Source organism: Eptesicus fuscus, chromosome 20, assembly GCF_027574615.1.
Source record: "Eptesicus fuscus isolate TK198812 chromosome 20, DD_ASM_mEF_20220401, whole genome shotgun sequence".
Classification (NCBI taxonomy): Eukaryota; Metazoa; Chordata; class Mammalia; order Chiroptera; family Vespertilionidae; genus Eptesicus; species Eptesicus fuscus.
The window spans coordinates 13,357,122-13,427,720 of NC_072492.1; the positions used below are offsets into that span (position 1 = coordinate 13,357,122).

Here is a 70,599-nt window from a genome sequence, read left to right on the forward strand (position 1 = left end):
TCAGGTGGGGAGGGGCTGGAGGGGCCCTGGGCCCGCAAACCAGGCCTTGGTTTTGCTGGGATGGTGCTGAAACTGCCTACTCACCTGGGGACTGACTTCAGGGGAACAGGTGGCCCCAGCTATTTGTCTTAAACTCGGGCCAACATTCTGAGGGTCAAACTCATACACATAGAAACAAAAAGATCCTGCTCCACTCTCCCTGGTTCTGGTTGCCATGGCAACCGCAGGCCGAGAAACGGTGGTCAGGATGGCCAGGACCCACCATCCCTCTCCCTTCCCCACATCACTGTTTCCACCTATCGGTGAAAAACTTCCAGTGGCTCTCCAGCGCCCAGCTCCAGGATGAAGGCCGAATTGCCTAGGTTTCCTAATACACTTCTAGCCTTGTGCCCCCACCTGCTTGCCAACCATAGAGAATGGCTCACCTTCCCTGGGCATTCAAGTATGTTTGCTGCCTTAGTCTTGACGGACTTGCATCGACTCCTCTTGGTTCTGGGATATTTTTCTCCTCCACCCACCCACTCCATCAATTCATATCTTTTGTTTGAAGTGTTCTCCTCAACCTCTATTTCTATTCCTCCAAAATGGATTCCTTGCTCTTCTGAGCTGCCCAGACTGCTGAAATCAGGGTCTGAAGGGCCTACCTGAATTATGTAGACACCTCCATGCCCCCAGACCCCTGACCCACCCCAGCCCTCAGTTTTCCACCTTCCCAGACACCAGGCGCACACCTCTGCCTCACACACAATCCCAGGTGGAGGAGGAAGAAGCATGAGGGAGCTCGCGCACCGTCCATTGCAAACATCCTTACAGAGTCCTGCCCAAGGCAGGCCCTGTCCTCGGTTCTGGGGAAGCAGCGTTCATGAACTTGAGCCTGGCCCTGCCTCATGCACATCCATCGTCACATGATGCCTCTAGCTTCCAAAGTTCTCTAGTCTGAGATGTCTAGTTATTGGAAAGGAACCCTTTGGACATTCTACAGGATACCTGACCAGTACCTCTCAAAACTGTCAAAGTCACGGAAGACAAGGAAAGGTTGAGAAAGTGACACAGAGCAAAAGAGACTGGAGAGAAGCGACAACTAAATGCCGTGTGGTAGCCTGGATTGGACCCTAGCCCAGAAAGGAGACATTAAAGAAGAAGTTGGTGAGATCCAAATAAAGTCTGGAGTTTGGTTAATCGCGATGTGCCACTGCGAGTTTCTCAGCTTTGACAAAGGTGCCCTGTGATATGAGATGTTCACAACGGGGTGAGGGGCCCAGGAGAACTCTGCTATCTTCGCAACTTTACAGTAAATCCAAAATTATTGCAAAATCCGTGTAGAAAAGTGAACCCACCTCCTCTTTTATCAATGCGATGAGCTTGAGGTGCTCCACAGCTTAACTCAGAAGACAACTTGCAAGTTCAAGGCCTTTGATGAGTGACTTACAGGGAAGTTCGTAAAAATGGAACAAAGATGAGGTGCTTCCTCTGCTAAGCACATTGTGTGCCCGCTGGTGACCAGGCAGCGGGAGGAACGGAGCAGGGCGCCTACTCTGCCCCTCTCTAGCACCAGGGCCCACTTGCCACCCCAGGACCCTCACACCTTCTAGCTGACAACTGGTCCCATAAGCTCTGCATCAAACCCGACCAATTGACTTCTGCACTCGGCCCCACCTCATCGCTGTCTTTGTGCAGGTAGGATGGGTGGTGGGTCAGGCAGTCACAAACCCAATCCAACAGATCTTATTCCAGCACCTGCCAATCAGACCCCAGGCAGGTCCGGTGAGAGTTACCATCATAACTCCCACCAGCTGGGAGAATCCTCATATTAAATATACACCTCTGCCAGGAACTATAACTTAGAAAGAAAACACTTTCCCCATTTTGCAGATTAAAAAACTATTGGGAGAAGCCCTAGCCCGTGTTGCTCAGCGGTTAGAGCACCAACCCGCGCACTGAAGGGTCTCAGGTTTGATTCCTGGTCAAGGGCACATACCTGGGTTGCGGATTCACTCCTAGGCCCTAGTCAGGGTGCATGCAGTACGTGCAGGAGGCAACCAATCCATGTGTGTGTGTCTCTCTCCCCTCCCTCCCTTCCACTCTCTCTAAAAATCAATGGAAAAAATTATCCCAGAGTGAGGATTAAAACAAACAAACAAATAAATAAAAATTAAAAACTATTGGGAGAAATGATTTGATTTGCCAAACTAGAGAAGCAGAAGAGATCCCAAAGCACTCATTTCATTCCCTGCCTCACTTAAGGAAAGCCCTTCGACATCAGCCGGACAACACGCCCATTTCCCAGAAAGGCAGGCGGGGCCCAGAAAGGCAGGCGGGGGCCCAGAAAGGGAAGTTTGCTTGAGGCTGCACAGCCTCTCCAGGTGGAACCATAAAGGAGCTCCGCTTCCTCCTGTTTTCAGCCCAGTGCTCTCTCCACTGCCTCAGAATTCCTGAAACCTTCAGGCACCTCTGGCCCAGGCCTAGGAAGCCTGGTGGCGCCCAGACCAGACCAGTGCTCAGAGGGGCTCCTTTCTTCCCAGGCAGACTCCCGCCCTTCCCGCCCCTCTGGGTGTTGGCAGGCACAGCTCAGCAGGGGATGCAATTACCATCTGTCGCTGGCTCAGAGGCATATTTATGTGGCTAGTACTCAAGGAGAGACAAGAAAATAGCAGCCCAGCGAATCATTGAACCCAGCCTTGGGTCTGCCTGCATGGAGAGGGCACCAAAGAGTTCACAGCACGAAGGAAGAGCAAACCAGAGAATGGCTCACCTTCCCTGGGCATTCCAAGTATGTTTGCTGCCTTAGTCTTGATGGACTAGCATAGCCCCCTCTTGGTCCTGGAATATTCTTCTCCTCCACCCACCCACTCCATCAACCCATATCTTTTTTTGGAAGTGGTCTCCTCAACCTCTACTTCTATTCCTTCAAAATGGACTTCTTGCTCTTCTGAGCTGCCCAAACGGGTGAAGCAGGTTTGGAGGGCCTACCTGAATGAAACAGACACCTCCACGTGCCCTGATCCCCTCCCCATCCAATCCCAGCCCTCGGTTTTCCACCCTCCCAGATACCAGGCGCACATCTCTTCCCCATCTCCATTTTGAGATGTTGCCTAAGGTTCTCGGTCTCTGAACACTGCGTGCCCCAGTTATGCTGATGAAGATGTTGAAGCTCAGAGAAATGATCACTTGCTCAAGGTGAGAGAGAGAGATAGAGCTGGGATTTGACACCCTGCCTGGACTTGTCATCCCCATGCCCATGACAACTCAGCTGCCTTTGACAACATGATACAGAAATGTGGGCTTGACAATTACTAACTTGTTAAGTGACTATTTTTAAAGATTGATGATCAGGTGAGCACCCTGTGGAGGGAGATTGCTGTGATGGAGGCACTGGCTGGATCTGCATCCCTGCCATGCCTATTGGTGTCAATGATCAGAATGAGGGTTCAGGCGGCCAGTAACGGTCCAGCCTCCTCTCCAACCACCCCTGACCTTGCAGCAGCTATGTCAAGTTCCTGGCAATTCCCTTAATACAATGTGTGTTTCATGCCTTCCTGCCTTCACACAGGATGCTTACCTGCCCTGGAATGGCCCCTGCTCCCTGTGATGCAGATGATGCCTACTTTTCCTCAAGAGTCAGGTGAATTGTCACCTCCTCCATGAAGCCTTCCCTGAACTTTTCCAAAATGACGTTGCAGATCTTTTGATTTCCAATGCACCATGCACATATATGGCAGACACAGCGAGTAGTCTTCCCATCAGCCATCACACTCTTCTTCGTAAACAGGGGAACTATTTGAGCAGGTGGTCAGGTGCCTGAAGCAGCAAGCATCCTAACAGGTATAGCAGAGCTTCTCCTTTGTGGTATGGTGTCACTTTGGGTCTGTTTCTTTGCCCAGTTCTCCACACTGGAAACTCATCGAGGATTCTGGTTCTTCTTTTCAAAGGGTTTCCAATGTTGAACACAAAATCAATGGGTGCCTTGCCCAGTGAATCAATGAAAGGATGGATAGATGGAAGGATGGATGATGGAAGGAGAAACCACCATATAGCATGAGGCTAGGAGGCAATTTAAATATTTGGGATCCAGTCATTGGGAGCCACAAGAGGGGAGTTGGAGTCAAGAGCCAAACACAGGGAGATGGAATTGAAGCCCCAGGCTTGCAGAGGAGGTAGGAGAGTGCATAACTCAGCAGGACCTGGACATGTGTCAGCACCGTCCTGGGACCTCCATAGCCCTGTGATGTTAAGATATCTTCCCACGATGGCTCCTGGGATAGAGACAGAGATGCTATGCTAACTCACCTCAGACAGTCCCAGCTACGGAGCGAGAAGAGCTGTGGCAGAGAGTTGTACAGGGGTTGGGAGTGATCCCACTATCAGGTGTAGTCCAGGGCCTCCTTGCACCCTCTTATCTACCTCCGTTGACACAGAGGAGGGCTCCGTCCCAACACTGAAATACTCCTGGCCATTTGAATACTGTCAGTGGCCCAAGCAACATGTCCCAAGCCCTTCTCCACTACTTCCTGGATGCTTTTATGCACCTCCTTTCTCAACATCTCTCTCCCCGGAGTCAGCAGGTGCGCCTTCCTACCTATCTCCCACTCAGAGGCCCTGCGGTGCACCCCTAGAGGGCTTTGCAAAGCAGGCATTGCCCACAGAAATGGCACAGATGCCTGGCAGCCCTTTCTCTTCTTTTCTTAAGACAACTCTCCTCCCTTGTGGCAGCCACATCACTCCTCAGCTTGAATTTTCTATCCCAAATGGTAGCTGCAGGGCAATGCCAGGCCTCCCAGAGGAGCTGGGCTTGAGTTCCCCTGGGGCTTGCTGTGAGCCCGAGGCATTCATTCACCTTTGGGCCTCGGCAGCTTCATCTGTAAAGTGGGCCCACGAAGGCACCCACCACCCACTGTGAGTCTGAAGTGAGGCAATGGGCATGAGAAAGCCAGGGCCAGCTTCACAGGCATGAGACAAGTGTAGGGTACAGGGCCCCTGCTCAGAAGGGCTCCACACTTGCATTAATGTTCTGCTCTCATCTCTTGAAATTCTTAATAATTCTTGAACCAGGGGCTCACGTTTTCATTTTGCATTGGGCCCTGCAAATGATGTAGCAGGTCCTGGAGAGGGCCTTGAACCCCAAATGCACTGTAAAATGTGCAGTGGTTATTGTTGTTGACAATTATAGCAACACACACATTCCCACTCGGTAAGGGCTGCCCATGGGGCTTTTCTGCAAGCCAGGAGTGCTGGGGCCCAACAGGATGTGTCTCTTATGCCCGTGCCCCTGCTAGTTCCGGAGCTCACAACGTTCACCTGGAGGGAGCTGACTGCTCTAACTTTGGTCTTGGTCAGACCAGCAAGTCCCTCTTCTCTCTGGGTGCCACTCGGCAGACCCACAGGAAAGCAGGGCTCTGACCGGTCCCCAGGCTAATCCTCTCCCCACAGCCTAGCACCTGTTGAAAGGCTCCTCTGAGCCTCAGCAAGCAGCTCTGCCCCTAGCGGGAGTCAGAGGCATGAAACTTGCTTTCGGGAAGCCGGGATTAGAGCCACGCCACCTGCTCCCACAGCCTCCGCGGTCCTCAGCCTCCCGGAGCATCTCACAGTCAGCCACAGGTGAGGACAGGGCCCACTGAGGCACCTGGGAGGGCAGGGGTAGCGCTGTGGCTTGGGGATTGCTGAGGAGCAGGGGTGGGGCGTGGAGGGGAAATCCTTAGGATTGGATCTAACCCTTATTTAAAGAAGGGCACTGTGTATATATAGCCTGTGATTGTATACCTGTGTGTCTGTACCAGTACCTGCCCATCTCAGTGTGTGTGTGTGTGTGTGTGTGTGTGTGTGTGCCTGTGGGCCATGCCCAGGATGACTCTCTGTATAAGAGTGTGTGTTAGTGGACTCGTGTGTGGCACTGCTTCTGTGGAGGTCTATATCAAGGCCTGGGTCTGTCACTGGGTTGGTGTGGAGCAGTGGAGCCGCTGGTGGCAGAGCCCTAGTGTGGGCAAGGAGCTAGTGTCAGCGTATTTGTGGGGCAGTGATTCTGTGTATGACTGTTTCCCACAGTGTGTGTGTATAAGGACATGGGTGTCAGTGTCCAGCTCCTTATGGGACAGTGATCCAAGTGTGTCTGGCTGTGCGTTGGTATCAGAGTGCTACCAACTGTGTGGCAGTGTGTATGTGTGCCTGTCGCCGTGTCCCGGGTTGTTTCTGAGTGTGTGGGACAGCGCTCAGTGTGTGTGTGAGAGAGAAGTCTACGAAGCAGTGATTCAGTGTGTTTGTATCAGGCAGTGTGCATCTGCCCGGTGTGTTTGTATCCGAGTGTGGCCACGCGCTCCCCGGTGCGGCAGTGCCCCGTGTGCTTGTGTCTATGTGTGTCTGGGTGTGAGCGCCAATGCATCCTCCTGGTGTGTGTATCACAGCGAGCGGGGCTGTGTGTGCATGTGTGGATGTGTATGGGACTGGGTGTCAGCGTCCTTGCTTGGCACAGGGCTGGTTTGGTCGGGGGGGGGACCAGGGCAGGTGTGGGCCTCCGCCCCGCAAGCCGCGACCCCTCCCACTGGCCGGCGAGAGGGCGGCGGCGCGGGCGCCTCTAGGACCCGGCGGCGGCCGGCCGCTGTCCCCCGGCCGCGCGAGTGAGCATGTGCAGAGCCGGTGCCCGCTAGCCCGCCGCCCGCCCGCCGCCCGCTCGGCGCCCGCTGGCTCTGCCGCTGGGCTCAGCGCAGAGGTCTGTCCGCAGCCCGGGCGAGCCCGGCAGCAGCGCCCAGTGCCTGGCCGCGTCAGGCCGCTCGCGGCGGACCCCGGACAGCCCGGGGGCGTGCGGGCGCCGGGGCGCTGGGCTCGGGCACTGCGGGGCTGCGGGGCTGCGGGCTCGCCGCCCCAGGGAGGCGCGCGCGTGGCCGCCGGAGCGGGCGCCCCAGCCGGCCGGGATCGCGGGTGAGTCCTGTCCCCCGGGTGCCCAGCCAGGACACCCGCGCGGGCTGCGGGCAGGGTTCCCCTGGTCGGGCCGGCGAACAAGTTTGTGTAGACGCGGCTGGGGACGCGGTGGGACTGCACCTGCCCCGGCTTCCGGGCGCGCTGGCGGGGGCGCCTTTGGGGGGCAGCGAGTGTGAGTGTGCGCATGGCGGGGAGCGCTCCGGAATGAGGGGCCGGGGCGGGGGCGCAAGGCAGTTGCTGAAGCTCATCCCCCTCTTCGTTTACTGAGACGCTGTCCGTTTCCCCGGATGAGCCGCGGATCTGGTACCCGGAGGGGGGCGAGGACACGCTTTGGGGTGCGCACCGCCTCTCCTAGGAGGAGACGGGTCACCCAGCGGCAGCTCCCCCTCGTTCTGTTACCAAGCCAGGCTTCCGGTCAGCAGAGGGTTTTCTCCAGCTTGGTGAACTTGAGCAGAGGCAGAGGCTAAAGCGAAATGTGTATATTTTGTCCCGGTATCTACCCCAAGTAGAGCTTTGCGTCTTCACAGGTGTGGACGGAAACTCACGCCTGGTGGCTGCTGATTGCGTTTTTCTTTTGTATCGAGACGCCTCCAGGAGTACCCTGCCTCTGGGTAACCTGGGGGTTGTCTTTTCCTGAGCATCTGCGCCCTCGGATAATGCCTGTTCCGTGCAGGCTCGCCCCGAGGAGGCAGCGCAGAGCGCAGAGCTGGGACTTCTGCTGCTTTGCTGAGCCTGTGTCCTGGGGAGGATGCCTGTAAGGGTTCCAGCCCCCCTCCGCCCCGCCCCCCCACCCTCACCCCTCCCCGCCATAGTCCTGCCCTGAGATCCAGCTGCTGCCTACACTGGCGGGGGCCCCCGCTGCTCCCGAGATGGACAGGCTCGGAACTCCACTACTTTTCTAACAACATTAGATGCCGTGGTCCTCCGTGTATTCCCTCTTGTCGCTGAAACAGCATGCGGTTTATGGAGGCACATGGGTTGTCCCAGCTTGGGACTCCATGCCATGGTTGTGATAAGGAGATGGGGGGCCTTTTCTCCTCTGCATTGCCTAGGTCACTAAGTTCAGAAAGTGAGGGCCTGTGGGGAGTGGAACTGAGGAGGTGGAAAGCTGGCTGGCCCTGCCCTGTCTGTGGCAGCCCCTACCTGATGCTTATAGGGGCTGGAGAGAGGGCCAGGGGGAGGTGTGTCTCAATTACGCCTCTCACTACCTCATACACACTTAGCTTGGCCCTCGGAAGTCCCGTGGAGAAGGTGCCCTGGTGGGTCACCACAGACCAGGGGTTCCACAAGGAGGAGCAGCGGTGCTGGTTTGTGGGAGGGTATGTTGGTGTCCCAAGCCCCCTCGCTAAAGGAGCTTGGTGAGCTAGCTGGGCAGCGGGCTGGTGGGCTGAGCTGGCAGTTCACCTTCCCCAGGAGGATGCTGGGGTCCTCACCTGCTGCTGCATCCTCCCGTCCTCACAGCTCCTCTGGAAGGAAGAGGGATTATTCGGGGGGTTAGTGGGTGTCGGAGCCTGTGGAGTGCTGTTCTGTGGCCTGCAGCCTATCTGGCTGGAAGCGAAGAGAAGCCTGGATTAGGCATAAGGCCAGATCCCTGTCCCTTCCCTCCTGTCTGCCTAACCAGGCAGAAGTGGGTATTCTGGGCCACCAGTTGGTCGGCTGCTGAAGCACGAGCCTCCCGCCGAGTCAGGTGAGGCCCAGCACTGGGGAGTAAGTCACAGAGCTGGTCCCCTGTAGAGTCTTCAGGCTGCACAGAGCCTCCAGGCCAGATGGAATCATGTCTGAGCAGGGCCTCTGGGGAATGGGTGCTTCTCTTTGTAGACACTCCCGGCTTGTGCTCCCATCTGGCTCAGATCCCGGTCACTCTTGGTGGGACCCATTCCCTGACTCTCCGCCGGGTGCTACACTGAGGTCAAGGCCAAGGGCTTTGGGGCAGCTCAGTGTTTAGGCCTTCAGGGTCTTGACCTGTTAGATATGAATGATAATCAAACCCGCCAGCAGGGCAGAGCTGGGCTAGAGGCAGGCCCTGCTCCTCTGGGGAGTGAATGCAGGAACCGGGCCTTTGACTACCTTCTCCTTGGGCTCAATGTCTTGTTTACCCACTGTTTCTTCTCATCCCTCCTCATGGCTTTAATAATCCGTGTTGACATATTATCAGAATTATCAGATAATAATTATCAGAAAATTATCAGAAATGTGCCGCTTTTGGAGAATGTGGTTAGGGAGGAACTCTGCCTCCCAGTGTGGATGTGAGAAGTGGAGGAAAGAGCGGATTGGATCAATTTTGTAAGCTATAAAATGCAGTGGGCCTATTGGTGGCTGTTAAGGTCTCTCCCTTCCACTTTGTTTCTCTTCTCTTGCTACTGGAAAGCAGAGGGTGGCTGTCTTGGCGTGAGGGGGCCAAGAGGGAGGGTTCTGATGATGGGCATGCCAAAGGTCTTGAGTCTCCTCCTAAAGCATGAGCCCCTCGTCCCAGTGACTGCGGGCACAGCAGGCAGAGAGCCAGAGAAGGGCCAGGCTGACTTTGGGTGGTACGTCTCTCACTTGCCCAGATTTGTCCTGATCGCTCAATGGGATCTAGGCAACTCGCAAACGTGCACCACTGAGTGGGAGAAACATATGAGCAAATGAACAAAACAGGGTTCTTTGAAAGAGGTGAGCCAGAGATAGCCCAGAAGACATTGTGCTTGGCTCTTTCAAGAGTGGGTTGGGCTCCAGATCAATTAACTAAAAAGGGAACACACCAGCCCCACAGTGGTGTTCGGTCTTTCTTGGCAGCCCTGGCCCCTAGCACGGTGCCTGGAAGAACCTACGTCTCTGGTGTTGAACAAATGAAGGCCATGTGATATGATAGATGAAACTACAAATTTAAAATCAGAAAACTTATAGAGTCCAGTCTAGCAATAGCTATTATCTTTGCCCACATTAACGGGCCCTCTTTCTGTCTCAGATTCTGCAAGTATAAAATGGGGATGATAATGATTTTGACTTTACAAGTTTATGGAGCGATCAATCATTCGTTTGGTTTGTTGATCTGTGCATTCAACACAATTGATAGTGTGTGAGACTGACTACCTTGCAATCTCTAATGTAGCATAGAAAAATTTATTCTTATTTATATGAACTTCAGCAGTAGGTTTGATGGAGGATCCCCTCGCTTTTGCATCGACTGAAGTTTCCACCCTACTATTAAATGTTTTATAACTTTTTAGCAACATTTCTTACTTTGGGGCTTTCTTCAAAAGTTTGGAAGTTCAAAGATTTGCCTCTTTGTGCTCACTCTGGCAGCACATATACCAAAGATTTGTCTCTTCAAAGTTAGGGACCCCCCCTTCATTCCCCTTTCCCAGATCATGTCCCACCCAAGGGCCAGCACATTTATATTTCACTAGAGGCCCAGTGCACAGATTCGTGCACTGGTGGGGTCCCTTGGCCTGGCCTGCGCCCTCTTGCAATTCAGGACCCCTTTGGGGATGTTGGACTGCTGGTTTTGGCGATCCCCGCAGGCCAGGCTAAGGGACCCCACCGGTGCACGAATTTGTGCACCTGGCCTCTAGTATGCATATAAGATACTTAGTTAATCTCTTCCCACCCTCCCCCCTTCCCTCTGAGATTCATCAGTCTGTTCCATGTTTCCATGCCTGTGCGTTGAGTGTCTGCCCCCTGGTGGTCCGTGCACATCATAGCTACCGGTCTAATGGTCGGATGGTGAGATGGTTGCTTAGGCTTTTATATATATAGATGGGTCCTTGGCTCTCTTTCTGAGTCTCTAAGACCCAGAGGCGTGGGAGCCCAGGGTGAGGGCAGCATGGCCCGGAGCACTGGAGGGTGGCCAGCGGGCACAGATTTCCTGGGAGCCTGTCCTGTGTTCCACTTGGAGGTAGGCAGAGGCACTGACTATGTCTGCAAGGGGCTCACAGGCTGGGAGGAGGAATAGGCAGAGTAGCAGAGTCCTGACTCCAGGTAGGACCAGGTGCGGTTCACAGAGCATCCAACTTTGCCATCTAGCTCTGCGGGGCCAGGGTGGGCTGCTCTGTTCCAGGGATCAGGAAGGCATCATGGAAGAGGTGGCACTGGAGCTGATGCCACCTTGACTGGTGGCCACAATGCATTGCAGAGCCATGAGACGGGGCACGGACATCCATGGCCAGTGGAAGAACATGTCTGAGGGGCTCAGAGCGCCTCATGCTGGCCGGGGACACTGGTTGGGAGATTGCATTCTGGGAGCAATAGTGAAAGGAAGGGGCTGGGAGACTGAACCAAGAAGGGCCATTGAATGCCAGCTGAGGAGCTTAAACGTGGCCATCTGAGTCCTGGGGATCCATTGCAGGCTGTAGCATTAGTTCTTGTTAGGAAGATCACCTTCTTAGGCTGCTGGGAGGGGAGGGTCCGGATGACAGGCACTGAGCCAGAGCTGGGCAGAGGCAGGCTTTGGTGAGGTCGGAGAAGACAGGGAGGGGCAGCTCAGAGCACCGAGCCCAGCTGGAGGCTCCCTGGTGTGGCTTTGCTGAGACCCGACCCCCCTCCCCCACCAGCTGCCAGTCATAGAGGCTGGGCTCAGAGTGCCCATCTCCCTGTCCGGAGAGCAACATGCTGGGCCCTGTTTCTTTGTCTTTGCTTTACACCTCTCCTCTCTTCTCCTCTTTCCTTCCCTCTCCTCTCCTCTCCTCTCCTCTCCTCTCCTCTCCTCTCCTCTCCTCTCCTCTCCTCTCCTCTCCTCTCCTCTCCTCTCCCCTTCTCTCCCTGCTGCTGCCACCCCTCCCCCGCTCAGTTTCTCAGGCCCCAAACCTAGGTGAGAGGCAGGTGCCATCTGCCCAGTCTCCCCCACCCCCCTGACCTCCTTCATGTTCAGCATCTACCTGGGACCCAGATAACAACAGAGGAACAGAAGAGGGCTCCGTTTGCCTGAGTGCCCACCTGAGCTAGGCTCCTGCTCCCTCCCTGAGACCCGGGAGCCCCTTTGTCCTATTATTTCTCCTCTCATTCCTGAGGGAACTCCAGGTCTCCGTCCCCCAGGCCCTGCCCTTCTCTGGGGTGACAACCGGCTTCTAGAAGGCCACTGGGCATGACAGAGGTGTCCAGCTGGGTCCAGCCTGAGACTGTGTCCTCAGCCCTGGCACCCCTCCCAACAAGGCCTGAGCCTCTGCAGGGTGGAGCCCCCATGGCCCCCTGAAGCATGTTGCGTGGTTCTGAGGAGGGAGGTGCCACAGGGGAAGCATGGCTTAGGGGAAATGACCCAGACTTCGGAAGGGGAGGGCCCAGCAGGCCGGCACACTGACCCACATGGCAGTGTCCAGGAGGTTTGGCTCGGGGACGCCGTGTGCAGGACTTTCTCCAGGAGCTCTGGCCTGGCATGCTTTCAGAAAGGTGCTGACGGAGGCACACCTAACTCTTTCCAGAATAAATCTTGCCCTGTGTGAAGCCGGAGCTGGTGTGGGGAGAGCAGGAAGCTTAGTGGGCACAGGGCGGGCACTGAAGCTGGTGGCCTGGGTCTGAGCGCCAGCCCGGGTGTGTCTGACCTTGGGCAATGGACTTCACCCGGCTGAGCTTCAGAGACTTCGGCTCTCAATGGGAGTAACCAGGGCATCTGCCTCGGTGGGAGGTATCGAGTGAATGAGACGGCGCAGGTAAAGCCTCTGACACAGCCTAGCCTGCGTATTAACATCACGAGTGCTTAATAAATGGTGGTGTGGAAAAATAAGGCGACTGCTAACAGCCATCTTAGCATGGGACCAGCTTCACGCAGGAATGGGATACTAGGCCCACCCAGGATGTGAGGGGCTAAGAAGAGGCGAAGTGACTGTTTTCACCCAGGGCACAGCCGCCGCGGGGCCTCCCCTCCGGCGTTTCCTCGTTTGCCTCTTTGAATTCATAACCAGTGTTTGCCATGGTTGGTGGGTAGCAGAAGTTTTACTCCCTGATTGACCCCACAACAATGCTGATTTACGCCCATTTAACAGATGAGGAGCCTGAGGCTCTGGCCTGGCAGTGATTTCCCCAAGCTGGGTTTGCTTTCCATGGAGAGCCCCCCGGCTTTGGGGGGCAGTGGGCACAGCTGATGGGCTCCCGGGCCAGGGCCTCAGGCAGTGGCTGGATGTCCCCAGGGGTTGGCGAGTGCTGCTGTGAGCGCCTGCGCAGATGCTGCCCACCCCTCAGCCCACTCCCAGGCCTCTTTCAGGTTCAGCCACTCAACAAACAGTGGCCAACCCTGCCTTGCTGGCTGAGTCCTGGGACCTGGGGATGTGATAAATCCCACGTGATCTGTGCCCTAGAGGGGCTGCCAGCCGGAAGGAGGGGTGAGCATGGCAGAGAGTGGGGGTGATTGGCAAGTATAATATTGGTGGGGAAGTGTGGCAGAAGTCCAGGGCAGAGGGGCAAGTTCTAATGCTTTGGGCATGCAGGCCCCCCACGCAGGTGTTCCGGGCTGGGAATTGCTTTGTGATTTTACAAGTTTGGACTGGCAGCCTGCTTTATAGCAGGCCTGGGTCATTGAGCTCCGGCCCGACCCCTGCCTTCATGCCCAGTGTCCCCCTCCTCAGACCAGGGGCAGCCCCTCGGGGCGGGGGGAGCTCCAGAGAGGACTTTGGAAGGCCTGGGGGAACTTGGGTGTGATCAGTAGGAACCTGATTGTAGCCCTGGCAATGCCCACCCACTGTACACCACCCGACTTGTAGCTCGTGTCCACAGCCTGTATGTAACGTGTGTACGGGAGCCACACCGCATCTTCCAGGTTCCGAACTGTTAACCCGCTGCCCACGTTTCTGCTCTGTCTTATCAGGACCTTCCTTTCCATAGCGGGAGTCCTTCCTTCTCCCCTTTTAGCTTCCTCTTACAGGATTATTTTTGCTGGTAGAATCCTGGTCTTGTAACCAGAAGTCCTTTGTGAGCAGAGCTGGAAACACCTCTTCATGGACTTACAGCAGAGAAAGGATAGCGCAAACCTCAGGCACCTCGTCGGCTTCCGGGGTCCGGAAGACCTCCCTGTGCTAAGCTGCCTTCGTGAAGTGCGCTCACGCACCGTGTCCTCTGCTCTTAGGCTAGGCTCCCACAGCTCCGGAGCAGGTTTCTAATCCCCGGATCCGCCTGTCAGTTTATCTCATCATTCACTTAAAAAAAATGTATTCAGAACCAAAGATCACTGAGCATCTGCACTGCCAGGCCTCATGCTGGGGCCCCCAGTTACCAAAACGAAAAGGGTAGGACCTCTAGCCTTGAGGCGATCACAGTCCTGCCAGGATGATGGACACGTAGATGGACAATTAAAATCGTCGCAGGATGTGAATGCTGGGGGAGGGGCCAGCTGTGGGCTGTGGGAGGCTGAGGAAGCTTTCCCAGTGGGTGGGCGGTGGTCCAGGAAAGCTTCTCGGAGGAAGTAGCACCTGGGCTGAGCCTTGGAGGGAGCACAGGGCCAGGGGTGTGGAACGCCCGGCCTGCGGGCAGTATGAGGCCCAAGAAATCATTTGGTTTGGCCCCGCCAAGCCATTATGGGTGAGTTAATTAAATGTTTGACCAAATATAGCAGGCTAATTTTTAAGTTGATCATTTTGTATGGCCTGAAAATAATGTTATAAATATCCAAATGGCCCTTGGCCGAAAAAAGGTTCCCCACCCTGCATTGGACAAAGAGCGGGGGAAAGACATAAAGGGCACTGTGTACAAAGGCTTCAAGACAGCTGTGCTGGGTAGTTGTGCTGGAGCGTGGTGGGCGTGTGTGTCTGTGCGTGTGTGTGTGTGTGTGTGTGCACATGTGCATGAATGCATGATGGCGAAGCCAAAGGAAAGGGCCTGGCAAGAGATGAGCTATGGGCCGGATCATGAAGGGGCCTTGTATGTTGTGCTAAGGAGCTTGGAGTTTATCCCAAAAGCCATGGAGAGCTATTGAAAGGGGTTTTAAGCAGGGGAGTGCTGTGATCAGATTTGCGTGTTAGGAGGATCGCCCCGGCAGCCCTGAGGAGGTGGATCGGAGCTGGAGACGGGGAGATCAGTCAGGATTTCTCGGGATTTTCTCTGTGGTTTTACAAACCTGACGAGGCTGGCTGGGGTGGGCCTGGCACACACCAGCTTAGAGGGAAAATAAAGGTCTGACATGGCTTCCCGACTCAGAGTTTAATTCCACCTTCATTTGCTGGTTACCCAGCCTGCCACCCCCACTCAGCCTAAAGGGCCAGCCGCCTGGACTCCCAGATTCCTACCCTCCCAGATCCCTGTCCTCCCCAGAGGCCTCAGAACTGGCAGCGATCAGCGTTCCATCAGAAAGGGTCGTGCAGGTCCGGGCTCCTCCGGATCTTCGCCCCTGGAATGCCAGGCCACAGAGCCCAAACATTGTCTTTCCTCTCACACCCGGCCGCCTGTCCCCAGCGCACAGAGCAGCCATTGAGGGGCCGCTAGTCTGGCGGGAGTCCCGGCCCATGTTAGTTACGGGCAGCGGCTTAGTCACGCTCCTCGGAGCCTTTCTTCTCGGGACAAGCCTGTCCTTGTGTGAGGGCCTTCCTCCCGCAGCAGCCCAGCTCGAGGCAGCTGCAGAACCCGCCGCCGCCCCTCACAGCACACTTCAGAGGCCTGCCAGCGGGAGAGCTGACGCTGGGGAGTGGAGGGGTCCCTGGGAGGCTGCCCTGAGAGCCCTTCTGCCTTCTCTACATCAGGTGCCCCAGCCCCCGATCGCAGGTGCGGGGCCCTGGGCTGTCCTGTTCCTTTGGCCCATAGCCTTCAAGAAGCCTGGGAAGTCTGCAAGTTCTCTCCACGCCCCTCCCCGCTCCCTTACCCCGGTGCCTGTTCCTGTGTTAAAGCTGACCAGCCTCTGCAAAGCAATTTCCAAAGCACTGCCTGCCGTCCTGGTGCGCCCCTGGGAGTTTTGCATGCTTGTGTTGAGCACCTGCTGTATACTCATGCCTTGGGCTGGGTGCGCTTGTATGTGGCTGGGCTATCTGTGTAGTTCAGAGCACAGGCTGAGTACAGACCAGCTGTACTCCCAGACCTGGCGCCTCCGTTGACCAGCTGTGCAACTTGGGGAAAGCTTCTTGGCCCCTTTCGGCCACGGTTTCTTCATCTGTAATTGGGGATGTTACAGGATCCACCTCACTGCATTGGTGGGAAGGTGAAATGAGATAATACTACGTAAGGCGTTGAGCTGAGTGCCTGACGCTCAGTAAGGACTCAGTACAGAGCTGCTGCTCTCCCTCTGCCCTGTCGCTGCCGTTACTGGATCCTCACCACCGCTCAGGGGACAGTGTTGTCCCATTTTGTAGGCGAGGAAGCTGAGGCCTGGGAAGCGAAGTAACTTGCCCAGTGGCACACAGCCGGCCGGTGGCAGAGCTGAGACTTGAACCCCGCTCTCTGTCCAGTGCTCCCTTTGGTAAACAGAGCCAGCCAGCAGTGAGGGGCTCCTGGCCTGGAGCGGGGGCGGGGAGGGGGGGAGTGGTGGCCCCTCCTGTTTCACCTACGTGGTTTTTCTCTGCTTTTCCAGGTTTCTGAGCCAGGAGTGAAGGTGGGCAGAGCTCAGGGATGGCGAAGGTCGTGACACTCAGCCAGAAGCTGCAGCCCCAGGGCCCAGTGGCCGGAGAGGAGTGATGGTGCCATCTGAGCACCTGCCGGAAGCGGGGCAGGAGGAGCAGTAGCCCCCGGAGAGCACAGGCTGCTCCAGGATGCGGAGATGATGTCTCCGGAGGCCCCGGCCTCCCTCCCGCCCGGGCGCTAGGAGCCGTGCCCAGGCTCCAGCCAGGAGCCCTGCCGCCCAGGGGCATGGCCAAACCTTTCTTCCGACTCCAGAAGTTTCTCCGCAGAACACAGTTCCTGCTGTTCTTCCTCACGGCCGCCTACCTGATGACCGGCAGCCTGCTGCTGCTGCAGCGGGCCCGAGTGGCCCTGCCGCAGGGGCCCCGGGCGCCTGGCTCCCTGCAGGCCTTGCCCGTGGCCGCCGTGGCGCTGGGCGTGGGCCTGCTGGACAGCAGAGCCCTGCAGGACCCCCGTGTCAGCCCGGAGCTGCTGCTCGGCGTGGACGTGCTGCAGAGCCCCCTGGCCCGGCCCCGGCCCGGGCCCCGCTGGCTCCGGAGCCGCAACTCGGAGCTGCGCCAGCTGCGGCGCCGCTGGTTCCACCACTTCATGGGTGACCCCCAGGCGCTGCCCGCCCTGGGCCCCGTGGCCCCCAGGCCAGCCGCCAGCAGCCGAGGTAGGTGCTCAGCCCTGGTTCCTCTGGGAGCTGCTCTCGGGAGCCTGCTCGGGGTCACAGGGTCAGAGGCCCCTTTCCCTGGCCCCTGGGGCAGCCTGAGGAGTAGGCACCGCAGACCCAGACCTTCACCTATTGTCCCTCCTCTCCTGCTCGCACGGCGCGGGGAGGGCCTGTGATGGGAAGCCCCGTGGAGTTTTGCTCACTCACCAGCTGGACTTCCACATGGCTCAGGGCAGGACGTGTGAGCCGGTCACTTTGAGCTCAGGCTTTGGGTTCAGACCATCCTTGTCTTGAATCTTGGCTTAGCCACAAACTTGTCGGATAGCCTTGAACATGGCGCTTACCTTCTCCGGGTCCCTCTGAAGTGGAGATAGAGATACTTGTGCCAGGGTTATTGTGGGGATTAAATGTGATCGTGTAGAGCAGTGGCTCGGAAGGTGGGGTCCCAGAACAGCAGCTTCAGCATCACTGGGGAGCCTGTTCCAAGTGCAGATTCTCGGGTTCTCCCAGACTTGGGGGATCCTGAGCTCTGGGGCAGGGGCCACAGTCCATGTAGCCACCCTCCCCGGTGATTCTGATGTACACCTAAGCCGAGGACGCCTGGGCTAGAGGACCTAGTACATTATTCGGCATTCAGTAACTGGCAGCTGTTATCACTTAATAAAAACAGCTAACTCATATGTCATTTACTGTGTTCCTGTAGTGCTATATATGGGTTCTACATTATATTCCAATATTATAGATGAAGAAACTGAGGCACAAAGAAGTTAAGTCAATTCCCAAGGTCATTCTCCTAGTTTGGGTTCCAAGAGGCAAATCCTGAAACCGGGATTCCAATGCACATGGTAGATTAGGGCTGTGATCCTGGGAACACTGTTGGGGGGGGGGGAGTGAGACAGGGGAGAGAAGACAGCCAGTGAAGGGTGTGTTATGGAGCGGAGCAGGTGGGGGCTCGGAACAAGGGTGAGGCATGCATCTCTAGGTGCAACCTGGAAGCAGCGCGGCCTGGGGGACACAGGTGGGCCCGCCGTAGCCACACTGCTGAGATCCTAACATGGGAACAGCCTGGCTTCGGGTCGGGGCTCTGCGCACTGTTATACAGGCTCTGTGTGGGGCCCAGTAACGGAGCCTGCATGTGATGAGCACCCAGAAAGTGTCATGGCTGTTGTTGGGTGTTGACGGCTCAGTCAGCATCTCAGCATCTCTGTCACCACCCCATTTGGTCCTGCACCCTAAGTCACAGGGGGAATTGCTCTCAACTATAAAAAGTGTGGTTGGAGAATGAAGCACTCCATGGCAGGATACAGAAAGATGTGAGGCGATTGGAGCGTGGGCATTGAGTTCAGGTCTGGCGCCTGAGTCAGGGGGCGCTATGAGGGTCAGGCCTAGGAATCTGGCTTTATTCCCAGGATAATGAGAAGGATCCAGGGAAGAGAAAGGATCCCAGGCTTCCCTTACCATAGGAGGGTGACCCTATTGGCCCAGTAAAATGTAGACGGGAAGATTGCATTGTTGTCTGCATGGAAGGAAGTTTCTTCTAAAATCATCTAGGTCAAAGCCCTCACCGTGGGGTTCCTCAGCAAGGCTTTCAGGGGAGAAATGAGGAACTGATTCTGCAGCTCATTTTATGCAGGTATGATTTCTATAAACTCTCCTCAACACACCCAGACACTGGGTCCCTATGCAGGTTGCACCAGTATAACTCATTTAGACTAAAGTATCGATGACTGACAAGGTCAGCATGGATTTCTTGAGACAAAGCCATAGAAAGAGCACAAGTTTTGAAAGCAGAGCTGAGTGCCTCTCTCGGTATTGCCAGTTCTGGGCTCTGTGACCTTGGGCAACTTAGCTGCAGTTCTTCTCTTTATTGCTCTCAGTCTGCACCTATTGAGGATTCATGTCTGGGTCTCCATATATGCTATTCACAGTGCACTTCAGGATCTGGGTCTGGTGACAGAGTCAGATATGCACCCACATGTTTACTGCACAGCACGACTAGGGCATGATGGAGGCAGGTGCAAAGGGCTTTGAGCATATTAGACAGAAGTGACTAGTTCTTTATAACCTGACTTCAGCGTGTCTGGCCAGCAGAGGGGAGGGCTCAGGGTGACCTAGTTATAGCCCTGGGTGTTGAGTGCATATGTCCAGGAGAACCAGTGGGTACAACTTTAAGTCATCTTCAGTGACTTAAAAAAGTGACAGAAGGAGCTGCAGTGAAGGCTGAAGGACTGTGGTTAGGTCAGCCACTATACACCACTATGGCCTTATCAGTTCTTAAAATATTGAAATGGTGACTATCCTGAGTGCCTGGGGTGCCCTATACACTCTGCTGCCCTCTTCAGTGACCCCCCCAAAACCTCCCCATGACCCAGCAGCAAGGGAAGAGTTAACACCTGGTACAGCAGGAGCTCTAGTGTTGAATGGTCAGTAACTCCATAGGTTATTAGAGATTTTAATATCCCCCAAGACTTCAGGAGGGATTTGTGCTCTGGGTGAGGCGGTGGTGTCCCATGGCTGGAAATCTTCCGAGAAAGAGGGAAGAGGCAGGGCACTGGCCTGAACTCCCTCTGGGAGCCCCCTTCCCCTCTGGGGGCCCTGCACAACCCCGCAGGCCTCATTGGTGGAGAGGAGCCCCCCGTCCAGCCCTCGGGACAGCTGCCGGGGCTGCAGACAAAGAGGGCGTCTCTTTGAGGCGCGGGCAGCCTGCCATCCTCCTGAAAAGGGATCCTGCAAGCCTAGGAAGCTGCAGGAGGCTCCATCAATCACCGAGCATTTCATTATACCTTGGACAGCGTCCATAATGGAATAAAATGTCAGTACGTTTACTAGGGGAAAAATAGTAACTTCTCCATGGCCGGTTTGTTTTTTATTGATAGTAATTTCCAAAGACATTCCAATATCTCCAAAGCCATCATTAATAGCCTCACAGCATGTCCATTTTGATGTGCAAATGAACAGATGTGGAGTCACAGACAATAATGCGTTGCCTCCATTTCAGCCGAAAGTAATAAATCCGCCTCGGAATGTGTCCCAGTGTATCCCTCGGAAGTCCTTTTCTTTCTGCGCATTCTTGCCTCTGTCAGGGAGTTAGAAAAGCCATTCGTTACTTTTCCAGAAGAAAGAGTTCACCTCCTCCTCGTAAACATCCAGGGGAGCCATCTGCATCTCAGGCCCCTGCTACACGCTGAGCGGGACGGCCCGGCGAGGGCTGGTCAGTTCCGACGTGGGCAGCTGCTGACTGGTTCGCAGTTTTCCGAAGGACCCGAGGCTGACTGCTTGAAACCACTTCTTTCTCTCTTTTGTGAATGTGTTAATTATTCAGCTGATATTCACGGATCCATCATCATACTAGGTCCCAGGTTAGAGTGAAGGATCAGAATAATAATCGCTGTTATTTATTCGAACATCTGTTAATGGTCAAGCATTGTTCTGTGGGGATGTACATCTGTTATCTCATTTAATTTTGAACAGCCTAACACATACGTGGTGCTACCACCATTTTAATGAAGAAGAATTTGAGTTTCGGGGAAGTATAGTCATTTTTAAATGTTTATATTAATAATGACATATTAACAATAAAAACAACCATGACAGCGGGTACTGTACCACATGCCACGCCTTGCATTAGACGCTTCCCATGTGCTGTGGAATTCTTATCAGCGCCCCATGAATTCCATGGGCCCGTAGCCCCAGTTCACAGATGGGTAAGCTGAGGCTCAGTGAGGGGAAGCTGCATAGGCCAGGTCACCCAGCCCGATAAAGGGGGGAGTCTGGACTTGAACCTAAGTCAGCCCATTCCCGAAAGCTGTTCCCTGCTCCCCCAGAAACACGTACATGCCCTTCTCAGCCTTCAGGGGTCTTGAGCCAGGGCGTCTTTACAACCTTTAGGCTCATTTCTCACCCACAGTGACAACTGTTAAACACCCCGAGCTTGTGTTTTGGATGTTTAGTCGAAAGCTGTAATAGAATTTCTTGTTCGCTGAGCATCACATGAGGAATTTCTGAAATATTCGTTTTCTTTCACTAAGCAGGCAGGCTAAGGAGAGCAATTTATTCTCGCTGACCTGGGTGAAATCTTCCTGCAGTGGTCCATTCTGGTCTCAGAAGTCCTGAGACTTTATAGAAAAGGAGAGAGAAGCTTCCATGGCCTGGGGGTCTGGAAGCCCTGAGTGGAGGGTGTAGCATGTGCCTCTGCGTGGACACGGGGTGTGGCCACATGTGTGCTGATGGTATCTAAGAGGATCACTGCCTGGAAGGGGCGAGATACCGCCCTCTCAGGGTGGCAGGGCAGGGCTGCTGCAGACTTCCCTGGCGGGTGCCTGTCTGGATCAGCACTGCCACCTCTTTGTGGAGCCATGTTCTCCCTCCAGGGATCTGCCAGAGATCCTGGACTGGCAGGCCCCGCAGTCTGTGGCCCTGCTGAATCCCGCAGAGGACAGCTGTCTTACACACTAAAGGCTTCTTACGCCCCTCCAGGGATGGGGGCTTGCTCTCACCTTGGGACAGCAGATATTTTTCTTGAAATAGCTCTATCTGCAAGATCTGGTTTATATTCTGTATACTCAAGAGTTTCCACAATTAATTTCCTTCTTCTGGATGACAAGGAGGTGACAGAACCTGCCTCTCGGGATATTTGTGGAGCTGGGAGGCCTCTCCAAGCCCAGGAAGGGCAGGGATGGGGGGTGGTTCGGGGGAGGTACTTGACTTGCTGAGTTGCGATGGAAGAAGGTGGTGTTCAGACTGACACCAGGGTCCTGGCAGGGTGCCTTGGGGGGCCAGTGGGCTATTAACCAAGAAAAGGGGCAGAAGGGAGCAGGTTGACGTAGCCAGAAGCACTGCTGGGAATGTTGGACCACAGCCTCATGCCCCGGCTTCTCTGAGGTCCTCTTGCCCGGAAGGGCTGGGGGTGACCTTGGCATTCGCTCAGGGTGGGCTGCCATTAGGACCCCTCCCTCCCCAGGGCCTCCGAGTCTCTGCTGTGCTTCTCTGCCTGCAGGCACCTATGTTGGCTGCTTCCGTGACGACGGCCAGGAGAGAACGCTGAAGGGCACTGTGTTTTTTGACTTGAGAAAGATGACCGTCTCCCACTGCCAGGACGCCTGCGCTGAGCGGTAAGTGTGGGGCCCGGACCCCGGATGCCACCGGAAATAAGGTCAAGAGACATTCCCCAGAGGGAGGGGTTACTTCGGCTGCCAGTGGCTGTCAGGGTGGAACTAATTAGAGCTTGATTGGTCGGGGCCCAGCTGTCCAGAAGAGGGAAAGTTTATTGATGAGGTGCCTGGGGTTGTGGCTGGAGCCCTGGGCTCAGTGTCCAGGGACCGGGTTCTAGTGCCTCTGAGCCAGGGACTCGCCATGTGACTTAGCTCTGAGCCCTCTGCTTTTCCTCGGCCTCAGTTTACCTGTATATTTAAAAGAGAATCAAGGGATTTAACCCAGATTTCTCTGAGGACCCTTCTCGCTCTAGGAACATTTATTGTGTTTCAAACAAGATTTACTCTTTCTGCTGCTGCCAGCTGACCCAGTAGTTACCAGACACTAGTCATATCCCAGGGAGTGGTCCCTGCCATCAAGGCTGTCACAGACCACTCTGCGTGTGTTCATGCATGTGTGTGTGTGTGCGCGCGTGTGTGTTTACAACAGAATCAGCAGATGGTACTCTTAGTTTATTTCAATCCCATTCGGTTCTTTCATATTTGTTGTGTCATAAATCCTTATGACCTTCTGCTAGGTAACAACTAATCATGCCCATTTTATAGGTGGAGAAACTGAGGCCAGAGAAGGAAAGGACAGGGCCCCTGTCGAGGATGCTAAAACTGAGATGGACACAATCTCATTCTATTCTCCTAACATTTCAGGAAACGGGGGCTCGGAGGTAGTAAGGGATATTCAGGGTCACATGGCCCGCAGGGGCCAAACAAGGGTTAGGAGCTGGGGTTGGGTTTTTATGCCTAGGTCTGGTAAGGAGGAGTTTGAACATGTTGACCCCTTTTCATAGTTAAAATCCCGTGTGGTACCATATCGGTTCCGTTCTCTCTCTTTCTTTACCGACAGCGTTACAGCTGGGTGGAGGCGGGTAAGAGAGGTCTCCAGGGCAGGAAGGCTTGTGGCGGGGCCTGCTTGTAACATGTGGAGGGCCCTTTAAAGGGGCCAGTGGTGAGCTGGAGCCAGCTCATAGCTCACGAGAGCAAACAGTTAAATTTCAGAAATGTATAAGCCCGTTGCTGAACCCTCGCTAACTTGAAATCATCTACAGAAATTGGCAAATGCCACCAATTAGGCCCCTTCCCTCCCATCCCGAGAACCAGTTACCAGCACACCACTGCTGTGGACCCGTCATGACCTGTCACCCTGGCCAGCACCTTAGGGGACAAAGCTCAGGGCTGAGGAGAGGAACCAGTGGGGCCGACTCAGTCAGCTTATCACAAAGGAAAGACTGTTCCCTAAACCCAGGCAGATGGCTCCTGAGGCCAGCCACACGCTGATGGCCGTGGCCCCTGCCTCCTCATCCAGACCTAACCTCAGCTTCAAGCCCAGCAGCCCTCATCCGGGCCCCAGAGCCAGCTGTTAGGACGCCAGGCCTGGCTCTGGGCCAAGGGCAGCTTTATCCCAGGCCCACTTTCCCTGCAGGTCCTATGTCTACGCCGGCTTGGAGGCCGGGACAGAGTGCTACTGCGGGAACCGGCTCCCGGTGCTGAGCGTCGGGCCGGAGGAGTGTAAGCACGAGTGCAAGGGGGAGAAGGGCTCGGCGTGCGGAGGCGTCGGCCGGCTCTCCGTGTACCGAGTGGAGGAGCTGCAGCCGAGCTCCAGGAAGCGTGAGTGTGCAGCCTTCCTAGGCTCTGTCTGTCCCCTCTCCCCACTGCCCCCGCCTGTGGCCCCTCCTCCAAATCACTTGGAACAGAAACTCTGCCCTCCCTTTCTCATCAGCTTCCCTGGACAGGCTCATCTCTGTGGGGTGTGGGGCTAGAGTGTGCCAAAGGTTGCTTGAGTTCATAACTGAAGCACATCTTTCTTGATCGCCTGAAGGAGAGAGAAACTGATCCAGAGGCCTGGGGCCAAGGCCTAGGTAGGTCTCAAACGTGCTGTGTGGCCTCTGGCAGCTCGCTTTCCCTCTCTGGGCTCCAGTCTATTTTGTAAAGTGCAGAGGCAGACCTGGATGTCTAGCATTGGGGTGGACCAGATCATCTGGAAGTTTCCTAGCTACCCAACCCCAAGGAATGGAGGATAAAATGGAACAAATACTATTTTACATGCATAGCCGAACTAGCAAGCAAGGAAGGAATCCCTTGCTCCAGAAATGCAGAGGGATTCGAAGTCGCAGTGGCGATGCGAGCTGCGAACAGTCTGTGCAGCTCTGGTCTCCGCAGAGGGCAGTCGCTGGTCTTGGTGGCCACGGGCTGAGGTTTTGGTGTCCACATAGGACAGAGAAGGAAGCTTTGAGCTGGTCAGGATAGGGAATGGGATGGAGACCTCTGCCTAAGGTGGGATTCACTTCCACTGAAGTGTAAATCAGTAAAAGTTCGGTTTCTAAAATATAGTCCAGGGAGATGGAAAAAAAAACTTGTCTGTTTGACATGAGCTCCGGGGACAAACAAAAAGAAAACTCTCCCTAAGAATTTATAATTGTGGGCGACCTGCATTCGTACGAGTTTTGGGGTTCAGATTTATACGATCTTCCTGGTCCTGAAAACTCCAACATAAACATCGGCTCTGGACCACCTGGAGGGGCCGGCAGAGGCAAATGCAACAGCTCTCAAGAGCTGTGCCACCAACCCAGGTGTAAAGAGTTCCCAGAGGTAAACTCTCACTGAAGGTAAGCTTACAATGTAAGTACAGAACTCAGAAGAGAAATACCGTATTTTCCGGCATATAAGACGACTGGGCGTATAGAATATTTTCCTGGGTTAAAAAGTCGTCTTATACGCCGGAAAATACGGTAATCAGCCAGGAGGAGGAGGAGGCAGCTGATGCTTCAGACAGGCAGACAGAACCCCCAAGAAGGTCAATGGAAAGTGCTTTTAAATACCAGGGGCCCCGTTAGATGTGTCTGAAGCTCAGGTTTGTCCTGATTGCAAGATGCTGAGTCCCAGATCCACGTCCTCTAACGATAAAAGGCTCCTTTATCCAATAAAGATGGCTGAGAGCACGGCCAGGGGTCGTCCTTTTCATAATCGGGAGTGGCTGGGCTGGGAAGAAGTCAGAGCACCGGGAGACCGTCCCCATCACTGGCAGAGGTGAGACCGTAGACGATGGGGGCACACTGGCTCTCGGACACAGCGCCTCTGGCTGTGCACCTGGTAACGGCTGTGCATCTATCTGGTAACAGCCAGGGCAGCTAATGCATTAGCCCAAGCACGGGCAGAGCTCAGGGAAGGAGGGCTCAGGTCAGGCGCTAGGACTGCATGGGGTGTCCTGAGAGCTTTCCTAGCAATGAGTGTTAGCCACGCAGTACAGAAGCCCGGCTGTGAGAGCCATGGTGACTGCTATGGGGCCAGCGTGACGGGGAGAGTGGCTTATGCTCAGGCCCAGCCAACTGAGGCTGCTTACGTGCTTATAGTCAGAGAGGATATATCTGGGCACAAGGGCTCCAGATGGGGGGACAGGGACAGGGTTGTAACCCTGGCAACACATTCTTTGTGGATTCACTAATGAGACCATTAACTCAACAAATCGTGATTGATAGCTACTCTGGGCCAGGACAGGGCCTGGCACAAAGGTTGCCGTGGTGCATGGATCTGTCAACTTTTGCTCTCTCACCTGGGCGTCCAAATGGGCTTCCTGAGGACCAGAATGTTCCAGACTGGCTTCTTGGACCTTTGATTTCCCTGGGTTCAAAGCCACCACCACCCCGCAGCAGGACCAGGTCCATATATGGCCTCCGGCTGCCCTGCCAGCTCCTCCCGCCTGCTCAGCCACTGGCTCTTAGGGAATCATTGATTTGCTTCAGGCTGCCCGTTGGTTAAGGGTGAGATGGCCCAGTTATTCAGCCTCAGATCTTGAGTGGGCTACACCTGATGTCATGGTTCATGTTGAAAACAGTGGGATAGCTGCCCCTTTGGGCAGCCTGTGGGGCCCATGCAGTTGAACTTTGCCCGCTCCCTTCTCAAGGGGATGAGTCAACAGGATCTCTGTCTAGAGGTGACCAGGTGGCCACCCATGTTAAATTTCAGCTCCCCGGGTTGGGATCAGAGGTAGGAACAGAGCAGTTCATCAAGGACTTCATCTCAGAGGTGCCCTGCCCGAAGTGGCCCTGGGGCTGTCACCTGGGAAGCGAGGGGGGCAGGTGTGGATAGACTGCACTGGACGACACCCTCTTCCCCGAAAGACAGTCACTCAGTGGTGCCCAGAGGCAGCCGATGCTGCCATCCCAGCAGCGCTGGCCTCGCAGTGTATGCTGTGCCCTCACGTGCCCTGTTGTTCAGTTCATTCATCCACTCAGTGCTCACTGGGCACCTGCTGTGTCAGGCAGGGCTGGGTGTGGTTGAGCACAGGGTGACCCCCATGCAGCCGCCCCTGGGACTCTGGTTTGTGCCTCCCTGCAGCCTGGGACTGGCTGGGATGCCCATAACCCCTGTGCCCTGCCTGTGCTGTTCATCCTCCTTGTCACGTGCCCCGGAGCCTGTCTCCCTGGTGTCTGTCCCACCCCAGAGCAGCTGGCTGAGGACCACAGTCCAGTCCATCTAGCTGTTTTGTCCTTCTGGGGTTCAGTCGTGCCACAGGACAGGAAGGAGTTCTGTGAGCCCAGCATGAGCCATCACCCCAGGTCCTTTCACCAAGGCCAGGGCAGCCACATCAGGAGCTGGCTTGTGGGTGCACATTGCCCCTCAAAACAACTCTAGCTGCCGGGCATTATGTCGGTGAGGAAAAAGAGGGGATTGAGTCCACAACACACCCATGCTTCAGAGCGCATCATCAGCAGTGCCAAGGACTTGACCTCAGGCCAGTCAGATGCTCAGCCTGGATGGTTCTCCCCGGCACCAGCTGCCCCCCTTCATTTGTGCCCAGCTAGGTGGGTTTCCCGACGTTCAGACCACTGGAGACGTGGTTGACCAGATGGGCTTCCAGACCAGGGCTCGATCCTGCTTTGCAGTCCTGCGCAGAGAGCCCTCTGGCCGCGGGGCTAGCTGGGGAGGGGGTTTCTGCTGCTGGTCAGGTGCTGAGCAGACGGGGAGCAGGGAGAGATGCTGAGCCCCAGGAGATCTGGGATGGGTATTGGGGTGCCATCTAGAGAAACTCTGATGAGTCTGGAAAAAAATGAGCAGTTGATGCTGGAACATTCCAGGTTTGTTCAGCACCAAGGAAGCCAACTAGGGATCCACAGAAGGTCTGAGGAACACCGTGGCCTGAGGCTGCCTGGGACGGGCGTAAGGAGTAGTCCTCGAGCTCGGTGAGAGCTCACGATCGGGGAGGAAGCACGGCAGTGTGTCACTCGGTGGCGCAGTGACGGGAACCTGGCAGGGTGCCGATTTCCAGGCCTGCTTCTGCACACTCACGGGGAAGCCATACACTTTTCCAGAACATCCGCCTGGCAGGTTCCCTAGTGCCGAATCTGGCTCAGGATGGACGCACAGTCCGGATTTTGTGGAGGGAGGGGGGGGAGGGAAGGGAGGGGGGAAGAAAGAAAGGAAAGGTGAATGGACACCGTCCCCCGAGAGCTGGTGGGAACAGTGAGACCTGAAGGCAGACAGGCGGCCCCTTGTCGGTGATCCTGGTGTCCAAGGCCCTGGTGCCTGGCTTCTCCCAGGATCTGGGCTTGGCCACACCCCATGTAGGGCAGTTTGCCTTCTCTGATGTGAAACCTGCCCTCCTGAGGATGCCCCTTCAGATGCTGAAACGGAGAAGCCACCAGTTACCCTGGTGACAGGCGCCAACTGCCAGGAGCACCGTTTCTCACCGAAATCCTGTTTTTCCCCCAGGGAGGTCGGTCACATACCGCGGGTGCTTCAGACTGCCGGAGAACATCACGCACGCTTTCCCCGACTCCCTGATGCAGGCCAACATGACAGTGGAGACGTGTTCGGGATTTTGTTCCAAGAAAGTAAGACCAATTATAATTCTACCACATCAGCGTGTGCGGTGGCCTCAGAGAGGGGGCAGGTGCGGTGCTGGGCTGCAGACAGCCGTCCGCCCGGAGCAGCAGGCCACGCGGCAGACATCCCTGAGGGTGCCCGCAGGGAGTGTGTTGCTAGGGCCGGTGATTCCAGGCTGGGTGGGGAATTGTCAGCGAAGGTTGTAGAAGCTGGAATGATCATGCCTTTCCCGACATGAGCTCTTGGCACAAGTGTCAGATGGTAGAATGACTTGGTTTGGAAGCACGAAGATGCTGGGTCAGGACCTGGAGAGAACAGACGGGTTTTCTGTTGTGTGTGCTGATGGTGTTGGCCATGAACCTGACTTCAGGGGCTGGAGTCCCATGGGCACCTTTGGTTCAGCCTGGGCTGAGGAGTGGGTTGTGACTGTGCGGGGGCTGGGCTGGGCACCAAGGCTAGCTCTGGGGTGGGGAAATTGGCCAAGGCCAGGTAGGATTTGCAGAAGGCAGGACGGGGAGGGGGGAGGAGGAGGTGAGGGGAGGGGATTGTGAAGCGAGGCTGGTGGAACCAGCAAGCTGTGCGAAGAGCACTGAGATCCGGGGCTGGAGTCCAGCAATCTCCAAATTGGTCTGGATGCTGCAGCCCCGGAAATGGCCCTCAGTGGCCTCAGGCTGGGGTTTGGGGCTGCTCCTTTGTGTGGGGGTTCAGTAGCCTTGATGAGACCATGATACCTGGCAGTGCAACACAATGGGGCTAAGAGAGAGGGTCCTTGGCAATGATGATGATGATGATGATGGTGGTGGTAATTATCAACAGTAGCTAACATGTATTGCTTGTTTATTTCATGCCAGCTACTTACTGTTCCAAGCCCAAATGTGCTAACCAATTTAATCCTGTAGCAACCCTATGGGATAGTTGTTATGATTATGCATTTTGCAGGTGAGGAAACTGAAGCAGGGAGAGCTTGAGCATTCTTTCCGAGGTCACATAGCCAGTAAGGGGGAGGGGCAGGGGGGAGCCAGGATTTGAGCTGTGTGGCTCCATGGCCTGCTGGTGGTTTGAGGGTGCAGGAAGTGGGCCTCCGCGAAGGCAGGTGTGGTTGGACACGGAGGAGCCTGCCCTCCACGGGTGCCCCGCCCTCCCTGGGAGCTGCCCTCCCTCTGCTGCGTGCCCTCCCCCCTCTTGCGATGCTCCCCTTAGAGGCTGGTGGAGACAAAGCCTTGCATGTGCGCCTTCCTCTTGCGCACGCACAGCCTTTGAAGAGGCTCCTGCACGTCCAGCATTTTCGAAAGCTTCCTCCGAGGAAGCTTTCAGGGCCTCAGGGAATCACCAGACACATGCAGCCAGCCAAGAGCAGTTTGTTGATTTGCAAACATCTGGCCTGGGCATCTCGACTTCCCCTCTCCCCCTCGTGGGAGCAGGGACTGGGGTAGAGGCAGCAGGGACACCTGCTTGTGTGCTCACAAGGAGACAAGCCGCTCTCCAGGGCCGCCTGCACACCTGCTGGTCCCAGCAGGTCCCCGAGGAGCCTCCACTGGAATCAGAGGAGCTCAGCTGGGCCAGACCGGGCTGAGGGCAGCCTCCTAGGGGCAGTGTCCTGTGTGCTGGGTGCTGTGCGGGGGACCTCCCCACCAATGATCTATCGGCCTCACCCTCCAGCGCTCCCTGAGGGAGGTACTCTGATCCCAGCTGCTGCAACAGAGCCAGAGCAGGTCTGCACACAGGCAGGGAGCCACTGGCGTTACAGCCCACCCTGCCGCCACCCCCTGTGCTTTTGTGCTCCTCCCTTTGTGTGACATTGGGCGGAAGGGCCCCAGGGGGTGAGTGCAGAAAGGAGGCAACAGGGAAGAAGAGAAGAAACAGGGGGACGTGACAGGAAACGGACATCACCGCTGCGTGTCCTCAGTGTTTTAAATGGTTTTTCGTAGGTAATGGGCTCACACAATGAAAAGACACCAAAGTGCTCGGACGGGAGAGTCTTCCTCTCGCCCGGTGTCTCCACCACCCAGCGTCTGTCCTTCCTTGGAGGCAGCCATGGTCCTGACTTCCTGTGTCCACAGTCAGAGAGCGTCTGTGTCTCTTCCAGCAATCGTTTCTTTCTAAGACATGATTCCTTTACAAACCCACAGGTGGTAACGAGCTACTTACAGCTACCCCGCGTGGGACTGGTAGCGATCGCTTCCTATTGGCAAGGAGCCTGCTTTCCCAGCCTCTTACTCCCTCCCTTACAGGATGTCCTATAATTTATTTAACCAGCCTCCTGCTGTTACACATTTAGCTTGTTTCCAGTCCTTTGCTTTTACAAATAAGGCTGCAGTGACTCTCCTTGTGGGTGGGGCCTTTTGTTGCGGTGGATCTGAGAGACAGAATTCCAAGGAGATGCTGGGTCCCAGGCCGCGTGTCCTTGTCACGAAGGCAAATTTTGCCACGTTGCCCTTGGCTGAGGTTATGTTAACTTCACACCCCCACCAGCGCTGTGTGAGAGGGAAACCAGGCACCCTGAGGCTCTTCTTTTAGGGACGATGACTTCAAAGCAGCCTCCGAGGTAGACACCCCAGAATTCTGGGGGCACCTCCTCTGGGGCGGCCCACGAGGGCCCGGAGATTTCCGCCCTGTGATTTCAGGCACACACCTCGAAGATTTTACACTCTCCAACTTCTGTTTTCAGCCTTTCTTCGCTGTTGCTGGCACAAATCCATGCTGCTGCGGTTTCGCGTTGGAGCTCGTGCCAACGGTACCTGCAGGCTCCCGATCCCTCCCCCGCTTTTCACGTTAGCACCTTGTGCATCTCCCCTCGTGATGCGTTTTAAGGACAAGTCACAGGCTCAGCTCTGGCCAGTGCTGGTGGGAACTGTTCAGGTCAGCACAGGGAGGAGAGGGCACCCCGGGTTCTCGAGGTGCCTTTGCTTGTTTCTCTTCCCGGCCTCCCTGCGTGGTCGGATGGGCCGGGGAGGGTGGGGGTTTCCTCCAGGGCCATTGTTTACATGCTCAGAAGTGTGCAGCTGCGAGGAACAGTCGTCATTTCCAGCATTCATGTTGAAAGCAGGTCTTGGCAGGACACATTTAGTGAGATGTGGCCAAACTTGGGGGGGGGGGGGGACGGTGCTAGCAGAGCTCGGGGGAGGAGGGAAACCTGGCCTCAATCATGAGGTAGAGCTCACCCTTGGGGAGGGACTGAGATAGGACTCGACAGAGTGAGGTCAGTGCTGATGGGGGCGAGGGAGACTCGGAGGCCAGTAGCACCAAGGCTGCGGGACTGACCCAGTGGCCGCTCATCTGCACTTGTGTGGAAGCGGGGAGCCAGAGGATGTGGTGTGGAAGGTGGGTGGAGACAAATTGCAATGGGCTCTGGATGCCTGCCTCAAAGCCCAGATGTTTTTGGTGCATCAGAGGGAGCCACTGGTGGTGTAGCAGGGAGAGGATGCTGTGCCCAGCGTGGCACTTCACAGCCGTAGGCGGGGCTCTGGAGGGGGCTGGAGGCGTCCTCTGTGGATCCCTTTGGGAGGCAGCCCTCCTCAGAGACACCTTGGGAGATGCCTTGGTAAAGCTGAGATAGAAGGTGGCCTGTGGGCTGGCTCTGGAGTTAGGGATTCCAGGTAGGGCGAGGACGAGGCCCAGATGTTACTCATCCAAGGAAAACCACCGTCTACCCAACAGAGTGAGCCTTTAGTTCCCAAGCTGTCCATCCCTTCTCCCTCATGGGTGTTGGTGTCACTTGGACTCAGGACTTCTGGAGCAGACACCCCCGCCCCCTCATTGGGCAGCTCCAAGCTCTGCAGTTTCCTGGCCAGGGTTTTGCAGGGACTCTGCCTTCACTCTACAGCAGGGTTTCTCAGCCTTGCAACGATTGACACTTCAGGTCATGTCACCTTCGTTTTATCATCTGTCTGTGCATTGCAGGGTATTTAGCAGCATTGCTACCCTTTACCCAGAACATGCCAACAGCCCCTCCCTGCTCAGTTGTGACAACCCAAACCGTCCCCAAACGGCCACATGCCCCCTGCAGAACAAAATTGTCTCTTCGTGCCCGGTCAAAAGCCACTGCCCTCCAGGGCCAGCTTGAACGTGTTGGTTCAGCAATGTCCAGGCTCGGCCCACGTTCCCCATGAGTCTGGGTCCTGGAGAACAGTTGTCTCATCCGACTATTTGGTGAAGATGAGGAAGCAAATTCTGCCTCTGGTGTTGATGTCTGGGGGATGTGAGGTCAGTTGGAGGCTCAGCTGACCCAGGCCTGCAGGGACCAGCGACCTGTGTGCAGGAATGGCTTCCCCTCTCCTGTCCTGGATGCTGAGGGGCTGAGAGAGGTGAACTCGGATGTCTGGCTGTACTTTCCTGTCTGAAGTGCCAAACACTTCCTCTCCAGCAAGGCCAGTAGCACCGAGGCTGCAGGGCTGCCCCAGTGGCAGCTCCGTCTCCTCCTAATTTGGCTGAAAGACAAGCTCAGATGTTCTATGGTGTGGGAATGGCTACACATTAAGCCACAGCCATACAGTGGACTATAATGCAGCCATTGAAAATGGTTTCAAAGACTTTTATGATGGAAAATGCTCACAGCAGAATGTGAAATGAGACAGAGCTAAATCTGGGGGAGGGGACTAGGGGCTTAATTAGGGCAGGCTGGGCTGTGGGGCCCAGCAGCAGATGTGAGAGTTGGGGCTTGGAAACAGGAAAAGAGGGGAGCCCTCCTTGCAGCACCCCCATTTTGAGCACCATCTGGGGTCTATTTGTAGCCCCAAATGGAAATCTCTATTGTTTTTTGCTAGTTAGTTACAATGAACTTGGGGAGCTCCAAGAGTGTAGTTTGACAGGGAGGCGAACATTTTGGGGGGAATAGCAGCATCTTAATGATCTGACTGTCTGCCAGCAAGAGAGACTGGACCGATGTAATGTGTTTTTAAACACAGTACAATGATCTTGTCTAATTTTCTGTGGTCGTTTTGGAGATGGGAGGAAGCCTGCTCATTTTCAGTACTCAAGATCCTATCAGCTCCTTCCTTTGGACAGAGGTGAGGATGAGGGGGGAGGGGGTAAACTTAGATATTTGTCTTGCTACCAGTTCAGATCTGGGGGTGATTAATTTCGAAGCTTGATATTTGTGTGCAAACAGATAGACCATTTGTGGTAGCAAGGATTCCCACAGTGGGCTGGTGAGCGAAATCTGACAGCATCTGTAAATAGGTTACTAACGTGTGAAGCTTCCCCAGCATTATGCCTTGTGATCTGAGGTTTTATCTGCCGGGCACTGCTGCTGGTTCTACCGAGAAAGCAACCAGAGGGACAGGATGGAGGGGGGAAAGGGGAGAGGGGAGGGGAGAGAGAGGTGCTCCCCTTCCTTCTTGTCCTCTTTTAGCCTCTTTTGGTGCATGCGTTCTTCATAGAGAATATTAACCCCCTGGGTGTTTTCCCATTGACATTCTTCTAGGGGTTTTTTATTTGGCCGTTTAATGGCAGCGCTTACCCATCCGCCTGTGAAATGGAAAAGCACATGTTACTGTGGAGGCTGCTGGGCGGCCGCGCTGGCTCAGTCCACTTGGACCCCAGTAGACGCGGTCTATGCTGGTGGACTTGCTGTCTCCATGGGGCACGCAATTTCACGCTCTGCCAAGGTTGGGTCTGTGAGAGTTTGGGTTTGTGAATTTCTACCTGGATATTAAGAATTTTTTTCTTTGCCAAAATGCTGTATAGTCATTTCAATAGGTGACTGATAGGGGGTGGCTTTGGATTTCCTATAAAAATTCTGTAGTAAACCTGTTGATGTTATGGTGTATGTCTCTAAAGAACATTTTGTATTTTCTTTGAGGGGGAGTTACACAGGCTTTTTTGAAGAAAATTTTAGAAATTTTTGGAATGCAGACATAAAATTAAAACTCACTTGTCACTTTATCGCACCAGAGAAAACAACTAATAACACTTTGCACACTTTTGTATGTATATATATATATATATATGTCCTTCTAAAGTGTGTATATATATCCTTGGGAGGTATATACTAGGTGTATTGGTAAATAATGTGGATTTTGTAATCAAAGAAAACACGATAATTTCAAGAGAAACATCAGAAGTGCTTTATTCAAAGTAATGTCCATGGCTAGCTACACATTTCCCCCATCTTTCAGGTAATTTGTGGATACCGTCCCAATAGAACTTTTCTTGTTTTGAGGCAAACCATTCAGAGACCCAATTTTCCATTTCTTTGTATGTTTTGAAGTGCTGCTCAGAAAGTGCGTGTGCCACCTATCGGAACAAGTGGTAATCTGAAGGAGCAAGGTCTGGTGAATACAGCAGGTGGGTTAATACTTCCCAGGCAAGATCTTTTAACTGGTTTTTAAGTGTGTGATGGTGCATCATCATGAAGCAAAATTACTTTGCCGTGTCTTCTGGCCCATTCTGGTCTTTTTACAATCAAAGCATGGTTCAAATTAATTATTTGTTGTCGGTAGCGATCAGTATTAACGGTTTCACCTGGTTTTAGAAGCTGATAATACACCATACCTTCCTGATCCCACCAAATGCAGAGCATTGTCTTCTTTCCGAAGCGATTTGGCCTTGCAGTCGATGTTGATGGTTTACCTTGATAAACCCATGATTTTGTGCATTTGGGATTCTCAAAATAAATCCACTTTTCATCACCAGTCACAATTCGATGCAAAAAAGACTTTCTTTCGTGCCGTTGAAGCAACATTTTACTGATGACTTTTCGGTTTTCCATTTGTCTTTCGTTCAGTTGATGTAGCACCCATTTTCCTTCCTTTAAAATCTTTCCCATTGCTTGTAAACGATTGGAAATTGTTTGCTGAGCAACGTTTAATCTTTCTGCAAGTTGTTTTTGAGTTTGACATGCATCTTCATCCAATAATGCTTGTAATTGTTGATCTTCAAACTTCTGCGGTTAACCTGGATATTCTTTGTCTTTCACGTCGAAATCATCACTTTTAAAGTGTTTAAACCAGCATTCACAAGTATCTTGAGATGGAGCATGTTCACCATAAGCTTCCTGAAGTATTCAGCAGCACTTTTCTTCAAAATAAAGTAATGAATTATAACTTCCCGCAAATGCTCTTTTTTTGGCACGAAATTCGACATTTTTAAGTGTAAAATATCTATGATGTTAACACCTTCAGCAAATTTGACATATGAAGTTTTGAAGCTTGTTGTCAATACAACAAAATAGCATACATATCAAATCGCATATATATCAGCATATGTGTAACTCCATTTATTGAAAAAAATCCCCATTATTACCCGGTACACCTAGTATATATCCTTCTAAAAATGGAAGGAGGGAGCTTTAGAGGCGGCGTGACCTGGGTACACAGCCCTGCTCGGCCCCTTTCTCGATTTGTGGTCCTGGCCAGTCACATAGCCCTGAGCCTTAGTGTCCTCCTGTGCTGACCGGGGTTGGCGGCGGCGGCAATGCCTCGCCAGACTGCGAGGAGGACTCGGTGACTTTGCTGTGGTTTGGGTGTCTCTTGCATAGCGAGTATTCCAGACAATGGGATGATGATCGTTACTATTCGGCTTCCCTGGTTTCTTTGCTGTGCGTGAGGTGTTTGAGAAACTGCCTAAGACGAGCGGCTGGTCCTCTCCGTGTCAGTGGAAACCCGGGCACCTGGGGCTCCCAGGGTGTGGTGGTTCTGAGCCACCCAGGGTTGAATGGACTTCCTTTCTGGCACGTGTTTGGCTTTGACAGGGAGGGTGTCGCATGGAGCGGGGGAGTGTGTCTGCTGTCGGGGGGCCCAGGGTCTGCAGAGAGCCACTGCCCAAGGGGACACCCAGAGGCCCCCGGAGACACTGACATTTGCCCCAAACAATCCCGAAGCAGCACTTCTGAGGCTGGACACAGGCAGGCGGCTGTGTGTCAGCTCTCAGCATGGAGAAGCCCTGCCCCACCCACGCGTTCAGCCTCCCCTGGACTTAGGCCATCCAAGTTTCTGGGTGTCTTTTCTCTGACAGGCACCTCACGAGTATTTCCTTCCATCCTCAACGCCCCCTTACAGATGCGGAAATCAAGACTCAGTCCACCTTAACCTAATCTCACGCCTGCTGACTCCCAAGCCTATAATCATCGAGCTATGCCCCTTTCATAGAGGTGAGCAAACCCAGACTCAGAGATGCTCACTAGCTTGTCGACACTGTGCACCTGACACCAAGCCTTGGTCTGGCTCCACCTCCCCGTAGCTGCCTCTCCAAACCACACACACCTCTCCCAGCCCACCCCTGCAGTCAGACCCCACGGTCATCGGGTCGGAGCAAACAGGCTCTCAATCACAGTACCAGCTGACGGGTTTGCATTCAACTTGGCATTTGCCCGAAAGCACCAAAAGCAAAAGTTGGCCTCATCCCCCATATCCGCAGCCACCTTTGTGGCTGTCTGCATTCCCTTTTTGTATCCAGACTTGCCTCTGGAGTGAAGGGAACTGCCCTGGAGGTAAAGACTGGTCAGAGCTAAGTAAGCTCTGTGCTAGTTTGCAGGTTTCATAAAAAAAATCCATGCATTCATGTGTTTGCCTCCAAGGAGTTGAGTGTGGGTGTGGCAAAGCCCTGGACTGGACTCCAGGAAGCTGGCTTCTCTTCCACTCACCCTGATGGTCTGACGTCTTGGGCTGCTCACTCCCTGCTTTCAAGCCTCAATTTCCCCTTCAAAAACTTGAAGCACTCATCTGTGAGATTTCTGTAATTCTGTATAACCATGGAGATCCCAAGCAAGGTGCTCAAGGAGGAATGACGATGGAGGAGATGAGACCCAGCTGAGCCAGTTTGTTAGAGGTGTCCTTCTTGCCTGTTGGAATGTCCACTCCTTGACCCTTGGCCATGACCAAGCCATGTGGATCCCCACAACCCAGAGAGCCCAGTCTTGGCTGTGTCTTGACCTGGCTCCAAGCTGACACCCAGGCTGGGGCTGGAGATGAGGTGTCCGAAGTAGGATGCATATCCACCCGCCCTCCAGCCAGGCTCAGTGGCTCCCTCTTCAACCCCTCGTCTTGTTTATTTAAATGGTCCCACATCTATGTTTGTGCTTCCTTTTTCTGCCTTGCTTTCTCTAATCATCTTCTCCTTTGTCTCTTCATGTTCTCGTTCTCTCTCTCTCTCTCTCTCTCTCTCTCTCTCTCTCTCTCTCTCTCTCTCTTAGGGGTGGGAGGAGTGGGGAAGGTGGCAGAGAGATAAGATTCTCCAATATTTAATTTTTATGGAAATCATGTCCTAGAGACCCCCAAGGGGCTGAAAATTGTTCTGTGTTTTCAGAATCCAGTGATGTTGCTGAAGTGGTTATATTGTAAATAAAACCACATTACTGTCTGCAGCTCTCCCATGCTCTGCAAACACCTGGAAACTTGACAGTTTAATCCACTCAAGGAAGCAAAAAGGTTCGGGTCACTGGTGGGGGCAGCCTGTCCCCAGCCCTGGGATACAGGACTAGGAGGCATCAACGTGGGCAGCAGCATTACAGCCAGGGAGGGAGACAGAGCCAGCGCCCTGAACAGAGCTACCATGTTGCTGAAATTTTCTCTGAACAGGAATCCCAGGAGATCCAAGCCCCCTGGGGTCCCTGGTGTTGGGGGCGAGTGTTGCTTAGATGCACCAGCTTTTTTCTCCTCCCTCATGCCCAGGGCGAAATGATCAACAAAAGTCTCATGCCCAAGTCCATTGCCAATAATCTGGGGGGAAGTTGGGACTGTAAAGGACATTCATTCATTTGTTCATTGGTTTGTCCATCAAACAGTCATTAAGCATCCACCATGTTCTAGAGAATGCAGCAAAGCTCACAGTCACACAGAAATCCCTGCTCACACCCTCGGGGAAGGAAGCAAGCAATAAGCAGGTCAGCAAGTAAAACGGAGCGGATGTTGAATGCCGACAAGTTACGTGGAGGAAAATGAAGCTGGAACCTTCAGTATTAACCCACGAGAAAGGAAAATATTTATTGGCTGAAAGTCTTGTACACAAATGTTCATAGCAACTTTATCTGTAATAGGTAGAGACCAGAAACAGCCCGAGTGTCCCTCAAGTGGATGAATCAACAGATTGGTACATTCACACACAGAATAATAGGGATAAGAAGGAACAATCTATTAACAGATAAAACAACATGGGTGGGTCTAACAAATACATTTCTGAATGAAAGAAAGCAGACACCCAAAAACAGACATTGGATGACTCCATTTATATTCTAGGCAAAATGAATCTGTGTCGGTAGAAATCAGCAGCGGTTGCTGTGAGGGAGGGTGGGCTGATTGGAAAGGGGTGGAGGAAACGGGTGTGAGGGAAATGCTGGTCTTGATACACATGCATCAAGACTGCTGAGGGTACACTTAGGGTCAGAGGATCTCATCGCTGTTATACCCCAGTGAAACCAAATTAGAAGGCCCAGCAGCAGGGGAATAGGATGGTGGGAGGATGTGGTGACTTGAAGTGGGCAAGCCAGAAGGCCTCGGGAGAAGACAAGTTGAAGAAAGTAAGGGAGATAGCCACATGGGTGTCTGGAGGAGGAACATTCTAGGCAGAACAGCAAGTGCAAAGGCCCTGAGGTGGGAATGTGACTACACTGGCCAAGGACTGGTAGGAAAGCTGGTGTATTCGCTTCCCAGGGCTGCTGTAGCAAGTGCTGCAGACGGATGGGGGCTTCAACAACAGAGATTTGCTTCCTTGCAGCTCTGGAGGCCAGAGCTCTGAGATCCAGGTGCTGGTTTCTTCTGTCCCTAGACTGCACGTGGACTTGGCCCTTTGTCTTCATGGGGCCCTCCCTTGGTCTGTGTGTGTGTTTGTGTTCTAATCACTTCTAATAACCACACCAGTCAGACTGGATTGGGGCCCACCCTCATGGCCCCATTTAAACGTAATTATCTCTTTAAAGACCCAGTCATGTTCCGAGGTAGGGGGTTAGGATTTCAACATGTGAAGTTTAGGGGACACAGTTCAGCCCATAACAGCCAGTGTGAACAGACGGGGACACAGCCAGGTGGCCGCGTGCTCGCCCCATCACTGCCGTGGGTGCCCAGGCTGCTGTGGTGAAGATGTTGATCTGGGAGGAGGCAGGAGGGAGGGTTGTGGGAGGGGATGGATGGTGATGGTGGGGGCTGGAGTCACAATTCCTGTGATGGCTTTTCACCAATTCACGGCAGCGGAACTTGCTTCCAGAAAGCCAGTGGTGTTCTGATGGAGGGGCCGGACGGACACAGATTTTGCTTTCTGTGCAGTAGAGGCCCGGAGGCCCCCAGGGGGTTGTGACATCTGGCTGGACATGCTGATGGGGCTTGTCAGCCTTTGTCCGCTCACTGCCACGTCCCGTCACCTTGGCCCTGCACCGGGACAGTGGTCCTGGCTGCCGGTGCTGGATTGCCACCGCAGCTGACATTGGGGGCAGCTGTGGTTCGGGGCATGGCTGGTTCCAAAGTGAGGGCCTCATTGTGGCCGCTGAGTCTTCACAGCAATCCTCTTCTGCATGTGCCTGATCAAGACTGAAGGACCACAGGCTAACGGGGGCAGGGGCTTCTGGCCTTCCCTTGGTCCTGAGCTTTCCAGGCCTTGGAGGGGGAGCCAAAGTGAGGACCTTTAGGAAACAAACTCCTGGTACTCTAAGAGGCAGGGGGTCTGGGGCCCACCTCTAGTACAATTAAAGGCCTGAAGAGAGAAGAATAGGGGAGCACTTACCATGTGCTGGGCACTGGGCTGGGTCCTTCTCATGGTCCTCCCTTCATTCTCCGCCCACTCTGTGAGCTGGATGTCATTACCCCCACGTTACAGATGAGAAAACCAAGGTTCAGAAAGGGCAGGCTCTTGCCCAAGGTCACGCTGGTACGGAATTGTGACTCTGGAACTTGAGTCCAGGTCTTTTAGATGATAAACATGGTGCTTTCTCTGCTCTGTGCTGCTTCCTCCCTCTGACATAAAAGTTCCTGGATACCCACCCCCACCCTCCAGCCCCATTTCAAGCCTCTCCCAGGAAAGCCTTGGGGATAGCCGTCCTAGGCTCACTGCCCTCGGGGTGGGCCAGGGGAAGCTAGTGAGGGGCCAGAGAGAAACGAGATCCTCCGGCTCTTCCAGGCAGGCCCATCCGTGGAAAGTGTCCATTTTACAGGTGGAGAGACTAAGGGGCGGTGACTTCCTTGTGGTCCCAGAGAATGTTTATGAGTTTTTCCAATGCAATATGGAGCTCTGAGCTCTAGAATCAACGCATTAATCAGATGGTGTGTGTGTGTGTGTGTGTGTGTGTAGGTGGGTAGGGGTACATGCGTAGTGGGAGAAGAGTGAAAACATCCTCTGTCTGTCCTACGTGACAGCTCAGCTCTGAGAGACAGACGTGGGCCTGGGCCCTGGTAAAAGTCCTGGCAGAGGCCAAGCTGCCCCTCAGCCTTGAAGAAGGATGAGGGAGGCGGGGAGGGGCTTTCAGGGAGACTGGGCATCTAGTGGAGAGTTCAGCCTGTGCCTGGAACAACAGCCCTGCATGCAGGCAGCTTCAGGCAGCATCTCCTCCCCTCGCCCCTGCACCCTCTCCCCTCCCCCAGGCTCCGCGCTGCCCTCCCTTGGCTGGGACACCACCTCTATTGTCTTCGCTGAGATCCCTAGCTTTGCCAAGCCGTGCTCAGAAGACGCTATTGATTTCCTTTTATTTACTTATTTATGAGATTTCTCCATGGGCAGAAAAAAAAGAAAGAAAGAGGTTTGTGCAGCGCTTCTCTCAGCAATGAGAAGTTTTCTCCGCCCACAGCCTCCCTCTCGCTCACACTCCTAGACTCCTCTCCCGTCTCCACACTCCAGGGGCTCGCACCTCCTGCATGCAAGATGCAGGGACAGGCAGAGATGAAATGGGGCTACGTGGCGTACGCAGTGCCACGTACATAGTAGGTGCTCCAAACTACCTGTGAGAGAGGTGGGTGAAGGAAGTGTTGAGTGAGCCGTGGCTGATGCTGGAGGGTTAGGGGACAGAGGACGGCCCACTCCTCTGTGAGCACCGAGCCTAAGCCGGGCTCAGTGCTGGGCAGCTAGGACCCTTCTCATCTAGTCCCCATAATAACCGTGCAAGGTGGATTTTATTACTTTTGTTCAATGTGAAATTCGGAGAGGTTCAGCACCTTGTCCGAGGTTACCCAGCCCGTGACCCCAAATTCACATCCAGGCCTTCCGGATGCCAGGGCCCAGCTCTTCACCGTCCAGTGTAGCCCCTCGGGGAACAAGAAACCGTGCAAGAGACCGCCAGGAGCTGAACCCTGGCACGGCCCTTCTGTCCTCAGGAAGCCCTCTGGGGCTCAGCACCTCGGTGGATCCAAGTCTACTCTTGCCCACCCCTCCTGTCTTGGAGAGGTGGGTATGTGGGCATCTGTCCTTGGTCCTGAACACCCAGCAGTGGGATTCAGGCATAGGATTGGATTGGGTCTCTACAGGCAGAGCTAGTGGGAATTCCAGACGTCACTCAGGGCTCCCGGTTTGTTAGTTAAACCTGTGACACCTTGAGCCCTAACTGCCCTGTGTGGGCTGATCTGCCCCGTTCTGACCCCCCCACACACATTTTCTCCCATGGATGCCACTGTCTGGAGCGCCTGTTCCCACCCGGTGCTCCTGACTGCCTCCTAGACGTCTCGGGAGCCCAGATCCAGGCTCTGCTCCCTCCTTGCACACCTGACTCACCTGCCACAGCACCTCTCTCACTGCGCTGTGCCTGCTGGATTGTCGCCAGCTGGCTGTGAGCAGCTGCTGGAGGGCAGGAGTCACATCTCATTGAGTTGGTCTCCCTGGGCTTGGGCACCAAGCCCGGCACTAGAAGGACGGACAGACATCCCTGTTGCTCCCCTGCAGCCGGCCGTGGCTCCACATGTTCATCCTGCAGCTGCGGCAGGCGTGGCCTTTGCATTCACCTCAATGCTTCTCTTCCTCTCCGTGTCTGGCAGGAGTTCCCCTTGGCCATCCTCAGAGGCTGGGAGTGCTACTGTGCTTACCCCACCTCCCAGTTCAACCTGCGGGATGCTGTGGACGGCTCGCTGTGTGGCCAGGAGTCTGAGGCACAGAAGCTGGCAGAGTACTGCGAGGTCTACCAGACGCCCGTGCAAGGTGAGCCCCGCCCCAGAGGTGGGCAGGGCCTGAAGGATCCTCCTCCCCGTGCCTGCCTCTGCTGGTGGCATGTGGTCTGGGGGTTTGGAAATGCTGGCCATGGTGGAGTGTGCAGTCCTGGGGTAGGAAAGGCATCTATGTAAAAACCCCGGGATCCTTGTGGATGGTCTCATCTTGGGATAATGGATGGAGGAAGCCTCCACCATCTCTGGAGGCTGAACCAGGATGCAGGGCTCAGTTTGAAAAGCACCTGACCTTAATCTGAATCTCTCTGGGGATGAAGGTGGTTTGGAGAAGAAAGGAAGAGCAGAGAGTCAGGGTCCAGAGGGACAGCAATGGAAAGGTGGCGGCACTGGGTGGCAAGGGAGCTCAGGGCCACAAGGGCCTCAAAGGTCTCCTGAGGCAGCCCAGGACCTGGGATCCAGTAAGGCTCCTGGGTGGTGGTGGGTAGCATTCTGTCTGCCCGACTGGCCCTAGGAGCTGGTGGAGGAAGAGCAGAGAGAGAGGGATGATGCCCCCTTACGGAGCCTGCTGTGACCCAGCACAGCCCAGGGCTTTGGGGCTTCCACCTGAAGATTTCAGGCAGCCCTGGGGGGCGGGGGGGAGGAAGAGGAGGCTCAGAGAGGTCACTTGCCTGAAATTCGTCCAGCAAGTTTGTTGTTGGCTGTACCTCAGGGTGTGGCATTGGTCCACCCAGCCATGACCCCAGCCACCTCCCCTGGAGTTACCTGTGCTGTGCCAGTAGCCACGGCTTGGCTGTGGCCATGGAGACAAAGCAGGGGCTGCGGGTCCACAGGTGCCAATTTGCACCACACTCTTGCGTGGGCTTTGGGGCCTCGTGGTCCCTGGGGCTGTGCAGGTGGCGAACCCCTCCCCCTCAGTTCACACCTGTATTAAGCGGGAGTCTCGAGTCAGCAGTTTCTATCTAGGGGAGTCCGGCGGTGAGTCTGAATCACCATGGGGGTGAGTGACCCTGAGATGACCTCTGGCTTTCAGACACTCGGTGCACCGACAGGAGGTTCCTGCCCACCAAGTCCAAAGTGTTCGTGGCTTTGTCGAGCTTCCCGGGCGCCGGGAACACCTGGGCACGGCACCTCATTGAGCACGCCACTGGCTTCTATACCGGGAGCTACTACTTCGACGGAACTCTCTACAACAAAGGTGAGCAAAGGCAGAGAGCGGGGAAGGCGGCTCCCTTGTGGCCAGACAGTCCCCTGGGAGTGGGGAGCAGTGCTTCTCCCACGTGTGTGTGTCAGAACCTCCCAAGGGCTTGGTAAATGCAGCAGATTCCCTGGCCGCGCCTCCGAGTCTGGCTCAGTTGATCTGGTACGAGCCTGGGAACTGCCGTTTCTGGCAGGCTCCCGTGAGGATGCAGGCCGGCCTCGGGCCACACTGCGAGTGACGGCTCATGGCTCCGCTCTGGATTCAAAGGGAAAGCCTCGTAGCTTGGATTCCCTCTCTAGAAACCTTTCCTGGATTTTCCTTACTTTTCAGAACCCTCAATAATTAAGTGAGACGGTATCTGCTAACTCCTTTTTTCTTTGTAGGCAAGGGGTAGCTTATCAAAATGCTTTTTTTTTTTTTTAAATCCTCACCTGAGGACATGCTTAGAGAGAGGAAGGGAAAGAGAGTGAGAGAGAAATAACCATGTGAGAGAGAAGCATCCGTCAGTTGCCGTCCGCACACACCCCAACTGGGGATCCAACCATAACCCAGATGTGTGCCCTGGCCGGCAATCAGCCGGCAACCTTTTTGGTGCACAGGACGAAACTCAACCAACTGAGCCAACCCAGTGAGGCTCACAGTGTTATGTTTTAAAAATATATCTTAAAATCTTCAAGAGTTTTATGCTTTAAAATCTTGCAGAGATAAGGGGCCTTATCAGGCTACGTAAGTGAACATAAATGGCCTGAGTCTGCGCTGTTTCAGAACCAAGAATCTCAGGTAAGTCCAGTAGCATCTCAGTGTGTGAAATGCATTTCTCTGTTGTCAAGTATCACAACAACTAACTTTCTTCACTAGAGTTTGGTGTAGGAAAAGAGGGTGCTAGAGTGGCATCCTAGAGAAAACGGAAACTTCTGAGCTTGGCAGTGGGTTCTGGAATCACCCACAGCAACCTCAGTCCGGTTGGGACAAAGCCAAGGTTGTTCATATAACCCTTAGTCCTTGGGAGCCTTGGTTATGGGTCCCTACACGTGAGTGGTCAGGTGAAGCATGTGGTGCTGCCCCGTCTGGCCTAGTCCCCTGGGAACCACCCACTGTGTACAGCAAGCATGTCAAACTCAAAGGCTAACGGGCCAAATAAACGAGGCATGTGGCCCGCGGGCCGCAAGTTTGACATGCTTGGTGTACAGGCTGCAGTAACCTGCCTCGTTCATCTAGAAGTCTTTCACCTGTATCTCTCACAGCTGGCTCTTTGGGTCCCCAAATGGCTAAGTGGCCCAGTGGTTTGAACAGCCACATATAAGTGTTGGGCAACTGCCTCAGCATGGTTTTAGAGATACCAGGACATCTTTGAGCCTTACCGGACCAGTCAGATGTAGCCACTGCCTCAGAGCTCTTACAGAGCAATGACATGTGCAGATGGGAAATTCACAAGGCAGCTCCAAAGCCAAAATGCCAACCCTGTCCTGGGTGAACGTGGTTGAGTTGTAAGGAAGAGTGGCCGCTGTTGGCATAGGCGGAGGCAATACCAAAGGCACCCTGGGTCTCGAGCGTCAAAGACTGCATCTCAGGTTTACACAGCCCAGAGCTGGACTCCTCCTTTCCCGGAAACTCCCAGCTGCTTGACAGAATGAATCAAAGCAAAACTTTCAGTGTTTGGCCCATGAAAGAGATGAGTTTGAAACGTGTGGAGCTTCAGTAGGTGAACCCAGAATTCCAGATTCAAAAGAAACTTGCAAATACAGATGCTTCCCAGCCAATCATGAAAGGGGTGAAGGCTTATTTATGTTTCAAAGAGCCCAAGATAAGCTCATGCACATCTATGGAGCATGTCCCCAGAGCTGGCTGCCAGAGCTACGCTGGGATATGGTTGGGAAACAAGATTCAGAGGACATTTTTCTATGACATCCCACTATACCCTCTAACTAGTCCCTGCTGATCTTCGTTCCCATAGCCTCTATTCTCTGTAGTATACTTGGGCTACTTCCCTACTAGACTGTAAGCATAAGGACAGGGTCTGAGTCTTGATCCCTGACATAAAATTGGACTCAGCATGAGCACACAGTAATCGGTGTTGATAAAAGTGTGACTCTTTGGGTGGGTGGGTAGAGAGTGACCTTCTCAGCCAGAAGTGATTCGGGCTCGAACGCCCAGGACTGGCCCAAGGGACCCAGGAAGAAGGCAGGCCCCCAGCCCAGAGAGATTGTTCCAGGGGAACAGGGCTCTGTTCATAGAAACGGCCCTGGGTTCTGCAGGGCCGGGCTCAACCACTGTGGATGAGGCCTTGGCCAGACCTGCTCTGGGGTCCCAGGTAGAGACTCTCCATAGATGCAAGGCTGGGGCTCTGTTACAGGACCATGGCGTGAGGTCAGAGGGAGGGCAACAGCTGCTCACAGCCCTTGAGTGTAATGATGGGGATCCTGTTCCTACTGTGGGGAGCTGGGTGGAAGTGGGGGGCTTCTCAGGGACACACACAGCCACATGGAGAGAGCCCTGGCTCTGTTGCCATGGTGCTGTGTGATCCTAGGCAAGTCACACACTCACTCTGAACCTCAGTCATGCGTGCAGCTATAATTGACTCGCAGGGGTATTTGTGATGTTCATGTGAAATTGCCAAGAAAATACTCAAATGTATGCGTCTCCAGCATTTAGAGACAGGGCATGATCAAGCCCTCTGACTCCTGACTCCTGGGGATCTGCAGGAGGTGCCTTATCTCCTTTGTCTAGCAGACGCCATCTTTCCCAACTCTTAGACATCTCCTGCTGTCTTGGGCAGGGTCAGTCCTGTAGAGGCTGCTCCTGTCAACCATCGTAGGCCCTCCCAGTGCCCTCTGCTCGGCCCCTATTGCCAGCCTTCCCTCAGGCATGCAGGTGAGCATTAGGATCTGTCTGCCGCCTGGCAGGGTTTAAGGGCGAGAAGGACCACTGGCGGAGCCGGCGCACCATCTGTGTGAAGACCCACGAGAGCGGCAGGAGGGAGATCGAGATGTTCGACTCAGCCATCCTGCTCATCCGGAACCCGTACAGGTCCCTGGTGGCCGAATTCAACAGGAAGTGCGCCGGGCACCTGGGCTACGCGGCTGACCGCAACTGGAAGAGCAAAGGTAGAGAGGGGCCTGGGGGCGGGGCCTCACTGCAACGTTATTCACGGAGTCACCTGCTGACACATGCTTACTGAAGTAAACTGTGTGCCAGGCACTGGGCAAGGCCCCGGGGCCCAGGGAAAGGGGTCAGGGTCTCTGCCCTCAAGGCACGCAGTCAGCTTTAGGCAGCGAAAGGCAGAGGTGAGTAATATAAAGCCAAGTGTGTTCCTCCAAAATAAAGCTGCCTTCAGCAGGGTGGGGGCATGATGAGATGCAGGGCTGTAGGCAGGCAGGCTGTGCGTCTGTCCCTGCGTGGCTCTGGGTCAGCTGGGGCTGACCTGTGTCTCCCCCCACCCTTTCCCCATCACCCTTCACCTAGAGTCTAGGTGAATCGTAATGTAAATATCTGTGTTTTCCGATGGTCTTAGGCTCTACAGCAGCGGTTCTCAACCTGTGGTCGCGACCCACAGATTGAGAACCGCTAGCAGGGTCGCCTAAGACCATCGGAAAACAGAGATATTTACATTACGATTCATAACAGTAGCAAGATTACAGTTATGAAGTAGCAACGAAAATAATTTTATGGTTGGGGGTCACCACAACATGAGGAACTGTATTAAAGGGTCGCGGCCTCAGAAAGGTTGAGAACCACTGCCTTAGAGTGACAGGGGGGCCAGGAGAGGAGGCCTGGCCAGCACAGCCTCTTCCTCTCACCGGGAGGCCCAGCAGCTGCCCCACACATGCTGCTCGGTCCCTGCCCCCCATATCAGGTGTGCATAGTTGCCAGAGACAAGATCCAGGTGAAGGAGAGTGCCTCGATTCCCACCTGTCTTCAATGCTGCTGTCATGCCCTGTGTGCAGCCCAGCTCTCCCTGGCCAGGTGCAGTCGCTAAGGTCAAGGAATTCATAGCACACGAGAGAGAGAGACAGTGCTTGGTCCATGCAGTTCACATTTGTTTTAACTCGATGTGTTTGCTGGGAGGCAGGCAGACTCAAGGTCACGTCTTCCCGGCTTAGAACTCTTCAGAGCCCAGCCTGATATTAACCCTTATTCACACTAAGTCACCTTCCTCAGCAGGGGTTCAGGCAGGTTGGCCCTGGGTGATGGAAAATGGAAAATCCTGGCCGCTTCCCTGGGCATCCAGGGGGACCAGCAGCCCTCCGGGCTGGGCCCTGACACAGCACCCCTCTGTTCCCCCCCAGAGTGGCCGGACTTCGTCAACAGCTATGCCTCGTGGTGGTCCTCGCACGTGCTGGACTGGCTCAAGTACGGCAAGCGGCTGCTGGTGGTGCACTACGAGGAGCTGCGGCGCAGCCTGGTGCCCACGCTGCGGGAGATGGTGGCCTTCCTCAACGTGTCCGTGAGCGAGGAGCGGCTGCTCTGCGTGGAGAACAACAAGGAAGGCAGCTTCCGGCGCCACGGCCGGCGCCCGCATGACCCTGAGCCCTTCACCCCGGAGATGAAGGACTTGATCAATGGCTACATCCGGACAGTGGACAAGGCCCTGCGTGACCACAACTGGGCTGGGCTGCCCAGGGAGTACGTGCCCAGATGATAGGCCGCCGCTCTTCGCGCCCTGCTGAGAGCCAGCCGCCCCCGGGGCTGCACCCGCTCAGATGCTCAGGTGGTGGCCTCGCTGGGACACGGGCTGCCCAGTGCCGCCTCCCTCGGGTGCAGGGAGACCAGCCACAAGCCCTTAGCCCACCCGGGCAGACACGATGCCACAGGACAGACACACGCTCCTAGCTAGACACGCTTAGACACGCCACTCCACGCTACAGTGCCTGTTTTGACAAGCCCAAGTCACCATGCAGGGTGTGCCAGACACTCCCAGACTTGCCAGCACACAGTCTCCAGGCCATGTGTTCCCAAAGGCTCAGTCTGTCTCTCGCAGACACACGTGCACCTGGGTTCTCAGAGGCTCCAGGTTTCCTTTTGTCAGTCCCAAGCATGGACTTGCTGGTCAGGGTTCTTGACTGCGGGGGCTGGGCTGGGCGGGCACCTGCTCTGAGCAGCAAGAGGTGGGCTCACGGACTGTTGCTACCGGGCCACGTGGTCCTGACATCCCATAAATGTGTGTGGTGTGACCACTGGGCACCACGAACTCTGCGGCCCTGCCTCCCGCTCTCTGTGGATGGGCTGGCGGCACCGTGGGCAGAGTAGAGCACCCCTAAGCCATGCACCAACCTCAGGACCCACCGCAAGTCCTTTGCACCCCCTGCCACTCTTCCAACATGAGTGTTCCTTGGAGGGGTGCCTCTTTGCCTGGCTTCTTTCTCCACCTGTACCCCGGGAAGCTGGGCATTCACCCCATGCCTCACATACAGGGTGTGAGAGTGAGGGGACGGTGGGTTGGGGAGGGGGCTGGGCCTCAGGGGAGTCCTGGACCTGAGGGCCCCATATGCCATTAGGATCGGGGTTGTGTGGACATGGGGAAACCCAGGAAGTCTTGGGGTCACTGTAACTGGTGGCCCTGCCCATCTTGACAGGTCCCTGCTCTCCGGGGGGTCCTGCCCTTGGGTCATGAGGAAGGGGTGCTGCACGGTCCATCAGCAACACAGCGTCCTGGACGCTCTGGGGAGAGGCCATAGCCGCAGCTTCTGCCTGACCCCCAATGGCCATGGCCGAGCCTTCTCTGTCCCTCTATGACTCACCCACCACTTCCGGTCACCAGCCTCTGCCACACTTCTGTCTCTGTTTCTGCTACGCTGCCATCTTTCCCACTTATTCATTCTTTCCTCAACAAAAGGGGAGGGCACTCCCAGATGCTGACACCTGCTGTGTGCTGGCCTCCAGGGGAAGACCTGTGTGAAAGGCCCCTTCCCCATCCCAGCTCAGTCTAGCAGGGCCAGGGGAGGGGTCGTCCCAGGTGGAGAGAAGCCCAGTAGCAGGAGCGTGTGTGCTGAGCAGCTCACGGTGCTTGGCCCCTGTGCCTGGGGTCTTCAGGGAACGCACCACAGCAACTTTGACCTGGTCTCCAGAAATCTGTAGGGATGATCCCAGCAAAGCAAGAGGGGGAGGGTGATGAAGGCAAAGAGAACAGCATGTGCAAAGAAAGGCTCAGAGGCTTGGAAAACACTGGTAAATGGGGTGTGGGGTGTGCGTGTCTCTCCAAGTCTGCAGCAGAAGGAAAGGAGCGGGTGGGTGAGGACAGAGGTGGGGACACAGAAAAGGACTCTGTCCTCACAGCCACTTAGTGTTCAGCCTGAGCAGGGCGAAGGTGCTGATGCTCACTACCTTCACCTGACATCTCCTCAGCCTGAGCCAAGCTGCATCACGGCGAGAAAACGGGGCAAGGGTTTGGGAAGCTGGGCATGGGGATGGCCTGGCCCTCTGCTCCCTGGCCCATGGAGGAGCGGGGGGAAGGGTGAGCTAAGAGCCACCCTAGGAAAGGCAGGCAGGGCTGGAGGGCCCAGTGGAGCCCCCTTCCTCAGAGGGAGGCCTCCCCCGCCTTCTGCTTTGCCAACGACTGAGCTTGAGCATCTGTGCTCCTGGTGGCCTCCAAGTTCCTCCTGAGGTCCCCCAAACCCACCCTGATACTAAGGCTGTTGTAGACCCTCCCACAACACCATCTGGCTCAGCTCAGAGCTGGGAACACCAGGGGTTTTATAAACGTTATTGGCTCGGCCTGGGCTCCATGGTCAAGTCTGTGAAGGCCTCTGTGGCTGTCTCCCGAGTTCTAGGAGCAGTTGAGACCCACCAGTGGGAAGAGGGCCAGGGAACACTGCATCCCAGAGCAAACCTAGAGTCTCAAAGGAGACAGCAGCACCAACTGACGGAGAAGAGGGAAGCTGGCATCCTCCCTAGTCTGGCTCCATGGCTGCGGCCCTCACTCCCTGGCCACCCAGACGGTCTTCAGGTAGAAGACTCAAAAGCCGTGGGGGCTGGAGAGGCAGACATGTGGCTGGAGAGTGGAGCAGGACCACTGCTGAGGCACAGCCCCCTGCGCGTCCCCCTTCCCCACCCCAGGAGTCAGGAGAGCAACAGCACAGCGCATTCCTTCTGGTGGATGGGTGGGTGCATTCCCTGCAACCAGGTACCCTGAGACCTCTCCTTCCAGGGTGGAGAGTCAGCTGCTCAAATGGCCTTGTAGCTTGCTTGCACCTTGGCCAGGCATGCAGGTGAGGAGAATGATGGTGACAGGGTGCATCCAGGTCAGGACGAGTCACTGCCCATAGGAAGGCACCTGACACTGGGCAGGTGCTTCTGGATGTTGGGTGAGCAAGGAGGTGCAAAGGCCCTACCTGGTTCTGGCTCCCAGAAGCCGTAGCCCCGGGCCTGGCTCTGTGGGAGAGCAGAGCACAGGAAGGGGGATCCGTCTGTCCTCTTGAGAAAGTCTGTTTGTGTCCAAGTTGGGGCTTGTCTATAGCTCGCAGCTTCTCCATAAAGAGGATACTGTCCCCACCGGTCAAGGAGTAAAAGCAGACCTGTATTCAGGGGAGGTGTGTGGTAAATGCATCAGGAATCTTTGAATAGTGACACCCCGACTGTCTACAGATTCCAACTTTAACAGCCAGGCTATGGAGTGACACAAACCTGTGCTAAAACATGTAATTTTCATGGATTTCGTCTCCTGTTGTGGATCAATTTGGAAACACCAAAATATATAATTTTAAGAAGCTAAATCACATTCTGATAATCCCAATGATGTGGAAATGAGAGAAAAGAATAGACAGGCTTCCAAACCCTGGGAAGAAAGCTGCTTAATTATGTGAGCATCTTGTAATGAAGTCTCTTGCAGCTAAAATTAGATTTGGAGTGCATGAATATGCAGTAATGTTTGCACACCAGAATGCATTTTTTTCTCTTAAAAGTAGCAGGAGCTACTTGGTACTTAGGGGGCCTTAAGAGGAGAGATGAAAATGCTGGGGTTGATCTTTGTGGTTGCATAGGTTTGTTCTGACTGGAAATTCATTGGAGGTGTTTGAAATGTGATGCCTCCAGTTCATTCAGGTTTAGGGAGAAATTGATTGGTCAAAACCCTCACTGATCACTATGCAGTAGTGGGCAAGTTGACTTGAGCAAGTAGAGTAGAGTAGAGTAGAAACAATACAAGGTCTGCAAATTGGAGGATTGGGGTGTACTCCAAGCTCTGCTCTGCTATGATCTTGGGGAGGCCTTTTCCCTCTCTGGTCTGTTTTCCACCCATAAAATGAGGGATGTGGTGGATGCTGTTGATTGCATCCCCAATGTTCATTCCCCCATTTCCTTTCCCAGCAGGCCCTGATTTCTGTTTGGGGATTTTATGATCTGGCTGGGTTGGCTTGACTATCACTTCCAGGGCTAAATGCATGACCTAAACTAAGCCATCATCACATTCCAGCTCTCTGGCTACAGTGACTGGTTCAGGTATGGCTATGTGAGCAAAGCATCCAGAGGGTATTTCAAGACTTTTTCTGGGAATGTTGGGTAGAGGCTCTTTTTATCCACCCTGCTGGATGTGCAAGAGGAAGTAGGTAGTCTTGAGTCTTGATGGTGGCTGTCTTGGGACCATGAAGGAGAATCACTCTCAGCCTGAAGTCGACACTACTAAAGGGAGAGTCCAGAGGCAGAAGAAGCCAGGTCCTTGGTGACATTGTGTAAGTGTAGGATCACGCTTTACCTGTGATTGGCTCCATCTCTGGACAGTTTTGTTCCATGAGCCAATAAATTACCTTCATTGTTTAAATTGGGTTGAGTTGGGCTTTTGTTACATCCCAGGGCAATGTCCACACCGCTTGGAATAAAAGGCCCTGGGGTCCTGACATTCTCTGTTTCTGGCTGATGTAGATAAAGACCAAAATTCAGACCAGCGTGAGCTGGTAGAATTAGAAAGTTGCTTTTTACAGGAACGGGTCTGGGTATGAAATGTTCAATAGAAGGCTGTGCTTAGTCAGCCAGGACAAGAAGCTGACTTTTAAGTCAGTACACAGTGAAGTCACCTATATATCCTGAGAAAAGTATCCCTTGTTTGTCTAGCCAAAACCACAAATTAATCCTTAACCAACACTTCGTTATCATCTCTACTTGACAGATGGGAGGACTAAGACACCAACTTTAATGATTGTAATAGTATGGCCCTGTTGTATTTACCATAACTTTTCATGAAGAATATGATGTGATCTTGGAAGGGATGCTTTGATACACTATTTGAATTGAAGGTGTGACCTCCTTCAAGAAACATTTTTTAGTAATAGCTGATGGGCAATAAACTGCCTTAAAACGAGGGTAGGTATGGTTAGTCACAATTTTGGTTTGCTGAATGAGACAGGCAAGCTTGGGGCAGAGCAGAATCGCTGCCATTGGAGGCGAGGTGAGTGATGAAACTGAGAGTTCCCCTCCTCCATCCTCCCCTCTTTAACTCTACTGTGTGATAAAAATTAGAGGGACAGAGGGAGTTATAGTCCCTATCTTCAAACTCTCCTTGGAATGTCTGACTAATACAATATGCAGAATGGAGGCCTATATTATAGGTAGACAAAGCCAAGAATCCCAGGAAATGGATGTGAGTATATTTCCCTCTGCCATGGGAAATATAAGCAGGTCCATCCTAAGTAACAAGAACAATTGCTTATATCAAATAAGGAATCTTAATATCAAACAAAAATAAAAACAATTCTAGTTGGTGCTGTAAGCATAAGTATGAGCTGAATGAATTACCTTTCCAAGGTGTCTTCAGTACCTGAGACATTTCTTTAGATTCAGACATCAGCAGTTACAGATACATGTCTTGATGGTGTGGCCAATGATGATTCATAACAGTAAACTGTTCTTACAAGTCATGAAGTTCTACAAACATCATTCCACATGTGCCTCGGTGAGGTGGACATTATAATTTCCATGGAGGGGTGAGGAGAGAAATTTAGTTTCTGAGTATGTTACCCAAAGTTCACATCCTTTATTGCAATGATGGGCAACCTTTTGATCTTAGTGTGTCAAACTTCGCCAAAAAATTGAGCATAACTCGGGTAATGTGTAACTTTGAGGGAAAAACTAACTCCAAGACTCTAGTCGCAAATGTTTCATCCTCAGGAGCAGCAAATGTTTCATCCTCGGCATGCGGCCGCGTGTCATCAGAAATGGCTACGCATGTCATAGGTTCGCCATCACTGCTTTATTGTGTAGGTAAGAAAAATGAGACTTAGAATGGGAAAGGGTTTCCCACGAGGTCGTGCTGTGAGAATGAATGGTGGAGATAGGGCTGGAAAGAGGGCTCTTCCATGAAACCACCTGACTAGCCTCATACTGCATTCCTGTAACTCTTAAAGAAATTGCTGGAAATGAGGCAAATGTGCCATTAAGCTCATTTGGAAACGACCCCATTAATTTCACGGCTAGTACTATTTTTGTGGGCACCTGAATTCAATTTGAAGAGTCATTTATCAAGCCTCCTCCGTGCCTGAAAACTTGGTTAGATGGTACAGGCCTTTCACAGGAGTGGGGTCAGAAAGATGGACCATAACTTGCCATAGGAAGGAGTTTGGGGGTTTTATCTGTGTCACAAACATCCCAGGCAGCAGAAAAGCCCTGTTCCCAAAAGATATGGATAGACAGGCATCTTTGATGGGCCTGAGCCCAGCAGTGTGCATGTGCTGATGAGTATGCGTGCTTGCAGGTGTGAGCTCCAGCTGCTGACGGACAGCTGCCCCTTTGAGTCCCAGGCCAGCCTACCTGAGCATTGCAAGTGACAAGAGTCGGGTCACATGACTTTAGCATCAACTCACTTGGATCACTCAACCTCCCATAAGCAAAGCTACCATATCCAGATGACACAGGGAGGCCAGGGCATGCACACAGTGTATCTGGGAGAATGCCTGGGAATGCAGAGCAGTGACATCAGGCACGGATACTTCCCTCTCTACCCAGCCTTCAGCCATCTACATAGTACCATCAGACATTGCCAAGGTTGAGATCACAACTCTCCAGAATCACCTGGATTCGTTTTCTATTGCTACATAAATAACCACAAACCGAGCAGATGAAAACAACACATATTTTACCCCACAGCTTCTTTAGGTAAGCGGTCTCAGCTCAGCTTAGATGGGTCCTCTGCTTCAGAATCTCACTGGACTGCAATCAAGGTGTGATCCAGGCTGCGTTCTCATCTGGGGAAGTGTCCATGTCTAATTCACTGATTGTTGGCAGAATTAAGTCACTTGTTATAGGATTGAGGCTCTCAGTCTCTCCAACCCACCCACAGTTCTCAATAAGTGGGCCTCTCGTAGACAGTTCACAACACAGCTGTTGGCTTTTTCAGGCTGGCTGCAGAGTGAGACAGAGACTGACATACATTACATAGGAATGCAATCTCTTCACCTTTGCTATCTTCTGAATAAGAAGCAAGTCACAAACCCTACCACACTCAAGGGTAGGAGATTACACAGGGACATGAATGCCAGGAATTGGGGACTGACTTTAGATCTGTTCATCATAACACCAATATGGAAAAAGTCCAGAAATCAGTGCATTCCTTATGTTCTGTAGAGCACTGCCGACCACTGGATTACATTGAATGTAGTGGATATTTTAAAGAATCATCCAAGTTATATCCATGTTATAATAATGAGTGTAGATCTAATGTCCCCAATCCACTGCCTTGACATTTACAGAATAATTAGGAACATCCCCAATTCATATTGGCCACCTCTATACACACTCTTTATTTCTCTTGCTCAACACATGGTGGGCCCTTCAATAACTTCTTTCTTTAATTTTAGGACATTATTAACTATTGTTGATTAGAATATTGCCACCTCTTTCCTTTCTAATCCCTCATTCTGGCATTCCTTTACACTGATGCTGGAACAAGAAAATCTAGTTTCCACATCTCAGCTCTTTTTACATATTTTCCATCTCTTAATCCCAGTGCTATGTTCTGGGAGAAGTCTTCACTTTGACAGTCAAGAATTATAATTTACTCTTCACTGTGTACATTATTCTATTCAACCAACCTGTTAATTTCTATAATTATCTTTTTTATTCCCAATACCTCTAAGTGATTAGAACTTGTTTCACAGATGATGCCCCTTCATAGCTCTCTGAGGATATTAAATATACATATGTAAATGTTCTCTACTGATTGCTCAATTAATTCTGTTTTGGGGGGTGTGAGTTTTTTCATTGGTTGATTCTGCTGTCTTTCCCATGGTTTTGGTTTTCATCAAAACGTTGGCAATTGTGTATTCATAAAAGGGGAAGAGAATTGTGCAAGGATCAACCATCCTGGCTGCCCCAGGTTTGATACCTCAACTAATGGCTCTGTTAATTACCTCAAACCACCTTCTGCCCTCCAATTCCAACTCTTGATAGGGAGCACTGACCTTTCTGAGGCACAGCTACCAGCAATGTCCTGGGTGCTGATTTCCTCATCTTTCTGTTTTCTGTCTTTCAGAGTTTGTTCAGTTTTGGGTTCACTCTGGTTCTCTTTTTGTTTTCAAGCATAGCTAGGTTATCTTATATATTTGATTTAAGGAGGGGGGAAAAACCAGAGCAAGTGCTTGCTTAATCTACCAAGATTATGAACACCAGTTCCTTCATCATGGACACCAGCTCCTTCATCATGGACCCCAGCTCCTTCATCATGGACCCCAGCTCCTTCATCATGGACACCAGCTCCTTCATCATAAACCCCAGCTCCTTCATCATGGACACCAGCTCCTTCATCATGGACACCAGCTCGATCTTTGATGTCTTCAGATGACCTAAAGGATTGCAAAAATTCCTGGCTCGGAGTGAGAGTTTTATTCTAGAATCATTGTTTCCTCACTATGTGACTTTGGACAAGTGTCTTCCTCTCTCTGAATCTCAACTTATTCATTAAAACAATGAAATGTTTGATATAAAAATTGTCTTGGGCCTTATCCAGCTTTGGCCTTCTAAAATTTTGTTTATCTGATCTTCATAATCTGGTGAAAAGGAACAATCTCTGTCCCTGCTCAAAGTATAGGCCTTCACCAAGATGTCCTAACAGACTGGACTTCACTGAGAAGCCAATCTTTGTCCAGAATCTCCCCAAATGGAGAGCGCCATGGGAAAAGTAAAATAGCATTAGGGTAATTTTTGTTTCTTCCCTCCACTCTTCATTTTTAAAATGTTGATAAACAATTCACCAACATTTTTCATTAACTTGAAAACTGTATTTACATATGTCCATCACTAGATTTTAAACCATGGGAGGCAGGGACAGTATTGTGTCTTGTATTTATTTTTGTAACCTCTGCCTTTAGCACAGGACAAGGATGCAGGAGGCACAGGAAGTATTAGTGAACTAAAAGGGGGGATGCACGAAAACCCTAAATCACCTGGCTTTTAAAGTTTTTTAGGAAAATAATATCTTCCTAAAAAAATAATGTCTTGCTTTTCTTATCTGTGAATTGAGAGGATGTTGCTGAATACACTTGATTGAATTTTTCCATCACCTCCCTATTGGGAACTGAGTTTAGCCATAACTATTTAGTGTTACAAGTAAAAAAAAAAAAAAAAAAAAAGTGAAGAACTATGGCAGCCACCAAATCCCCCTGAAGAGTTACTTTGAACTACTGCATGGACAAGAACAAGAAATAAATCAGCAGGATTTTCCTCCAAAGTCCTGTTCATGGACATTCAGGAAGATAATGGTGTAAGCCCCACCTTTGCTCCCACGTGAGCCTCCACTACAGGGGGAGGCGGGTGGCGCATTCTTGTTTGCCTTGGGATAGATGAGCTTCTCTAGCTCAGTTCTGCAGCTCATTCCCTAAAGATAATCCTTCCTATAGCAAAACTTTTTTTCTTCTAAATAAAAAACTCCTTTCTGTTTTATGCCTCAAAGTATAACACAGAGACATCCACTCCTTCTTCTGAGAACAAGGGGAGCGATAGTGTACTTGGATAAGTGACAAAGAGACGAAGGTTGGAGGATATCTTCCCACTCCCAGGCAGGAAAGAATAAAGGTTTCTCCCCCACCCCCACTCCTGAGGTTAGTGTAGGTGGATCTTTTCTCTCCATAGGATGGAGTAAGGATGAAAGTGCAGAGACAAAGATGCTAGGTGCATGCTAGCACCTAGAACCTCCCACCCCAGCATCATCATAGAGTCTAACACTCACTGCATTAGTTATCTATCATTGTGTGAGAAGTCACCCCAAAACTTAGGCATGACTTAAAGCCACAATTTAAACCAAATATTCATTAACTCAGAGTTTCTGTGGGTCAGAAAAGTCTTAACTGGGTCCTCCAGCTCAAGGACTCTCATGAGGCTACAATCAAGAAGTTAACAGGGCTGCAGTCTCATCTGAAGGTTTAAGTGGGAGAGGACTCACGTCCAAGTGCACTCACATTGTCACTGACAGCATTCAGGTCCTCATGGGCTGGTAGACTGAGTACCTCAGTTCTTTGCCTTGTAGGCCTCTTTAAAAGGCATCTCCCAACATGGTAGCTTGCTTCATAAGAGTGAGAAAGGGAGTGTGAACAAGATAGAAGTTATAGTTTTTTGTAACCTAATCTTAGAAATCACATCCCATCCCTCTCAGTGTATTATATTTGTTAGAAGCAAGTTACTGGGTGCATCCCACAGAGTGGGGGGTTATAACAGAAGGTGGGATCACTGGGAGCCATTGTTGTAGCTGCCTACCATCATCCAGCTGAGGACCTCACAGTCCACCCTGCATGGAGCCACTGCACAGCCTTCAGCATCCTCAACAATGTTCCTCCAGACCCTCAGGCTGGCTGAGCTCCTGCCTACATTATTGTTGAGGGTAGGGGTTCGTTTCCTGCAGCCTTCTCCCTTACAACTACGGCCATCACTTCTTTCTACCAAGAACTCTCCTGGTCCCACATTCATCCTGGCAGAGAACCAACAAGGCAGGAAAACTCTGACCAGACAGACATCCTGGGGGATGGCCCACCCATGGGCTCACCCGTGAAATCTGCTCTTAGCATAATGCATCATTCCCTGTTGCGCTCAGGCTTCCCTTGCTCCATAGGCACATTAACCTCCATCAGATAATTAAAGGCTTGGCTTTCCGTGGGAGACCTTAAATGTCACCTTTCTGCCACCCCATACATCTTTGAATGACACAGACTCTAATGAGATGTTCAAATATAGAGAACTGAATGACTCCTTGCTTTCGTCATGACATTTATTCAGCCAGAGTGATCTGACTGTACCACTACATTACTTATAATTTCCACCTGACCTTGGGTGGTGGAGTGCACTCTTTAAGGAAACTATCCATTTACTCTCCCTCGCCTTATTAGCATTTAATTACTATGACAAATTTCTAGATGTACAAAGGTTGTTAGGATTATAATTTAATTTTCCCCTCAAATAGCCCAGTAGCCAAGGGCAGTAGGACCATCTCTGATGCCACCGAGTTCTGATCAAGGAATTATACTGGACCTGGATCTGTCTCCTGGCCCCCTCAGACCAACCATAGTCCCCAGGTCCCAGGATGCAACCTCTCTCTCTCTCTCTCTCCTCCCTCTCCTCTGCCCCTCTCTCTCTGTCATCAGTGGGCTGAGCTTTGTTAGACTGTTCAGCGTCAGGCCAGGCCCCTGGGCCAGGAAGAGGATGCTTGATGCACAGGATGCCTGCAAACTTTCAGATCTCAGAGCTGCGTGGAACAGTGAATTCCAAAGTGAACCCTTGTAGGCAGATTTTTAAATATATAATTTTATTGCTTTTTAGAGAGAGAGAAATGGAAATGGAGGGAGATAGAAACATATATGTGAGAAATATCAGTCAAGGTTGCCTCTTGTATTTGATCGGGGATCAAATCCACAAGCGGGGCATATGCTCTGACCCGGAATCGAATCTATGACCTTTCAGTGCATGGGATGGTACAACCAACTGCACTACACCAGTCAGGACTAGGCAGACTTTGTATTTCAGACGAACAACAGATGAAAATGATCCAGAGACATCCTCACCGATTCTGACTCCTTTAAAAAGCCACATTCTGCTCTACGAGTCACTCTGCCATTTCCCACAGAAACAACCCTTTTGACACTTCTTGCCTGTCCTAATCCCATTGATCACTGAGCAAATCTTGTGCAGGGCCATCACCTGTGGATGTGGAGAATGAGGCAGTGCTGAGGAGTGGAGAGATCACCAGACCGAGCATCCTGGGGGAACTCGGGCTCCAGAACTGACTCTCACTAACTGTCCATGCGTCTGCGGAAGACTCCGACCCTCTCCATCACTCGAGCATGGTGGTGGAGCTGGAGTCTGAGTCTGACCTCATGGCCTTGCTTCCTGGCCAGAGTTCACAGGGGTCCCCTAACTTGGATTTTTATCTCATCTCTTTAAAATGTCTACTTTGTGTTTGTTTATCCTCCACTTAGGATATTCACACATGCAAACAAATATCCATGTTTTGGAGGTGCGTGCTATCACTAAACAAGCGATCAAAACTACTCGGAGACCACCAGTCTGCAGAACCAGGGAACGATTGAGTCACACATTTCCCTTTTGGTGGACATCTGGGCTGTTCCTCGTTGGGGCCACTGCACAGTATGTTGCCATAAGCATCCTCCACATGTGCATCTATACACAGGGCCCCTTAGTTCCTAGGGCACAGTCCCGAAAGCAACATTGCTGGTTCAGAGGGCATGTGACATGGTAATTTCAATCGCTATTGGTGGCCTGCTCTCTAAGAAGTCTATAACAATTCATATTCCCACCAGCAATGTAGGAAATGCTTCCCTTGCCCCCGCATCTGCAAGGGCCTTGGGGGTTACCACTCTTCCACGTTTGCCAATCTGATTGGTGGGTTGAGAAATGGCATCCGATCTTTAAGAGCACATGCACGTGTCAGGGAGGGCATTGGGCAAGGTGACCTCTAAGCTCCTAGCTTGTGTCCCTGTTTCTCTAGCGGTTTTTTGAGCTCATCTGTGTCTTTAGTCCGCCGTCACTAGCTGGTGAGAATCCCAGAGACATCTACTGAACAGTTGCCAGAAACCAACAAATCAGGGGCTGGAGAGAAGGGAAGCTGAATGCAGTCCAGAAGATTATTTCGCCAACACTATTCTGCTTGTAAGAACCATCTAGGCCAAATCCCGGCAACGGCACCCGGAACAAATCATAAAACGCGGTGTGGAGGGTTTCTGGGATGAGCACGTTCATAGTAAATATTTTAAGATCAATGGCTACCCAAAATGCATTTTCCATGGAGTTTCACTTTTCAGATGGCTTTGTATTAAGAGTGCTCCTTCAATAAATATTCATGGGGAAATTCATTGATGTGGTTTATGGTTTATAGCAAAAATTTCAAAGGTCCAGGGAAAAAAGATGTATGATGTGTATTTTACCCTCTTAGGAGAGAAGTGGTTAAAAAAAAAAAAAAGCATTATGTGGTTTGGTTTTCTCTGACTCTGAACCCTCCAAGGCAGATGGCTGCTCTTTTCATTCCTACTCCTCTCTAGCCAGACCTGGGACAGATCACAGCCTAGGAAAGAGGGGATGAAGGAGGGAGGGGTGATAAGAGAGAGGAAGGGGGTGTGCTAAGCCTTTTCAAAGTCTCTGAAGCCCCTCCTAACAGCTACCATTTGATGAGCACTTACTGCATACCTGGCAATATGTGCAAAATGTTCATCATTCTCCCTGAGTCCTCACCACGACCCTGTGAATAGCCACCATTATACCCATTTTACAGATGAGGAACACCGAGCCTCAGGAAAGTTGTACCATTTGTCTCCAAGGTCACAGAGCTAGTTAAATGGTAGAATGAAGATTTAGGCTCAGGTCCATTAGGCTCCAATTTGCCTTGTTATTGGCCCCGCCTGCCTCAGTTTCCCACCTCTAATTTCCCCAGATCTCTAGAAGCCCACTGAAACTGTGTGGGTTGGAGGAAGTTTGGCATGGGGCTAAATACCTTCTTCTTCACCTCCCCTGCCTCGTGGCCCAGGGAAGTGCACGTGGGCTGCTTGCTCTGCACACAAGGCTTCCCACGGCCCCCTTGACATCATTCTTCTTGGCCCCTTTGCCCGTGGCAAGAAGCAAACTCAAACAGGCAAAGCACTGAAATCTGGCCACTTACTCCTGCCAATTTTCTCAGAGTCTCGGGTAAACGTATTTATTTTTATAATGGCAAGTTGTGCCCTTGGCAATGATCAGATCCCATTGCTCCCCTGCTTAAGATGCTGGAATCACTCCCCACAGCCAATAGAATAAAACGCAAATGCCCCTCTTGGCTTGGCAGTCAAGGCCCCCTGCGGTCTGGCCACAGAACCATCCTCTTCAGGGCTGTCATCTTCCACTGATGCTCGGCCACTCTGTCCTTTGCCCATCATGCTCTCTCATCTTCTGGGAATGTCTTTCTCCCCTTTCTCTGACTATTAAAGTCCTAAATATCCTTCAAGGCCCAACTCGAATGGACCCGCCTTCTCCAAGGAATTCCCTGGAGCAGAATGAATGGGCCTCTCCTCTGGAATCCCCAGGTTCCATTGTCATCATTCTGCTTCCAACCATCATTGATGAGTCTCATCCCTGCCTTGCAGTGAATGTCTGTGGAACAGAGGCTGTGCTATTTACCTGTTTCTCCAGCAGCCCCTCGACACCTCGCTCAAAGTAATAGTCAAAATGACACCAACAGCAGTGGTAGAAGCTAACATGTATGGAGGGTTTAAAATGTGATTTTATTGAATCCCTCAGAGCAGTCTCATGAGGCAGATGCTGTATTTACTCCTATTTAACAGATAAGAAAATGGGGGTTCAGAGAGATTGCAAAGTGGCAGAGCTGGGATTTGAACCCCAGGGTGTCAAGTTCCCGAGCTAATTACTCTGACCCAGTGGTTTCATTAGGTGCTCATTAAATGTTTGTTAAATGAATAAGCAAATGTATTCATGAGCAAATGAATAATTAGGGAAAGTCACACAAATATAGAAAAATTATCCATCTCCTTGACGAAAGCAAGGCTCTTTCCAGAATCCAAGCCATGGTCCTGAGCGCTTCCTTCCCTCACTCTGTGGCTGCCTCCTCCCACTCGGGACAATGCCATCAGCACACGTCGTAGAAGCCACACCAGGAGCGTCATTCCAAACACGCTCCCAAGGGACACAGAGAAGAACGCGTCATCCTTTTGGGTCTGGGACAATGCTCTAATGAACCCCAGGAGGACAGGACCTCAGAGCTGTGCCCGGCCAGCAGGGTGGGTGGCTCTGGCTCACCCACACCCCTCCCATGATCCTCCAGGGACAAACGCTGGTGTCAGAGCGATACGGGCAGGAAGTGTTTGGAGGGCAGAAGAAAGCCCAGTGGGGCACAGGAAAGGAGAGGAAGGGCAGACGGAGAGCCGCCTACGCCAGGCTGCAGCTGTGGCTTTGCTTGTGGAGCCACAGGTGCTGGCAGCACGGAGGTTCCTGATACCAGGATGTGGGAGGAGTAACCTGCCTCCCAGGCCCAGAGAAGGCTGGGTGCTGGCGAGCACATGGCAGACAGCTTAGCTCAGGGAGAGGCCACATTCCCTGGGGCTCAGTCGGGAGTGAGCACACCAGCTGGGGCCTGGCCCACCTGCCTGCTGCTGTCCACCCAGCCCTGCCTGATGCTCAGAAGGAGGAAGGGTCATACCCTGTCCGCCCTTCTCCACACTTGCCCCCCACAGGGAGGGTTCTGGGAAATGGGAACACACAGACATTCATCACACATGCACACATAGTCCCACACATGCACACAGACACGCATGCACACACAGACACACTCTCATACACACAGACACACACGCACACTGAGAAGACTTGTCGGGCCCCCAGCACTTCAAGCACAAGTCAATTGATGGATCTTATTTCTGGGGAGAAACCAGCACGTCCTGAAGGCTGCTGAGCTGGGTTCCTCCCTCTGGGAGGCCGCCAATTAGCTCCTCAATCTCCATTTTCATCTTTGATGATTTCTGGCCTCGCACATGATTGGAAAGGAGACCTTGGGGCCAGGGGTCAGTCACGAGCCAGAAAACAGAGCTTTGTAGCCAAAAGGAGCAAGAAGGAAAAGAACACATTTCATATGGAGGATTTAATTTCCACTTAGGAAGATTGAAGTAATTTCCTAAGGTGGTTTTGGAAACACATGAAAGCATTTTCCTTTCTGAACTCGAGAAGCGGATCTGAGGCTGTAATCAGCTCCCTGGGCGCTCAACACTCTGGTCCTCTTTCCATGGGAGCTGGGAGCCAGGGGCCGCAGGCTCTGCCAGAACCTCAAGGGACCGGAGTGGAAAATCTCATTCAATTCAGCTTCATCCATCCATCCCCCAAACATTCAGCCAGCCAGCCCACTATGGTCATTCTCTCATGTAGTTAACATTCATGATCACCTGCCACATGTCTCCCTTTGACCTGGCCCTGGGGTTCAGGTCCCCTAAAAGGACCTAAAGCCTCCTCTTGATTATCTATGGAAAAGAAGGAATACTAGTTACAAGGGCTCCTCCTGCTCGAATTCAAATGCAAATGCAGTGGAGACTCCCTTGTTGAGGACAACGAAGTCCTGAGCCCTGGGCCTGGCAGGGCAGTTCCCAGGAAAGACCTGCTGATTCAGGACACCTTGCACCACCTGTGTACATGCCCTCGGTGAACTCCACGCTTCCTGTCTTTGAAAGTCTTTCATTTAGGTTTTACGATGGACTTGAGGATGAACAATTATGTAAGAGTGTTTTTTGCAACAAGTGCATGGGTATATTTTGAAGGAAACAAACTTGTGCCTATTAAGGATGGGAGAATTATCCGTGAATGTTTTTAAATGACCAATAAAAATGAAATGATTGTTGCTCATTGTTGTTTATGGATCGTAATGTACTTTCTTTCTGATGAAACTATCCAGTGAACTCCCTCCTAGACATCGGCCGCTAATTACATAGTTAGCACACAGTAATCTGTGCAAGTGGTTCTCGCCTGTTGTAATTCATCTTCATAAACATAATTGGCTCAATGAAGAGATCACAAAATAATTCTGCAAAGAGGAGATGGATTCAATAAAAGCAAATTTTCTCTGTTCCAAAACTGTAAGCTTGGGGGTGGATCCTTGTTGAAGATCTACTGTATTCAAAACATCAGCTAAATACTGGGGAAAGCAAAAACTTGCAACAAACTCCCCACTGCAAGGAGACTGGCGCACAGGTAGAGAAGTATATAAGCAGCAGGCAGAGGGAGGGTGATACACAGTGGGCAGTAATGAATGCTCTAGCAGGGTTGCAGAGAAAGGGCTACAGGAGTTCAGAGGCAAGCTAGTCTCTTCCTATTGGAATATCGTGGAGGGCTTCATGGAAGAAGTGGCATCTGAGCTGAATCATGAAGGATGAAGGGCTGGGGACAGATGGGGAAGTAAATGGTCATTTTGAGGAGCTAAGGCACCCAGGTGGGCTCGGTCAGACTAACATGGGAGCACTTTTAGTGGAGTGAAGGGTGGTGAGAGACGGAGTGGGAAGGTAGGTTGAAGGTTGTTGTGAAGTGGGAGAAGCCTATTTTTTAACCTCATAACTCAAGGCTGTGCTTCCCTCCCCTCTGCATATTCAATAACTTTAACTTGATGCAGTTGAGAGAGCACACCTACTACTTGCCAGACCCTGTGCTAGGGCTGTGTCGGAGACGCTGATGATTTACTACAAAGCCCACCCCAGAAATTTCCTTCGGAAGGAAGTAGAAACGATGGTGTGGCCAATACAGGCTTGAGCTAACGTCTGCATTTATTATAGGAGGTGGTGGTGGTGGGGTCACTGTTCCATTGGCCCCTGATGAGTCACCATCCACCCAATCCATATCACAGCAGGCGCCATTGTTAGCGCGAGGCTCTAGTTGCTTCCAAGGCTAAAGATTTTTGGACCATTTACTGCCAAATACTTCTTTTCTCTAATTCTAACACCAACATTTTCCTCCTTGAAAATTCAAATGCACCTGGAAGAGACACTAAGAAGAAATGTTCGGGGAGATGGGCGGAAAATGAAAATGAGAATCACCAAGCAGAATCCAAGGGAATGGAGAATTTCAGGAAGGGAGTGATTGACAGTGTCACATGCTACAGAGAATTAAGATAAGAGAGCTATTATGTGTCCATTGGATTTGGCATAGAGAAATTCATTGATGAACCTGGTGAGAGCCATGTCAGAAAAGTGGGCCCAAATTGCAGAGGCCAGGTGGCAGCAGTATGAGTGAGGGGTGAGCTGACCTGGCATGGAGGACTCACACATCTGGTGCTATCTCACATCTGCCTGCCCCCCACACTTCCACTTTGCTCTTTTGGTCTCTAGTCTCATAAACAGACCTGGTGACTCTCAGGAAATTATATTTACTGCTTTTTACAGAGTAAGGTATGTGCTACTGTGACATTTGACATGGAAGGATCTTTGAGATGCCTCAGGACCTGGTTGTACTGCAATGAGCTATCTGAGAAGATTATGTGCCAGGTAGATGCTTCCAATTCAGACTGGGCCTCAGAAGAAACACACATGAAATAGACCTGATTCTACAGTGTGCCTGGAGCCATGCCCTGCGACCCATGGCCTGAAGTATAGCCACACAGCTGAGCCCAGCCTAGATCAGCCACTCTGTAATCAGCCACTCTGTAAGCAGATCCCTATGATGAGAATAAATGTCATTTTAACCACTGATTTTTTGGGGGGTGTTTGTTATGTAACATTAGTGCAGAACTAACTGACTGATACAACCTTGCTAGGTCAGGTTTGCTATTCTCATTCCTTAAGTTCGACTGCCAATACAGACTGTTAGACAATCTCAATCATCATTATAAACAAGAAATACTTCCTCTTTGAGATTTTTCATTTTTTTCCAAGAACATTTATTTCTTTGTTCATTCATTTGTTCATACCTTCAACAAATGAAGACTTGTACTAAGCTTAGCAAGGGCAATGGAGAGCAGTTGAGGGGTGTCTATTGATTGGAATGGAATATATTTTATTTCTTTAAGTGAGAGACAGACATGTAAGCAAATAATTATATCTCAAGGTGCCTGCCATATTTCTTATCCTTAAAGGAAACCAAGTGGAGATAATATAATCATTCTTGCAATTGCCCTTGTTTATACTTAAAAGCAATTATCTGTGGGTATTTAAAGTAAATAAAATCTATAGTAATTATGAGTTTGCCTTTTTCTTTTTCACATATCACATGAGCCAGTGAGGAAGTGGAATGCAAGACCATCTTACCATATGTCAATATCAAATACATTTTCCTTTAAAGTGTGCTTTGTGCATCCTTCTGGAAGATGGGAAATGAAATGTACTTGTAAACAGACAGAAATGATTCACGGATCATGATTGCTTTTCATCAGCTGCATCAATTATATACAGCAATGGGACTTGGTGAAATACATTTACAACTTCTTAAAAACACTCCTAGAAACAAATCAGACCTTGTTAAGTTCTGGTGTGCTCACCCAAGCATGGCTGGGCTGGCAGTCTGCAAAACTAAGTCTTTGTACTAAGTCCAAGCTGACCTTGGTTAAGAGCAATGGCCTAGCAGAGTGGAGACCTTTCCTGATTTCTCTTTCCATTGTTATGAGATGGAGGACAGAGAAGCCAACTATGAGATGAGTACAGATTTATATTAGGTTATCAACAAAACATACAATCAGTCATCTAGCCCATTAATACCATGCCAGGTGATGAGGATATAGCAAAACAAGTAAAAGAATAAATGCATGGCCCTGCCCTCAAGTCGTTTATGGCCTCCTAGGAGATATAGAGTCAAACATGCCATTCCTAGCTCCTCCATTTATTAACTATCTAACCTTTTAAAAATTACTTAACTTGTCCATCCCTCAATTTCCTCATTCGTTAAATTATAGTAACTATCCTGATGTTGTTGGCATGGCAATGCATCCTGACAAAATACTAACCTTCCAAGACTCCCTTGCAGCTAGGGTAGCCACATGCCTCAGTTCTGGCCAGTGAAAAGTAGATGGAAGTCTTGGTGAGGGCATCCCTCCCTGAATAAAAAAAGGACAAAGCTTCATGAGAGACACCTTTTGTTTATCTTCTTGCCAAGAACACATATGTGGAACATGTAGCCACCTTGAGACCATGAGAATAAAATTGGATGTTTGGGGTAATGGAGAAAGAAGCTGGAAGGATGGCATCCTTGAGCACCTACATAAATTCAAATGGCATCCTTGAGCACCTACATAAACTCTATTCCACTTGCTTCTAGACTGCTCATATGGGAGGAAGAGTTCTTGCTTAAGCCACTCTTTGGGGACTAAGGGGGCTTCTGTTATATGCCGGTGAACATGCTCCTAAATGGAAACAAATGCCTGACATGCAGATAGCAGTTAATCACTGACATCAGTGTTAACGTGATGACCACGCAGTGTGATGGTGGTATGATGAGAGAAACGCAGGGAGCTGTCAACCCACTTAGGATGGCTTTTAGTCCAGACCAGACGAAAACTTCTTGGAGAAAGAAACATCCAAACAGAGACCTGGAAGGTTGGGTGGGAGTGCTGTCAACTCTAACGTTGAAAGTTCTTCCCAAGTGGACTCTGTTGTGGAGTGGATGCGAGTGAATGACCACTGGAGCCCAGACCAAATTAAAATTTAGGGAGCCTTTATTAGCAGGGTGGCTGGGAGACCCGGCGACTGCTCTGCCATTCTCCACACAGGGCCCTTATCTTATAAACAGGCCCACTGACTTTATTCAGCAGAGAATTAATTTTATCAAGCTTATAGTCCTCATGGGTCAATATAATTCCCTCGCCAACAATGACCCAAAAGAGTCAACGATTTGACTCATGTACATAAAACCAGTGGGGAATGTTGGAGAGTGGGAATTTTTGAGCATTCCAGAGAGGCCATGGACTATGCCCCAGATAGAGATGTCAGTGCTGACACCAGGCCAAGCCTTGAGATATGGTCTCATGGCCCCTTCCCAGCACGTAGCCTTCTTTCACAGAACACTGTCAGCTTTCTGGAGAACAGGATGACCCTGTGAATAACATGGTCGTCATTGGCATGATCCTGACGTTGCTTGGGAAAAACTGCTTTGTCTTGGGTTACTTGTTCTGCAAAAACCGGATGTGGTTAATGTGCTTAAAAGCGGTCCTACACAAAGGGTCGCTGCTGCTCTCTGGTCTCCCTGCGTGGAGAATGGCAGAGCAGTCGCCGGGTCGTCCGGCCGCCCGGCTAATAAAGGCTCCCTAAATTTTAATTTTGTCTGGGCTCCAGTGGTCATTCACTAGCATCCCCTCCACAACAGACTCCTTATTCCCACTGTCCTCCCTTTCCATGGGAGGACATTCCAACACTGAGCACGCCTCCTGCTTTCAGCCTTGCCTAGACCATTTTCCATACTTGTTTCCAGAGAAATCTCCCTAAAATGGATCTGGTTGCAACACAACCCCAGATGTAAACCTCCTGAGAGCAACTCCTCACCTACACAGAGTTTCTCAGTTTCCATCAAAGGGCCCTTAAGCTATAAAACTAGAGTTTCACAGAGGCTTCAGCAAATTAGACTGAATTTTCTAGTTTAATCTTTAAAAATCATGTAACGTTCACATTTTTATTTTCTAATAAATTCTTGTTGGTTTTAACATGAAAATGTTTTAACTTACTTTCTTTTTAAAAATATATGTTTTTATTGATTTTAGAGAGAAAAGGAGAGTGAGGAAGAGATAGAAACATCAATGATGAGAGAGAATCATTGATTGGCTGCCTCCTGCATGCCCCACACTGGGGATCAAGCCCACAATCCAGGCATGTGTCCTGACTGGGAATCAAACCATGACCTCCTGGTTCATAGGTCGACGCTCAACTACTGAGTCATGCCGGCCAAGCTTAACTTACTTTCTAAGAGCTTAATTCATATTCTAGGAAGATGCACTGTCTTAAACCACTGGTTCTGAGTACCCCCTTGTATACTGCTTTCCACCGGAGGGGCCATGCCAGGGCTCCCTGTCCTGGCTTCCAGCTGGTAGTTATTTGGCCTCCTGTGATACCTTCTTGCCCTTCCACATATCATTGTGTGAAAGCACCTGCAATGTCATAGCTTGGGCGGTGGCTAAGAGTCTCCAATCTCCAATTAAATTGTAAATCTGTCAAGTGCAAGGGCTGAATTTTATTCATCATTGAAAAATTCCCATTTACTATTGTGTAACAAATTACCCCAAAACCTAGAAACCTAAAACAATTGTTTTATTTGCTCATAATTTTGTGTGTCAAGAATTCCCGAATGGCTCAGCTCTCCCATGCAATTTGCAGGCACATAGCAGCTGGGGCTGCAGTCATCTGAATGCTCGACTGGGCTGGATGTCCAAGCCAAAGATGGCTCCCTCAAGGGCTCGTAGTCATGCTGCTGTCAGCTGGGAGCTCTGGTGGTGCTGTAGACTGGAGTCTCTAGTCAGGCTCCCCCCAGAGTAAGTGTCCCAAGAGACCAGGTAGAAGCTGCATTTGGACTCACAAGTCATGCAGTGTCACATCCAACCACATCCGGTTGGTTACAAGTTAGTCACAGGCCAACAGAGATTCAAGGAGTGGAGTATCAGGATCCATTTCTTGACTGGGTCACATTATGGAAGAGCCAAGTGGATGGAAGGTTTGTGCAGCTGTCTTTGGAAAATACTGTCCTCCATACTAAGCATCTCAGCATGTAATCCAGTTTATGGTGAGTGAATGAATGAATGAATGAATGAGAATCTAAATGTTCTGCTATCATTCCCAGGATAAGATTTTGACATGGAAGAGAAGTGAAATCTCTTTCTACTTTCCTGTCTGAAACCTTCTTTTGTCTAGGACCCACTCTGCATCTCCCTACCCAAAGGTGGGGTTATGGCCAGAGATGCTGAAAGAGCAACAGAGGGAGGAAGAGAGGGAGGGGAGGGAGGGGGTCAAAAAGTTTCAAACTCTTGGGAAGGAGAGAAATAGATTCCCCTCCCTTGGGGATTTCCTATTCCCACACACCTCAGTTTTTCTTCCCTGCTCCAAATAGTAAATAGAATGGTTGGCATTCATTTTGAACATAGATCAATGGTTGGTAAAAAGAAATACAGATCAAGCTGATATTCCATGTTTCCCCATCAGAACCATTTCTGTCCTGCTCCCTCAGGGCCTTAGCTTCCCCACTCTTCCCATTAGAACAAAGAGGGCTCTGGGCCAGCTCATCTCTTAGACTCCCTCCTGTGGTTATTCCCTGTGGTTTCATACCAGCCACTCCCACCCAACCTAGCAAGACATCAGCCTCCTGGGGAGAGGCAGCCTGTCATTCAGAGAACTCTCCCTTCTCCAAAATCTAATATCCCCTCATCTCCCATTAGGAGTTCAGTTA

General features: G+C 52.1%; 1 protein-coding gene across 2 annotated transcripts; it reads left to right on the plus strand.

Annotated features, from left to right (window-relative positions):
- The first annotated feature begins 5,434 nt into the window (after nucleotides 1–5,434).
- WSCD1 (WSC domain containing 1) lies at nucleotides 5,435–48,501 on the plus strand. Of its 2 annotated transcripts, none has more exons than XM_054709141.1 (9): nucleotides 5,435–5,595; nucleotides 16,370–17,071; nucleotides 22,068–22,182; nucleotides 23,699–23,883; nucleotides 27,985–28,106; nucleotides 41,982–42,141; nucleotides 43,138–43,302; nucleotides 46,209–46,409; nucleotides 47,592–48,501. In XM_054709141.1, the coding sequence occupies exons 2-9, from the start codon at nucleotides 16,645–16,647 to the stop codon at nucleotides 47,942–47,944; spliced, it is 1,728 nt and encodes a 575-aa protein (XP_054565116.1). In that variant the 5' UTR covers nucleotides 5,435–5,595; nucleotides 16,370–16,644; the 3' UTR covers nucleotides 47,945–48,501. The 2 variants fall into 2 exon arrangements, with proteins under 2 accessions (XP_054565116.1, XP_027988789.1); XM_028132988.2 differs by lacking the exon at nucleotides 5,435–5,595 and adding an exon at nucleotides 6,665–6,909.
- Nucleotides 48,502–70,599: the final 22,098 nt, after the last annotated feature.

Coding starts and splice junctions, on each gene's coding strand:
- WSCD1 (XM_054709141.1), top strand. CDS start 16,645: ATGGCCAAACCTTTCTTCCGACTCCAGAAGTTTCTCCGCAGAACACAG. Junction 28,107..41,981: donor CGGGATTTTGTTCCAAGAAA/GTAAGACCAATT, acceptor CGTGTCTGGCAG/GAGTTCCCCTTGGCCATCCT. Junction 46,410..47,591: donor CCGCAACTGGAAGAGCAAAG/GTAGAGAGGGGC, acceptor GTTCCCCCCCAG/AGTGGCCGGACTTCGTCAAC.